This window comes from Nerophis ophidion, linkage group LG07, assembly GCF_033978795.1.
Source record: "Nerophis ophidion isolate RoL-2023_Sa linkage group LG07, RoL_Noph_v1.0, whole genome shotgun sequence".
NCBI classification, from domain to species: Eukaryota; Metazoa; Chordata; class Actinopteri; order Syngnathiformes; family Syngnathidae; genus Nerophis; species Nerophis ophidion.
Window position 1 is genome coordinate 39,461,631 of NC_084617.1, and position 72,089 is coordinate 39,533,719.

The 72,089-nt window shown below is 41.2% G+C and overlaps 1 protein-coding gene across 1 annotated transcript; it reads right to left on the minus strand.

Annotated features, from left to right (window-relative positions):
• Positions 1 to 24,947: 24,947 nt before the first annotated feature.
• areg (amphiregulin) lies at positions 24,948 to 34,942 on the minus strand. Its single transcript, XM_061905009.1, has 6 exons — positions 34,806 to 34,942; positions 31,562 to 31,711; positions 29,023 to 29,248; positions 28,721 to 28,897; positions 26,290 to 26,418; positions 24,948 to 25,251 (listed from the first exon to the last, which is right to left on the minus strand). Exons 1-5 carry the CDS (start codon positions 34,840 to 34,842, stop codon positions 26,328 to 26,330), a joined length of 681 nt encoding a protein of 226 aa, XP_061760993.1. The 5' UTR covers positions 34,843 to 34,942; the 3' UTR covers positions 24,948 to 25,251; positions 26,290 to 26,327.
• Between the last annotated feature and the right edge of the window lie 37,147 nt (positions 34,943 to 72,089).

Consider the following 72,089-nt stretch of genomic DNA (forward strand, 5'->3'; position numbering starts at 1 on the left):
TGCATAGTAGAGCTTTAACTTGCACTTACAGATGTAGCGACCAACTGTATTTAGTGACAGTGGTTTTCTGATGTGTTCCTGAGCCCATGTGGTGATATCCTTTAGACATTGATGTCAATATTTTATACAGTGCCGTCCGAGGGATCGAAGGTCACGGTCATTTATTGTTGGTTTCCGGCAATGCCGCTTACGTGGAGTGATTTCTCTAGATTCTCGGAACCTTTTGATGATATTATGGACCGTAGATGTTAAAATCCTTACATTTCTTGCAAATGCACTTTGAGAAATATTGTTCTTAAACTGTTTGACTATTTGCTGAAGCAGTTGTGGACAAAGGGGTGTACCTCGCCCCATCCTTTTTTGTGAAAGACTGAGCATATTTTGGGAAGCTTTTTTTTATACCCAATCATGGCACCCACCTGTTCCCAATTGGCCTTCACACTCGTGGGATGTTCCAAAAAAGTGTTTGTTGAGCATTCCTCAACTTTATCAGTATTTATTGCCACCTTTCCCAACTTCTGTGTCACGTGTTGAAGGCAAACAATTCTGAAGTTAATTATTATTTGCAACGACAACAAAAAATGTTTATCAGTTTGAACATCAAATATATTGTTTTTGTAGCATATTCCACTGAATATGGGTTGAAAATGATTTGCAAATCATTGTATTCCGTTTATATTTACATCTAACACAATTTCCCAAATCATGTGGAAACAGGGTTTGTACATATATATATATATATATATATATATATATATATATACTCCTCTCTGAGCTGCCACCTTATCGTGGTAGAGGAGTTTGCGTGTCCCAATGTTCCTAGGAGCTATGTTGTCCGGGGGCTTTATGCCCCCTGATAGGGTCTCCCAGGGCAAACAGGTTCTAGGTGAGGGATCAGACAAAGAGCAGCTCGAAGACCTTTATGAAGAAGACACAACATGCATCCAGATTTCCCTCGCCCGGACGCGGGTCACCGGGGCCCCCCTCTGGGGCCAGGCCCGGAAGTGGGGCACGGCGGCGAGCGCCTGGTGGCCGGGCCTGTTCACATGGGGCCCGGCCGGGCACAGCCCGAAGAGGCAACGTGGGTCACCCCTCCAATGGGCTCACTACCCATAGCAGGGGCCATAGAGGTCGGGTGCAATGTGAGCTGGGCGGCAGTCAAAGGCAGGGCACTTGGCGGTCCGATCCTCGGCTACAGAAGCTGGCTCTTGGGACGTGGAACGTCACCTCACTGGGGGGGAAAGAGCCTGAGCTAGTGCGCGAAGTGGAGAAGTTCCGTCTGGATATAGTCGGACTCACTTCGACGCACAGCAAGGGCTCTGGAACCACTTCTCTCGAGAGGGACTGGACCCTCTTCCACTCTGGCGTTGCCGACAGTGAGAGGCGACGGGCTGGGGTGCCAATTCTGGTTGCCCCCCGGCTCAAAGCCTGCACGTTGGAGTTCAACCCGGTGGACGAAAGGGTAGCCTCCCTCCGCCTTCGGGTGGGGGGACGGGTCCTGACTGTTGTTTGTGCCTACGCACCAAACAGCAGTTCAGAGTACCCACCCTTTCTGGGTACACTCGAGGGAGTACTGGAAAGTGCTCCCCCGGGTGATTCCCTTGTCCTACTGGAGGACTTCAACGCTCATGTTGGCAACGACAGTGAAACCTGGAGAGGCGTGATTGGGAAGAATGGCCGCCCGGATCTGAACCCGAGTGGTGTTTTGTTATTGGACTTTTGTGCTCGTCACAGTTTGTCCATAACAAACACCATGTTCAAACATAAGGGTGTCCATATGTGCACTTGGCACCAGGACACCCTAGGCCGCAGTTCCATGATCGACTTTGTAGTTGTGTCATCGGATTTGCGGCCTTATGTTTTGGACACTCGGGTGAAGAGAGTGGCGGAGCTTTCTACCGATCACCACCTGGTGGTGAGTTGGCTGCGATGGTGGGGGAGGATGCCGGACAAACCTGGCAGGTCCAAACGCATTGTGAGGGTCTGCTGGGAACGTCTGGCAGAGTCTCCTGTCAGAGAGAGTTTCAATTCCCACCTCTGGAAGAACTTTGAACATGTCACGAGGGAGGTGCTGGACATTGAGTCCGAGTGGACCATGTTCCGCACCTCTATTGTCGAGGCGGCTGATCGGAGCTGTGGCCGCAAGGTAGTTGGTGCCTGTTGGGGCGATAATCCTAAAACCCCTTGGTGGACACCAGCGGTGAGGGATGCCGTCAAGCTGAAGAAAGAGTCCTATCGGGTCCTTTTGGCTCACACGTCGAATCTGACTTAAAAAAGGTTAAACAACTTATTGGGGTGTTACCATTTAGTGGTCAATTGTACGGAATATGTACTGTACTGTGCAATCTACTAATAAAAGTTTCAATCAATCAATCAAAAGTGTAAAGGAAAAAAGACACTTTTTATTCCAACTGTACTTCCCGTCTAAAGCCTAAAGACTGATCGCACAGTTCCATTCTTCACAATAAAAGTGCCGCACCTTCGCACCTATGTTAACAAAATAAGAGTCTCCGAAAGCCAGCGCAAACAAGCTAGCAAGCTACGGAGTTTGCCGCCAATGTATTTCTTGTAATGTGTATAAAAACGAATATAGAAGCTGGACAAATAAGATGCCAAAAACCAACGACTTTCATGTGGTATTAGACAGAAAGGAATAACTTTTTTTCACGTTTTCAAATGGAGGAGAAAAAAAGTTCTTCTCCTCCATTTGAAAACGTGGACGTTTTGATTCCAATCAATGCAAGTCATCAGAATCAGGTAATACACCAACTTATATTCTTGTCTTCATAAAAGATAGGAATCTATGTTTTAAATATATGTGTTAATCATGCATATATATTCATTAAAACACCTTTAACATGTAAACAAAAACGGCAAAATAAATAAATATAAATTATATACTGTATATATATATGTGTATATATATATATATATATATATATATATATATATATATATATATACACATATATATATATATATATATCCATCCATCCATTTCCTACCGCTTATTCCCTTTTGAGGTCGCGGGGGGCGCTGGCACCTATCTCAGCTACAATCGGGCGGAAGGCGGGGTACACCTTAGACATATTAATATATATGATATGTGTGTGTATATATGAGGTACATCACCTCGACTTGGTCATTTATTAAATAATTGATTAACGTTGAAAAACTTATTGGGGTGTTACCATTTATTGGTCAATTGTACGGAATATGTACTGTACTGTGCAATCTACTAATACAAGTTTCAATCAATCAAATCAATGAATGCCTACTTAGCCTATGGTGCTGTTAAGGTATTGTGGCTCAATTTGCCTTTTTTTATTTTAATTTATTATTATTTAATATATATTATTGTTTTAGTTGCTTAAGAGATAGTCCTGGCTCTGAATTTGCTCATTGTTATTTTTATGTTTTTGTGCATTATTTGTTGCCATAATGAGGTTACTCATCAGTTACTCAGTACTTGAGTAGTTTTTTTCACAACATACTTTTTACTTTTACTGAAGTAAATATTTGGGTGACTACTCCTTACTTTTACTTGAGTAATAAATCTCTAAAGTAACAGTACTCTTACTTGAGTACAGTTTTTGGCTACTCTACCCACCTCTGCTCATTATGTTGACAAAATAATACAATAATAAATGACACAATATGTCAGCAGACTAATTAGGAGCCTTTGTTTGTTAACTTACTAATAAAAGACAAGTTGTCTAGTATGTTCACAATTTTATTTAAGGACAAAATTGTTCTTAGATTGCAATAATAAAAATATGTTTAAGGTACCCTAAGATTGTTTTGTTAAAATCAGGCCAAAAATGCATTTTTTTTGTGGTCCCCTTTTTTTTTTTTTTTAGAAAAGTTTTAAAATACATTTACACTGTGTAGTTTGAGTGGGTTCATGTGACTGCCAGGAGCTGTTTGATCAGTGTAACGGAGTCAAAGGTCACTATTGGTTATGTTGTGTCGGTGAAACAGAGTAATGTGACTAAGCTTCCATTTCAAAATAGCTCGTAGATAACAAAAAAGGAGTGAAATGTGCAGTTAATTATTAGTATATGTTTGTATATAAAAACAGACAAGTTAATTCATGTCAAATAATAAACATGTTGATTGCATATACCTGTAACTGTCACCGCCTGCTGCCACCTTGTGGTTTGTATGTTCAGTTTTCCTTTGTTGGTGCAGTAAACCTGGCTCTTACTTTTCTTCACCCTTCTAGAGTTCCTGTGTTCCCCTTGTGGGCGGAGTTGTGAGAAGTGCATAGCTGTGTCCGATCTTCCCGACACTATTGGATGGCACTCGGCTATTCCACTCCTCAACCCTCCATGTCAGAAGACTTCTATGCTTCCTGAGTTTTGGATGCTTACCTTCTTGGATATTCCCAGTGCCATCCAGCTGGGTGTTGTGTGGTAGTGTGCACGTCTTGCATCTCCAACCGAAGTCTAGTTATTTTGTATAGTTGTTTTTGTTCTTTTTTCCACGGGGCTCATTTTGTTTTCTCTTTTTCGCTCCGTCGCTTTTTGTTATCTCCTGTTGGATCATTGTTGTGAGTCCTTTTTCCTTAAGTAAAGAACTGTTTTACTCACGGTCCATCTACTTCCTCTGTACTGCCTTTAATTGCATTGTGACAAAATCGCAGAGTCAACCATGGAACCCGCAGACGAGATTCCTATTCAGCCGGCCCTCAGGACTCATGGCCAGCGAATAAGTGATCATGAAGAAGCTTTGTTGAACATGACAACGCTTGTGCAGGAGATGCATACACGCTTGTTTGTCTCTCAGAGGCAACTCAACCTGCAGCTGAAACCTCTTATTTAGTCGCCTCGACATCGGGTTTTCCTGCCTGGGAGTCCAGCATACTACATCCGCCCAGGTATGAGGGAGACTTTGGACAATGCAGATTTTTTTTTAATATCAATGCTCTTTAGTCTTTGCACAGCAGCCTTACACATATACGACTGACTCCGCCGGTGTGGCATATTTACTCAGTTTCCTGGCTGGAAGAGCAGCACACTGGGCTATGGAGGTATGAGAGCAAACCCGGGATTCGTTCCAGCCTACCCCTATTTTCTGCTGAGCTGCACAGCGTCTTCGATCACCCTGTGAGGCAGCCGCCTCCTCGCTACACGCCATGGGTTCTCCTCTGTAGCGGATCACTCAATCTTCTTCCGGATCCTGGCGGCGGAGAGTGGCTGAGAGGGGAAAGAGCATTGCAGGGAATATTTTAGGCTAGTCTTAGCCCCCCTATCCAAGGTGAGCTGGCTGCCCACGATGAGACCGAGAGCCTCGATTAGCTCATCTCGCTCTCTATCCGATTGGAGAACCGCCAACGAGAACGACACACCCAGGTGGATCCTCCGTTAGCCAGATGGCAGTCGCCTACCTGGTCCACACAATCAACGTCCAAGCCTCATGTGTGGTCGCTTCCGCCTTCTGAAAGCAGTTACCCGGAGGAGGGGCTAGAGGGGGCCTTACCTATGCAGCTGGGTGGCAACCGCCTGTCATCAGCAGAGAGGAGTCGTCGGCTGAGGTTGCGGTTATGCCTGTACTGTGGAACTGCAGACCACGCCGTCGTTCGCTGTCCTGCACTCCCTACAGGGGGCCATTCCCCTTCCACCGGAGATCTTCCTTAGGGGAGATTACCACCTTCGCCGTCTGCTTTTGTGGCAACGTCTGCATATTTCAAATGGAAGGTCCTCTGTCATGGGTTAGGGGGTTCTTGCCCTATAAAGGCACTAATTGACTCAGGGCCTGATGAGATCATTATTGACAGTGGGCTTGTGGAGTCTTTAAAGATTCGTACTGTGTGTATTGAACATAGTAGGAATGTTCGCTCACTTGACGGGCGTCACCTGTCTAATATTACTCATCAGACACACGCCACATCCCTCCTTATTTCTGGTAATCACCGTGAGGAGGTTAATTTTCTGATAATGCCTTCTCGTTCAGCGCCCGTAGTTCTTGGACTTCTATGTCACAGTTCCAGCACAGATTGGACCACACTTTAGGTTACTAATTGGAGTATTTTCTGTCTTTGTCACTGTTTGCGCTCCGCTTCGTCTCCAACTAAACCTGTCATTCCTCTAATTCTTCAGCCCCCTGATCTTTTATTGATTCCTGAAGAATATCATTCCCTTAGTGATGTTTTTTTGTAAAGACTGGGCTATGTCGCTACCCCCCACCGTCCAAATGACTGTGCCATTGAGCTCCTTCCAGGAGCTCCACTACCTTCTTTGCGGCTGTATAATAGTTCACGTCCTGAACAGCAGGCTATGGAGGAATACATCTCCTGTCCTCTCACCGCCGGACACATTCGTCCCTTTTTTGCTCCTGTGGCGGGAGGGTGGGTTGAGACCCTGTATCCACTGCTGGAATCTTCATTTGCTCCTCTGCATGGGGTGGTAGTACTTATGAAATTGGACCTACATAACGCGTATCATCTCGTGCGTATTCGTGAAGGCGATGAATGGAAGATTGCTTTTAACACCCTTCATGGCCACTTCAAATATTGCGTGATGCCGTTCGGCCTAACAAATGCTCCTGGTGTTTTTCAATGTTTAATGACGTACTCCGTGAAATGATAGGCCATTTTGTGGTAGTCAACTTGGATGACATGCTTATTTTTTCACGCTCCATTGAATTACACCATCAGCATGTCCCTATAGCCTCGCAGAAACTTTCGTAGAACCGATTATTCATCACGCCCCAAAAGTGCACCTTTCATTCCCCCACTTTTTCATTTTTGGGGTTGAATGTGGAGAAGGGGCAGGTTAAGCCAGACCCTTCTTAGGTCCAAGCGGTTGTAGACAGGCCAACGCCATCTTCCAGGAAGCTGCTGCAGAGGTTTCTGGGGTTTGATAATTTTTACCGAAATTTTATTGGAAACTTCAGCAAAGTAGCTCAACCGTCAAATAAATTACCACTGTCACTGTTCCCGTGGGCGGAGTTGTGAGACGTACACAGCTGTGTCCAATCTTCTCGACACTACTTAAACAGCACCTTGACAGCTAGATGGCACTCGGCAATTCCACTCCTCGACTCTCCATATCAGAAGACTTCTATGTTTCCCGAGTTTTGGATGCTTACCTTCTTGGCTATTCCCGGTGCCATCCAGCTTGGTGATGTGTAGTAGTTTGCACGTCTTGCAACTCCAGCCCAAGTCTAGTTATTTTTGTATCTTAGCTTTTGTTCTTTTTTCCACTGCGCTCATTTTGTTTTCGCCTTTTGTTATATCCTGTTGCATCATTTTTGTGAGTACTTTTTCCGTAAGTAAAGAACTTTTTTACTCATCGTCCATCTTTCATTTAAGGCAGTCACTCTCAAATAGAGCGGCGGAGGATAGTAGGGTATGTGACCCCGGGGGAAAATGCTCTACCAGTATCATGCACTATCATTCTTCAAACCATTTTGTTTTGTTTGTTGGTTAAATTGTTTGATATATTGTGCTCCTTAATTAATGTTGATAATCAATTTGATTTCTTTATCATTTATTAGGTTTATTCAATTTTACCTTTCAATATCAAATGGCTCAAATCGGTCATAAAATGTTTAAATAAGAATTTGCCTACGACAGGAAGCTAACAGGCCACATGCTAGATTCGGTGAACATTGCTCCAAAGTACGGATTTTGTGTTGATTTTTTTCGCATACAAAAGTAAACACTGACATGTGCAAAGGCACTAATATATAATAAAACAAAGCAGCAGCTAAAGGACTTTCTCGCTTATCCCCTCTTAAAAAACCTGCCAGATGAACAGCTGATTTTACTAATTCCGGCGCTGACGTATGGCGCGTCACGTCCCTCATGTGACCATAGGATGTACAAATATACTACAGTATTAGGAATAAAGTGGTCAAACACAGTTGGCTTTTACAAAAATTGGGGAAAGCAGCAAGAAACACTATGAGAAGCACAAAAATCATATCCCACTCTAAACTAAATAAACACAAACATTTTGTATGATTTTGCAATTCAACTGTGAGTAACAGGTGACGAAAGGCTGCCACAACAGATTAAACAAAGTTTGTCAACACTGTTAAAGTATTGTAACGTCTGTCGAAACGCTTTAAGGAAGACAAGATTTCCATCGATCCCTTTTATTTAGAGAAATTGTTTATCGGCCATAACTACACTATAAAATACACTTATGGCAATTAGCCACGGATGCGTTTAAGGCCGCATACAAAATTGGACAACTCTCCCAACACCAGACATAAAGTGTGAATTCCAGGTTGTTACACTATGACTCCTCAATCCGATGTGTGCTTATTCTCTTGTCATTTATTAAGAATGTTATTCTTTGGATATTCATCACGAAATTATGTTTCTAGATTACAGAATTGCTAATAGAATAATTTATTTTACAGACAGAAAGTTACTGGAATCTATACTTCATCTCATGCTTACATCTCATTGTGCAACATGTGAATGTTTTAGGGGGAACTAAATGTGATCTCTAAAATGGGCCAAATCACTTATATTAGAATATAATCAAATAATTTGATTATTGCTCTTCAGAATGAAAAGAGAGTAAGAACGGGGTTTCATTGCATTGTTTACTCTATTTACGCTGTTTTAGACTCAAAATAAATACATAAAAATGTTTGCTTATAAACCATAGAATAAATAGAACTGACAATGAAGGTTGCATCATTTAAAATGTATATCAATGCTGAAGAAGTTTTGTGAACTTTGAGAGGCAAATGTTTTCAAGAACACTCACTTAGTCGTGGCCCGCACAGGAAGAAAAGGGTCGTGCTGGAAACTAACCCACAAGAAGTTGGTGAGGTCTCAAGACCACCGCACAGGAAACTTGCAAAATGTTGAGAAACACTAAAGCTTGTATTCGAGCATGCATCCATTTAGCTCAAAACTAAACAAAAAAAACACAAACCATAAAATGTGTTGGTGCTTCTAACAAAACATTATAATATAAAGGAAACGCATTTATAAATGGTGTTATGACCCCCTAGACCAGTGGTTCTCAAATGGGGGTACGCGTACCCCTGGGGGTTCTTGAAAGTATGCCAAGGGGTACGTGAGACTTTTAAAAAAATATTCTAAAAATAGCAACAATTAAAAAATCTTTCATAAGTATATTTATTGAACAATACTTCCAACAAAATATGAATGTAAGTTCATAAACTGTGGAAAGAAATGCAACAATGCAATATTCAGTGTTGACAGCTAGATTTTTTTTTGTGGACATGTTCCATAAATATTGATGTTAAAGATTTATTTTTTTGTGAAGAGATGTTTAGAATTAAGTTCATGAATCCAGATGGATCTCTATTACAATCCCCAAAGAGGCCACTTTAAGTTGATGACTACTTCTGTGCATAAAAAAAACTTTATTTATAATTTAATCACTTGTTTATTTTTCAACAAGTTTTTAGTTATTTTTATATCTTTTTTTCCAAATAGGTCAACAAATACCCCTACAAATGAGAAATATTTTTCACTGTTATACAATTTAATGAATCAGAAACTGATGACATAGTGCTGTATTTTACTTCTTTATCTCTTGTTTTCAACCAAAAATGCTTTGCTCTGATTAGGAGGTACTTGAATTGAAAAAATGTTCACAGGGGGTACATCACTGAAAAAAGGTTGAGAGTCACTGCCCTAGACCGCCAGATGGTGGTGTCTGCTATAGTTGACTGGGCAGTGCATTGTTATCAAGGCAATTGGCAGTAGTTAACAGTATTTTATTTAAAAAAAGGTTGTATTGTTATTTTTATTTTTATTTTAATTATTTTGTTATTTCATCTTAAATATATATATATATAAGTCTATATATATATTTTTTAAAGGACAACATTTTTTTGAATATACTATTTTTGCCCTTTAGAGTCTGAGGCAGTGGTTCTTAACCTGGGTTCGATCGAACCCGAGGGGTTCGGTGAGTCGGCCTCAGGGGTTCGACGGAACATCTGCCGCGGAGGTCAAGACACACCCAACTCATCGTAAAAATAAAAACTTCTCCCTATCGGCATATTATGGATAACCCCAAACAATGTTCCCTCTAATTTCCATCTGATTTACAGGGGTGGGATTTGTTGTGAGTTCATGCATTGTGTTGGTTTTGTCCTTTGAACAAGGTGATACTCATGCACTGTTCATTTTTGTGCACCAGTAAAAAAACATACAACTTTATTTTGAATTTAAAAAAAACATATTTTTATTTTTCACTAAAGAAGGGTTCGGTGAATACGCATATGAAACTGGTGGGGTTCGGTCCCTCCAACAAGGTTAAGAACCACTGGTCTAAGGTAATGTTGTCTGGGTATTGATACACGCAAGCAACTTCTCCCTCAGCGAGTTGCAGCTTTTCTTCCTGTCACATACATACAAAACACATTGCAAAGAAGTTGTTACAGTGGCATTTTTACCAATTAGCCCAGGGGTCGGGAACCTTTTTGGCTGAGAGAGCCATGAAAGCCAAATATTTTAAAAACATATTTCCGTAAGAGCCATATTATATTTTGGTAATACTTTGATATGGGGAACATATTCACCATTAATTAGTTGCTTATTAACATGCAAATTCGTAACATATTGGCTCTTAATTTGTCATTTTTAAGTACTTATTAATGCCTTTTTCTGCATGGCCTTATTTTACAAGCAGTACGCCATTAACTAAAAGTCTTCCCTTATAACCTCAGAATTATTGCTTATTAGTAACCCTAACCCTTATATGGTCCCCTAGTGTCCAAATAACTCTTAATTAAGTCTTTGTTACTTAGAATATGTTCCCCATACTAAAGTGTTACCAATATTTTTTAACACTGAATACAACTAAATGTGCGCATTTTTAAGTCAGACTAACATTTTTAGGGTATAATAAGTCTCTTATTCTTTTTAATAACATTGCTATTCTGAAGCTAACAAATAATAAATGAAATACTTCTTACCATTAATGCGACTTCTTGGATTGATGGAATAAAATGCATGAGAATGTTTTTAATTTTGAACGTTATTTTTAACCCTTTGATTACCAGCGGAATCATTTATTACTTATCATGTTAAGCAATGTCAGCTAAGATTTATCTGAGAGCCAAATGCAGTCATCAGAAGAGCCACATCTGGCTCTAAAGCCGCAGGTTCCCTACCCCTGAATTAGCCTGTTCACCTGTGGGATGTTACAAATAAGTGTTTGATGGCATTCCTTAACTTTCTCAGTCTTTTTTACCACTTGTGCCAGTTTTTTTTAAACATGTTCCAGACATCAAATTCCAAGTGAGCTAATATTTGCAAAAAATGACAAAGTTTTTTCAGTTCGAACGTAAAGTATCTTGTCTTTGCAGTCTATTCAATTGAATATAGGTTGAAAAGATTTGCAAATCATTGTAATTTGTTTTTATTTACGATTTGCACAACGAGCCATTTTCACTGGTTTTGGGTTTTGTACAATGTAAAAAAAAAAGTGTTTTAAAGGTTGTTAGCAAGTTAGCAAACAACCTGTGACGATGGGTTAGGATTAGGGTTAGGGTTAGGGTTAAGGTTAAAAAAATAAAGCTAAAAAATAAAGTCTGATTTCACCGATATTAAATATATAATTTTAAAGTATAAGATACATTTTGTGCTTCTGTTGTTGTTTGTATAGCTTGGGTCATAGCAAACAGTTCTCTGAAATATCACCAAAAACTAGATAAATAAGGGTGGAGTTAAGGGTGAAAAAAGGACAATATATTAAAAGTAACCCACCAATAAAAGTTGGCTTAAAAAAACAAAAAAACAACCAAATGACTGACACCCTGTCTAGAAATAAAAGTGACTCAACAGATAAATGCGCACCTGCTTCCATAAAAGGTGAATGAATGAATGGTAACAGTGGAGACACACCCAGGAAATTCCATGTCTTTTGTTTGAACTGTAGTGAAATAACTGGGATTGACCCGCCACCGACCGCTTTGTTTACCTGGTTACCATGGTCACACCTCCCCAACACCAGGGCTCACCTGCAAGTAGAGGAAACTTACACACACCACTCCTTTCTTTATTAACCTCCTTCAGTAGGGATGGGTACCTTTCGCGTTTGAACCGATAAGGTACCAATTCCCAGAATCCAGGGATCAATTGCTACTCAACAAAACCATAGTTTGCTACTTTTTTTTGTTAATAATTGTTATTTATTTGTTAATAAGAAATAACTGTGTCTGGGTTGCGCGTGACATCTTCCCCGGTTGGCGACTCATTTTGAAACTTGCCGATCACTCCAGCAGCACTGAGAGCGGACTCAGCCAAACTACTTCTAGGTAATGTTGCAATTTTCAATGTCAAAGAAATTGACTCAAAAAAACGTTCCACTAAAGTAAAGCTCCACTTTTTCAAAAATATGCTAGCTTGATGCTAATAGTACGGAAGCCTGTAAAGGACCGTATGTTACCTTAGGAGGATGCTCTAATTATTCACTTTTTACCAAATAAATCCAGTTTAAGAGAGAGTGAAATTAGACAGCTTATATAGTTGAATAATTGAATAAATACCACATAAACATACAATAACCAGACAGTAACAAACACTCATCCCTACTTCCATGCTACCTCCCCAATAGAACCTCCCGCACTAAACCACACACACAGTCTAGCTGGGCCAGAAGATTGTCCGCTGCGGTCCTGCTGAATCGGTGGTGCTCATAGGGATGGGGTGGGGTGAGTTGGAACTGCTGGATACAAAGGGGGCGTTGGAGAGGGGGGACATCTCCCGTTGTAGAGAAGAGAAGGGGGGGCTCGGCCGTGCTTCCTTTAGTTCGCCTCAGAAGTCCGGTCTGGAGCGAGAGGAGAACCAGCCTGTTCCTGGGTCACCTCTCTGTCGACTAGTCCGTGAGCGCGTGCAATTAACTCTCCAACCTCGCGCTGTCCACGTCCCTCGCAGTGATGTAGCCACGATAATTTTCCCACACTCGCTCTCCAAATTATACAGTTACAGGGGAGAATGTTTCTTCAATAAACTTAACTCAAAACGTGACGAAACCTGTGGTTCGTTCAGTCACTGTGCAGCAAACAAAACACACATGCAAGCTGCGGTTAGCTTACTAACGGTTAGCATACACGTCACATCTACTGGCAAAGTGAAGCGCCCAAACGTCCTTAAACTTTTAACTACTGTCACTTATGACACACTGACGTTGGAAGCTTACAGTGGTTTCTTCTCCGAGCTGCAACCCCGGTGAACTATCTCCCGTGTAGTTTTACCGATGCTACATTGCTTGTTAATACCGGAGCTCTTTAAAAACTTTCACTCTTTTGCCTGCCGGCAGAAACGGAACTGCCTGTAACCATAACTTAAAGAAACACATTTTAACTTCCCAAACGACACATATAAAATAGAAATAAAAAATAATCATCATTAATCCCCTTACAGAAATGATCTCCTATCTGCAGAATTAAAAGGACAATTACACAAATATGCAAACCTTCGGAACAGTGCCCCCTGATTTATGTGAAGGAAATAAGTTATACAAATTAAGGTTTGCTATACAAGCAAATAAGGGGGTTCAGGGGGAGTCGGGTCAGAGTATGGGGGGAGCTGGATAAGGCGAGCCACTGGTCAATGGTAGGTTCTCTGGCCGGTGTCTAGTATCGCTGAGTGAACTCTTCCATCCTTCCTCTTAGTGACTGTCTTCACTCTGCCCAGGAGCCAATGCACTCTGGGTTGCGCTGGATCCACTATCATGACTGGAGTGCCAACCTCAAAGTTACTGCGCTCTCTGTGCCATTTGCGACGGCCTTGCATGCTGGGGAGATACTCTGAGGTGGACCTCATCCAAAATTGCTCAGCTATGATCACAGACGTCATCTGTTGAAGCATAGGCAGCAAGTGGAAGAGCCGTGTCCGGCTGCCACATGAGGAAAGAGTTGGATGTGATGGGATCGAGGTCAGCCAGGTCGCTACTTGTATATCCCAATGGTTTGGATTTCAGGATCGCTTCCACTTGGACTAACCCAGTGGTGAAGACTTCAGTTTTGGGGACCTGTGTTCCAAGGGCGAAGTCGAGAGCCGCCTTCAGTGACCTGTCCTCCCTTTCCCAGACTCCACCGAAGTGAGGGGCGCCAGGGGGGTTGGAAAGCGACTTGAACGGGTGATAGTTGCTTCTTAAGCTCCTCGGTCATGTCTATGTAATTCTTCTTCAGCTCAGCTTCCCCACAGTGGAAGTTGCTCCCGTTGTCAGAGAGGAGGACACGTGGGCGCCCTCTCCTTCCAGTGAAGCGACGGAAGGACATAAGAATGCTGGCTGCTGACAGATTGGCCAACACCTCCAGATGAATGGCATTCGAGGTGAGGCATTTGAAGACGATCCCCCATCGTCTTCAAATGCTCCATTGCTTCGGGCCCTTCGGCTCGGACAGAGATGGGCCCGAAACAATCCATGCCTGCGCGATGGAATGGTGCCTTGTTGATCTGGAGACGACCCGCAGCTAGGTCAGACATCATTGGTATGACCGGCCTGGCTCTTAACTTGCGGCACTCTATGCACCTGCCCTGATGGCGACGCACCGCCTACCGGCCGCGGAGTATCCAATACCTCCTCCTAAGCTCAGCAAAGAGCCTCGCTCACCCAGGGTGAAGCAATCTGGCATCACAGAAGACGTGCAGTGAGACTTGGCTATCTGTCCAACTCACCCCAGGGGGAAAGTAGCTTCTGGGAAGCTCAATCTCTCTTAAGGTGGGGAGCTCCTCTTCCCACTTGAACCACCTAGCTCCGAGTGACTCTGGAAGGGGGTTGTCCCATCCCCTCTTCTCAGTCCACAACTCCCTCACCAACACCTTGGCTCGGGTGGTGAATGGATTGATGTACCCGAGAGGGTCGTACTGGCTAGCCAGAGTCTGGTAGATTGCCCGCATAGTGACGTAGCGGCGGGGTTTAATCCCGTTTTAGCACAGCTTGTCCGATTTGAAGATCCAGAGGAGGCCAGCGTCATCTTATGCGCGTCGTCGCTTGACTGAGTACCCAGGTCTCACTGCTGTCTGACTTTGCCTCAGCTGGGAGGTCCTTCAAAACTTTGGGGTCCGGACGTTGAAGCCAGCGGTAGCCAGGTGGGTGCACAGGTTGTGAACCAGACGATGTGCCTCCTCCAGGGTCTCAGTGTTGTGGAGGCAGTTATCTACATAAAAACTGTGAAGAACGACGTCAGCTACCCCTCAGCTACGGCTGCTTCTGCCACCCGGGCCTACAGGGCATATGTCGCGCAGCACGGGCAGCAAGTGGTCCCAAAGGGATGGCACTTCCCACTGGTAAGTAGAGGGGGGCAAGTCTGTGTTTTCTCGCCACACAAACCTCATAAGTGGATTGTCCTCGTCCAGCAGCAGGACCTGATGAAACATTCTTTTTATATCACAACTGATCGCGATCTGCTGCTGGTGAAAGCGCACCATGACTCTGAGTAGGGAGGGGGTCAGAGTCGGACCAGGAAAAAGGTGCTTGTTCAGGTTCTGTTTGCGCACTTTTAAGCTACAATTGAACACAACCCGATTCTTGCCATTGTCTTTCACTTTGTGATGTGGGAGGTTGTATTACCGACACTACGTTTCTTGTTAATACCAGAGCTCTTTAAAAACTTTTACTATTTTAACTTCCGGCGGAAACGGAACTGCCCGTAACCATAGCAACCATAACCCTAGCAACGGTTAAACAACTTAAAGAAACACATTTTACCTTCCCAAACGACACATATGAAATAGAAATAAATAATAATAATAATTAATCCCTTAATAGAAATTATCTCCTATCTGCAGAACTAAAGGGACAATTACACAAATATGCAAACCTTCAGAACAATATATAAATTGGCTTTACTACTTACATACTACTGATTAGCATTAGAGACTATATGTGACCGATTTCAACACCCTCTTAATTTATAAACAGTCGGTAAGTAATAAGTACAATACTTACAGTATTAACACTTTTAGATCCCAACAAAAAACAAAAACACCACAAACTATACACTACTACCATCTAATGTCTTGGACTTGCAAACTTAATCGCAACTTGTTGTTATACTTGAAAATGAGACTCAGAAATGAGATGATAAAACAACCTATAACAACATAAAAATAATCATAATCAGCTTATTTTTTATTATTGCGATAAAAAATTTGATTTTTCATTAAAATCAAAAATAATTTTAATTAAATATTAACATACACAAAAGTACAGGGAATTGGTACCATAATGGTTCGATTGTTAACAATACCCATCCCTAGTTGCTGAAGTCAGGAAGTAGTCTTTGCCATTAGGTCATTTGTTCCAGTTTTGTCCTTTGTTGAGTCCTTCAAAGTGTTTATGCTCTAAGTTTTATACTTATTACACACCAGCTGTTTGATTGTAACTTGCGTCCAAATTTGGAGGTGTTGAAATCACCATGTAAAATTTCTAATGTTAATCAGTAGCATGTCAATGGCAAATCCAATGTAATTTAGCATTAAGCTAGCACATTTTTACTTTACATTTGAGTTTTTTCTGCTTGCTTTGTTGGAATTGAAAGTTGTAACACCTGTACCTATAAAAGTACCATATTTGGTACCTATCCCTATTCTCGGATAATTTTTTGGGAAAAAAATTGATTTACAAGCCTCCCCACCACTAGTTGGCTTAGCGATTGTCACAGCGAACTGAAAGTAGTGCGAAGGACGGTGCTAAGAAGAAAAACTGTAGTGAAATAACTGGGATTGACCCGCCACCGACCGCTTTGTTTACCTGGTTACCATGGTCACACCTCCCCAACACCAGGGCTCACCTGCAAGTAGAGGAAACTTACACACACCACTCCTTTCTTTATTAACCTCCTTCAGTAGGGATGGGTACCTTTCGCGTTTGAACCGATAAGGTACCAATTCCCAGAATCCAGGGATCAATTGCTACTCAACAAAACCATAGTTTGCTACTTTTTTTTGTTAATAATTGTTATTTATTTGTTAATAAGAAATAACTGTGTCTGGGTTGCGCGTGACATCTTCCCCGGTTGGCGACTCATTTTGAAACTTGCCGATCACTCCAGCAGCACTGAGAGCGGACTCAGCCAAACTACTTCTAGGTAATGTTGCAATTTTCAATGTCAAAGAAATTGACTCAAAAAAACGTTCCACTAAAGTAAAGCTCCACTTTTTCAAAAATATGCTAGCTTGATGCTAATAGTACGGAAGCCTGTAAAGGACCGTATGTTACCTTAGGAGGATGCTCTAATTATTCACTTTTTACCAAATAAATCCAGTTTAAGAGAGAGTGAAATTAGACAGCTTATATAGTTGAATAATTGAATAAATACCACATAAACATACAATAACCAGACAGTAACAAACACTCATCCCTACTTCCATGCTACCTCCCCAATAGAACCTCCCGCACTAAACCACACACACAGTCTAGCTGGGCCAGAAGATTGTCCGCTGCGGTCCTGCTGAATCGGTGGTGCTCATAGGGATGGGGTGGGGTGAGTTGGAACTGCTGGATACAAAGGGGGCGTTGGAGAGGGGGGACATCTCCCGTTGTAGAGAAGAGAAGGGGGGGCTCGGCCGTGCTTCCTTTAGTTCGCCTCAGAAGTCCGGTCTGGAGCGAGAGGAGAACCAGCCTGTTCCTGGGTCACCTCTCTGTCGACTAGTCCGTGAGCGCGTGCAATTAACTCTCCAACCTCGCGCTGTCCACGTCCCTCGCAGTGATGTAGCCACGATAATTTTCCCACACTCGCTCTCCAAATTATACAGTTACAGGGGAGAATGTTTCTTCAATAAACTTAACTCAAAACGTGACGAAACCTGTGGTTCGTTCAGTCACTGTGCAGCAAACAAAACACACAGGCAAGCTGCGGTTAGCTTACTAACGGTTAGCATACACGTCACATCTACTGGCAAAGTGAAGCGCCCAAACGTCCTTAAACTTTTAACTACTGTCACTTATGACACACTGACGTTGGAAGCTTACAGTGGTTTCTTCTCCGAGCTGCAACCCCGGTGAACTATCTCCCGTGTAGTTTTACCGATGCTACATTGCTTGTTAATACCGGAGCTCTTTAAAAACTTTCACTCTTTTGCCTGCCGGCAGAAACGGAACTGCCTGTAACCATAACTTAAAGAAACACATTTTAACTTCCCAAACGACACATATAAAATAGAAATAAAAAATAATCATCATTAATCCCCTTACAGAAATGATCTCCTATCTGCAGAATTAAAAGGACAATTACACAAATATGCAAACCTTCGGAACAGTGCCCCCTGATTTATGTGAAGGAAATAAGTTATACAAATTAAGGTTTGCTATACAAGCAAATAAGGGGGTTCAGGGGGAGTCGGGTCAGAGTATGGGGGGAGCTGGATAAGGCGAGCCACTGGTCAATGGTAGGTTCTCTGGCCGGTGTCTAGTATCGCTGAGTGAACTCTTCCATCCTTCCTCTTAGTGACTGTCTTCACTCTGCCCAGGAGCCAATGCACTCTGGGTTGCGCTGGATCCACTATCATGACTGGAGTGCCAACCTCAAAGTTACTGCGCTCTCTGTGCCATTTGCGACGGCCTTGCATGCTGGGGAGATACTCTGAGGTGGACCTCATCCAAAATTGCTCAGCTATGATCACAGACGTCATCTGTTGAAGCATAGGCAGCAAGTGGAAGAGCCGTGTCCGGCTGCCACATGAGGAAAGAGTTGGATGTGATGGGATCGAGGTCAGCCAGGTCGCTACTTGTATATCCCAATGGTTTGGATTTCAGGATCGCTTCCACTTGGACTAACCCAGTGGTGAAGACTTCAGTTTTGGGGACCTGTGTTCCAAGGGCGAAGTCGAGAGCCGCCTTCAGTGACCTGTCCTCCCTTTCCCAGACTCCACCGAAGTGAGGGGCGCCAGGGGGGTTGGAAAGCGACTTGAACGGGTGATAGTTGCTTCTTAAGCTCCTCGGTCATGTCTATGTAATTCTTCTTCAGCTCAGCTTCCCCACAGTGGAAGTTGCTCCCGTTGTCAGAGAGGAGGACACGTGGGCGCCCTCTCCTTCCAGTGAAGCGACGGAAGGACATAAGAATGCTGGCTGCTGACAGATTGGCCAACACCTCCAGATGAATGGCATTCGAGGTGAGGCATTTGAAGACGATCCCCCATCGTCTTCAAATGCTCCATTGCTTCGGGCCCTTCGGCTCGGACAGAGATGGGCCCGAAACAATCCATGCCTGCGCGATGGAATGGTGCCTTGTTGATCTGGAGACGACCCGCAGCTAGGTCAGACATCATTGGTATGACCGGCCTGGCTCTTAACTTGCGGCACTCTATGCACCTGCCCTGATGGCGACGCACCGCCTACCGGCCGCGGAGTATCCAATACCTCCTCCTAAGCTCAGCAAAGAGCCTCGCTCACCCAGGGTGAAGCAATCTGGCATCACAGAAGACGTGCAGTGAGACTTGGCTATCTGTCCAACTCACCCCAGGGGGAAAGTAGCTTCTGGGAAGCTCAATCTCTCTTAAGGTGGGGAGCTCCTCTTCCCACTTGAACCACCTAGCTCCGAGTGACTCTGGAAGGGGGTTGTCCCATCCCCTCTTCTCAGTCCACAACTCCCTCACCAACACCTTGGCTCGGGTGGTGAATGGATTGATGTACCCGAGAGGGTCGTACTGGCTAGCCAGAGTCTGGTAGATTGCCCGCATAGTGACGTAGCGGCGGGGTTTAATCCCGTTTTAGCACAGCTTGTCCGATTTGAAGATCCAGAGGAGGCCAGCGTCATCTTATGCGCGTCGTCGCTTGACTGAGTACCCAGGTCTCACTGCTGTCTGACTTTGCCTCAGCTGGGAGGTCCTTCAAAACTTTGGGGTCCGGACGTTGAAGCCAGCGGTAGCCAGGTGGGTGCACAGGTTGTGAACCAGACGATGTGCCTCCTCCAGGGTCTCAGTGTTGTGGAGGCAGTTATCTACATAAAAACTGTGAAGAACGACGTCAGCTACCCCTCAGCTACGGCTGCTTCTGCCACCCGGGCCTACAGGGCATATGTCGCGCAGCACGGGCAGCAAGTGGTCCCAAAGGGATGGCACTTCCCACTGGTAAGTAGAGGGGGGCAAGTCTGTGTTTTCTCGCCACACAAACCTCATAAGTGGATTGTCCTCGTCCAGCAGCAGGACCTGATGAAACATTCTTTTTATATCACAACTGATCGCGATCTGCTGCTGGTGAAAGCGCACCATGACTCTGAGTAGGGAGGGGGTCAGAGTCGGACCAGGAAAAAGGTGCTTGTTCAGGTTCTGTTTGCGCACTTTTAAGCTACAATTGAACACAACCCGATTCTTGCCATTGTCTTTCACTTTGTGATGTGGGAGGTTGTATTACCGACACTACGTTTCTTGTTAATACCAGAGCTCTTTAAAAACTTTTACTATTTTAACTTCCGGCGGAAACGGAACTGCCCGTAACCATAGCAACCATAACCCTAGCAACGGTTAAACAACTTAAAGAAACACATTTTACCTTCCCAAACGACACATATGAAATAGAAATAAATAATAATAATAATTAATCCCTTAATAGAAATTATCTCCTATCTGCAGAACTAAAGGGACAATTACACAAATATGCAAACCTTCAGAACAATATATAAATTGGCTTTACTACTTACATACTACTGATTAGCATTAGAGACTATATGTGACCGATTTCAACACCCTCTTAATTTATAAACAGTCGGTAAGTAATAAGTACAATACTTACAGTATTAACACTTTTAGATCCCAACAAAAAACAAAAACACCACAAACTATACACTACTACCATCTAATGTCTTGGACTTGCAAACTTAATCGCAACTTGTTGTTATACTTGAAAATGAGACTCAGAAATGAGATGATAAAACAACCTATAACAACATAAAAATAATCATAATCAGCTTATTTTTTATTATTGCGATAAAAAATTTGATTTTTCATTAAAATCAAAAATAATTTTAATTAAATATTAACATACACAAAAGTACAGGGAATTGGTACCATAATGGTTCGATTGTTAACAATACCCATCCCTAGTTGCTGAAGTCAGGAAGTAGTCTTTGCCATTAGGTCATTTGTTCCAGTTTTGTCCTTTGTTGAGTCCTTCAAAGTGTTTATGCTCTAAGTTTTATACTTATTACACACCAGCTGTTTGATTGTAACTTGCGTCCAAATTTGGAGGTGTTGAAATCACCATGTAAAATTTCTAATGTTAATCAGTAGCATGTCAATGGCAAATCCAATGTAATTTAGCATTAAGCTAGCACATTTTTACTTTACATTTGAGTTTTTTCTGCTTGCTTTGTTGGAATTGAAAGTTGTAACACCTGTACCTATAAAAGTACCATATTTGGTACCTATCCCTATTCTCGGATAATTTTTTGGGAAAAAAATTGATTTACAAGCCTCCCCACCACTAGTTGGCTTAGCGATTGTCACAGCGAACTGAAAGTAGTGCGAAGGACGGTGCTAAGAAGAAAAAGTGGCTGATATTGTTTGAATAAAACAAAAAAATCATCACAAACATAATCAATCAATCAATCAATAAATGTTTATTTATATAGCCCTAAATCACAAGTGTCTCAAAGGGCTGCACAAACCACCACGACATCCTCGGTACAGAGCCCACATAAGGGCAAGGAAAAACTCACACCCAGTGGGACGTCGGTGACAGTGACAATGATGACTATGAGAAACCTTGGAGAGGACCGCAAATGATGTCGAGCGGGTCTAACATGATATTGTGAAAGTCCAATCCATAGTGGATCCAACATAACGGTGAGAGTCCAGTCCAAAGTAGATCCAATATGATAGTGAGAGTCCCGTCCATAGTGGAGCCAGCAAGAAACCATCCCAAGCGGAGACGGACCAGCAGCGCAGAGTCCCCTACCGATACACAGGCGAGCAGTCCATCCTGGCTCCCAACTCTGGACGAGCGGTCCATCCTGGGTCCCGACTCTGGACAGCCAGTACTTCATCCATGGCCACCGGACCTGTGTACCCCCCGCACCCCCTCCACAAGAGGGAGGGGGGCAGAGGAGAAAAAGAAAAGAAACGGCAGATCAACTGGTCTAAAAAGGGGGTCTTTTTAAAGGCTAGATTACACAAATGAGTTTTAAGAAGAGACTTAAATGCTTCTGCTGAGGTAGCATCTCTAACTGTTACCGGGAGGGCATTCCAGAGTACTGGAGCCCGAACGGAAAATGCTCTATAGCCCGCATACTTTTTTTGGGCTCTGGGAATCACTAATAAGCTGGAGTCCTTTGAACGAAGATTTCGTGCCGGGACATATGGTACAATACAATCGGCAAGATAGGCTGGAGCTAGACCGTGTAGTATTTTATACGTAAGTAGTAAAACCTTAAAGTTACATCTTAAGTGCACAGGAAGCCAGTGCAGGTGAGCCAGTACAGGCGTAATGTGATCAAACTTTCTTGTTCTTGTCAAAAGTCTAGCAGCCGCATTTTGTACCAACTGTAATCTTTTAATGCTAGACATGGGGAGACCCGAAAATAATACGTTACAGTAATCGAGGCGAGACGTACCAAACGCATGGATAATGATCTCAGCGTCGCTAGTGGACAAAATGGAGCAAATTTTAGCGATATTATGGCAATGAAAGAAGGCCGTTTTAGTAACGCTTTTAATGTGTGACTCAAAGGAGAGAGTTGGGTCGAAGATAATACCCAGATTCTTTACCGAGTCGCCTTTATTATTAAATAGAGGTCGATGTCTAGCAGGACCGATAATCAGCATTTCCGTTTTCGTGGCGTTGAGTTGCAAAAAGTTAGCGGATAGCCATTGTTTAATTTCATGAAGACACGCCTTCAGCTGACTACAATCCGGTGTGTTGGTCAGCTTTAAGGACATGTAGAGTTAGGTATCATCAGTATAACAGTGAAAGCTAACACTGTATTTGCGTATGATGTCACCTAGCGGCAGCATGTAGATGCTGAAGAGTGCAGGGCCAAGGACCGAACCCTGGGGAACCCCACACGTTACCTTAACAGAGTCCAAGGTCACATTGTTATAGGAGACGCACTGTATCCTGTCAGTAAGACAGGGCTAAGTCCGGCATACCGATTCGTGTTTTCATACGCTCTAATAAAATATTATAATCGACGGTATCGAAAGCAGCGCTAGGATTGAGGAGCAGCAACAGAGATGACGCATCAGAATCCATCGTTAGCAATAGATCATTAGTCATTTTTGCGAGGGCTGTCTGCGTAGAGTGATTTGCCCTGAAACCGGATTGAAAGGTTTCACATAGATTGTTAGACGCTAAGTGTATATTTAGCTGATCTGCAAAAATTTTTTGGAGGATTTTCGAAATAAAGGGAAGGTGAGACACCGGTCGGTAGTTTACCATGATGCCAGGATCGAGGTTAGGTCTTTTAAAGAGAGGGCGAATAGCCACTTTTTTTAATGCTAGGGGAACAGTGCCAGAGGAAAATGATAAGTTTATAATATTTAGCACTGATGGACCTAATAATACAAAGAGCTCCTTGATAAGTTTCCCAGGAAGTGGGTCAAGTAAACATGTTGTTTGTTTTATTCCATTTACACGTTGTAACAATTCTTCAAATGTTATTTCATCAAAAGAATATAAACTATTTTGGAGGGCAGTATCTGCCGTATATACAGTCGTATCTGTGTTAATAGAACCCAGTTGTAGCTGGGACGCATTGTCTTTAATCTCCCTTCTAATAAGTTAAATTTTCTTATTAAAGAAATTCATAGTCATCTGCCGAGTGGGTGGAGCTACTGGAAGGAGTCCCTTGTTGGGTTAGCGATGCTACCGTACTAAACAAAAATTTAGGATAGTTTTTATTAAGGCGGATGAGATTTGAGTAATATTTAGCTTTAGCTAAGGTAAGCATACGTTTATAAGTTATTAAACTATCACTCTATGCTTGATGGAAAACCTCAAGTGTAGTTGCACGCCACTTGCGTTCCAGCTTTCTACATGATAAGTTATGAGCTCTAGTTTCTTCTGTAAACCATGGGGTATGCCTTTTTGGAGCCCTTTTTAACTTCAGCGGTGCTATACTATCAATGGTTTTGCGCAGGGCGTCGTTAAAGTTGTTAATGAGGTTATCAATAGAGCCCACATAATTTAGGAATGGTGCCATGACCGAGGGCAGTTGGCCATCATGATGACGTGTGTAGTTAGCTAACTTGGTGAAGCAGTTGGAGCACAGTCTGCACCATACTGCGGCAGGATGAATTGATATTAAAATATTCAAATGGCGAACATATATCCATGAAAGTATGGAAAAGCTGCTGATGGTGTGTTTGACGGAGAAGCAACTGAAAAGCGATATCGTAGCAGTCCACTTCCCAAAGTAAATGCTGTTCATTATTATTACATTACTTCGTGAACTATAGTACATTACATTGCATCATTTATTTATTGTCTCTTTATAATATACATACATTTAATATTTATTATATAACATTACCCAAAAGTATGTTTTAATTTTTAAAGGCATGGTACATGTTAAAAAATTGTGCTGTTTTTCTACATCAGAAGTTGCGGTCCTGCTGTGTTTGCATTTGTTTTTAAAAAGACTGATTTGACTTTTTGATTCCAAAATCCCAAACATCGATAATGTTTTATCGAGTTTACGAGTGCTTTGTGTCAGACTATCACAGTGCATGTTGTAAGTCATATTACACCTCAGCGAAATGCAGCCAAACAGTGCCAGCAGCACTCACTCAACCCCAGCCCATGATGCTGCCCCTCCCTATGTGTGCTTAGGCAAGAATGGTAAAACTATCCTTAATGGCTTGTCTGCAGTTGTACATGGATCAAACCCTGACCAAGAAGATATGGAAATTTATGTTGAATTTGTTATTTTGCACAAAAAAAAAAGTAAATAGACGTCCATGTTTTTTTACTGTCTGATGTCAGTACAGCATGTGACAAAAAGGTGGAAGAAAGGGAAACACAGTCAGAGGTAACACTTTATTGTAAAATGGCACTTTTTTTGTCCTTGCAAAGTGAAATGACGACAGTTTGTCTGACCTAAACAATAATATAATATTGTCAAAAAGCAGTGCAATAAATAAAAGCAAAGCTGTCAGTGAAATGAATGCTCAGCATCCCCACATACAGACAATATTAATAATAATAATAATGAACATAATAATAGTGATAAAACAAACACAGAGATAAATAATCACACAAAATAAATTAAAGGCTAACATATTGTGGACATTTTATGCTGCATCTAACGAAGCAATTATTCGATCTTCAACTTCTGGTCGCCCGGAGGAGACGAGGTCGCCTGAGGAGAGAACAAAAAAATGTTAGGAATGAAAGTAAATGTTGTAAACGTATTCAAACCCTGTAAGTCAATTTCTCTCAAAGCTCAATGCAGTCTGTGAAACACCTGCCATGTTTTGTTTTAGTTTCTATTTAAAGCCCTGCTGTGTGTTTACTTGTTAACATCCAAATGTCCTCCAAAAAACACACCATTCATTTCATTTTAGTCAAGTCCTTTACAAAAAGGTAAACGTGCTAAGCTATAGGCTACTAGGAGCTAGGAGCTACACAACATCTAAGCACACAAGCTGGACATACTAAATAATTATTTGGCCAAAATTGCAGAGTAAAACAGCACATTTGTCAATGCAAACAAGTATCAAATAATAATAGTTGCATATTTCTTACACATACAGAGCCTCCAAGGCAGAAGCGTAGAAACATCCAATAACAAACGTGTCCGCATCATACTACTTACGAGCTTACCTTCATGAATTATTGTGACCATATATGTATGTTTATAGTTATGTCCGTGAATATGTGAATGTATATATAAATATATTTTTATATATACAAACATGTATATATATTTATATGTGTGTGTGTGTGTGTGTGTGTGTGTGTGTGTGTGTCTTTGTGTGGGGGCGGGGGGTTATTTAGATATACCGTTGATGTATGTATTTTTATTTATTCATGTTTTATGATTTCTCTGTCTGAAATATTTCAAAAACAAAAAAGTCAAAAATGATAGTGATCACCAAAAAAACAATTACCACTCCACTTCGACTTGAATACATAATAAGTCCATAATAATAAATAGGTTAGTGTTTTTCGTACCTTGCATTGTTCTCAGACTAATTTCAAACCTTTTCTTGCATTCCACATTACAAAATGAAGATTTTTGCTGAAATCGTATTGGATCAATTTTGGCATGGGCCAATATTTAATATTCCAATATTGGTATTGTATCGGAAATGACAAACTTATATCAATCAGGGCAGCTTTAAAGCTCAGACGTGCTTATAATGAAGTATTAATATCAATATTAAATGGAACATACCTGCATGCATTGTTAATATCCCATGTGCATCTACCATATCAGACCACAACATCACTGGCAGGCTTCTGCAGCTTCTGCTGCTCAGAGCAGCTGCCAAGGTAAGACGCCAAGATGCTTTTGGACCTGTAACTACGACAGAAACACAAATACAATCAGTATCATGAAATAAGTTTAAAAAAAAATACAAATAATGCTATAGGTAAACAAGTTTTAGTGTGTGTGAAGTTATTTCTCAACGCAAAACATTTTTACACACATTTGTGTTCTTAAAGTTGTTGTGACAAACAAAAGTTAGTCCTCATCTTTACAATACAATACAATTTAGTACTGTCGTGGTCTCAATTTGGCTTCACGGTGGCAGAGGGGTTAGTCCGAGTTTTTGCCTCAGCGACCGCTGAAGCCGCACACCGCTTGGCCTGTCGGTACCTGTCCGCTGCCTCCGGAGAAGAACCCGAGGGGACTTCGTCTTCAGCTTGACGGCATCCCTCACCGCCGGTGTCCACTAACGGGTCCTAGGATTACCGCCACGACAGGCACCAACTACCTTGTGGCCACAGCTCCAATCAGCCGCCTCGACAATAGAGGTGCGGGACATGGTCCACTTGGACTTAATGTTCAGCACCTTCCTCGTGACATGTTCAAAGTTCTTCCGGAGGTGGGAATTGAAACTCTCACTGTCAGGAGACTCTGCCAGACGTTCCCAGCAGACCCTCGCAATGCGTTTGGGCCTGCCAGGTCTGTCCGGCATCCTCCCCCACCATCGCAGACAGCTCATCACCGTGGGTGATCGGTAGAAAACTCTGCCCCTCTCTTCACCCGAGTGTCCAAAACATCTGGCCGCAAATCCGATGACACAACTACAAAGTCGATGATGGAACTGCGGCCTAGGGTGTCCTGGTGCCAATTGCACATATGGACACCCTTATGTTTGAACATGGTGTTTGTTATGGACAAACTGTGACGGGCACAAAAGTCCCATAACAAAACACCACTCGGGTTCAGATCCGGGCGGCCATTTTTTCCAATCACACCTTTCCAGGTTTCACTGTCGTTGCCAACATGAGCATTGAAGTCCCCCAGTAGGACAAGGGAATAACCTGGGGGAGCACTTTCCAGTACTCCCTCAAGTGTATCCAAAAAGGGTGGGTACTCTGAGCTTCTGCTTGGCACGTAAGCACAAACAACCGTCAGGACCCATCCCTCGACCCGAAGGCAGAGGGAAGCTACCCTCTCGTCCACTGGGTTGAACTCCAACGTGCAGGGTTTGAGCCACTGCATGCATTGCCAGAGTGGAAGAGAGTCCAGCCCCTCTCGAGAGAACTGGCTCCAGAGCCCTTGCTGTGCGTCGAAGTGAGTCCAACTATATCCAGGAGGAACTTCTCCACCTCGCGCACTAGCTCAGGGTCCTTCCCCCCTAGCGAGGTGACATTCCACGTCCCAAGAGCTAACTTATGTAGCCGAGGATCGGACCGCCAGTCCCCTGCCTTCAGCTTCCGCCCAGCTCACAACGCACCCGACTTCAATGGCCCATCCCATGAGTGGTGAGCCCAATGGAGGGGGGAACCATGTTGCCTCTTCGGGCTGTGCCGGGCTGCATGGGGACAGGCCCGGCCACCAGGCGCTCGCCATCGTGCCCCTACTCCAGGCCTGGCTCCAAAGAGGGGTCCCGGTGACCCGCATCCGGGCGAGGGAAATCTGTGTCTCGGTTGGTTTATTTCCATAGAAGTCTTCGAGCTGCTCTTTGTCTGATCCCTCAAAAAGGACCTGTTTGTCTTAGGAGACCCTACCAGGGGGCATGGAAGCCCCTGGACAACATAGCTCCAAGGATCATTGGAACATGCAAACTCCTCTACCACGATAAGGTGCAGCTCAGAGAGGAGAAAATTAAATATAAATATATAAAAAATATATAAAATAAAAATAAAAATAAAAATAATTACATTTAGAAAAAGAATTATTTGCTGTTACGAGCGTACCTCTGATGGCAGCCATAACTGCGATGTAGCCCCTACATAACACCTCTGTCTTAGACCAAGGTCTGCCCTTAGACTTCCATCCTTGTCATATTGGTATTTTAGCCTACATTTGTGGAGAGGCATGTGACGTTTGTATTGACGGTTTCTGTGGCTCTGGACCCATTAAAAACTTAAACTGCATGGACTCTTGCCCCTGTTTGCGCATATGCAGGTTTCTGTTACATATTCCAGGGACGACTGAGCCGTCACGCTCTTCTAGTAAGTGAAACTCTATCATGTTTTATGGCGGTCACGTGTGTGTTTGACTTGTGAAAGTCGGTGCCAGGCACAGGCGGGAGTGTCAGGGTGTGTTGTGTGCTTTCTGCCGTGTCAGCCCTCTTTGATGCCGACTCACAGGAAGTTGCTCTCTCTGGATTTGTCCAGTCAAGTTTGGTGGTTCTTCATGGGCTACTCACTGTGCGTAGGCCATGAGTAGCACGGCACAACAGCTGATGATGGACAGGACCAGGGCGGTGATCACCAACGCCATCTGGGCCCACTCCATGCCGTCGCCACTGCCGTGCTCTGGCCTGGTTTTGATGGTCTCCAGAGTTTGGATCCCGCAGCGCTCCCCGTCGTAACCTTTGATGCAGCTGAGGAAGGATGAATGAACGTGGAAGATGATACAACACAGTCGAGAAAGTGTGTGTGCGTGCGTGCGTGCGTGCGTGCGTGCGTGCGTGCGTGCGTGCGTGCGTGCGTGCGTGTGTGGACTGACATGCACACAGGCTCTTGCAGGCCTTCCATGCGCTGGCAGTAGCCATGGATGCAGAAGCCCAGGTGAGTGGAGGTGCAGGGGTCCTCGGTGGTCTCCAGCGTGGATGTGAGCCCTCGGTTCGAGAAGGTGTGCTCGGCCTTGGAGGCAGTGGTGCTCCTGCTCTTCTGCTTGTTCTTCTTTTTGCCTTTGCCTTTTCTTTTCTTTCTGTCATCTCGGAGAAACTCACCTGAAAGTGGAGGAAAAAGAAAGACATGAATTAACACACTTAAAAACGATCCGGGTGAGGTGACGACTTGTCCCCTGTATGCCGCCTTCCGCCCGATTGTAGCTGAGATAGGCACCAGCGCCCCCCACGACCCCAAAGGGAATAAGCGGTAGAAATGGATGGATGGATGGATGGAAAAACTATCTGGGGACATTTCATTTGAATTATCTTCAAAGCCAAACATAATTTTGTTTTTTGTTTTTTGCAAAATGTTTAACATTTTGACCCTTTTGATGGATTTTATTTATTTATTTTACAAACACCGTTTATAAAATAAAATCAGTCAGTCAAATGTTGGGAAATTGTGTTAGATGTAAATATAAACGGAATACAATGATTTTCAAATCCTTTTCAACCCATATTCAATTGAATGCACTACAAAGACAAGATATTTGATGTTCAAACTCATGGACTTTATTTTTTTTTGCAAATAATAATTAACTTAGAACTTCATGGCTGCAACACGTGCCAAAGTAGTTGGGAAAGGGCATGTTCACCACTGTGTTTCATCCCCTTTTCTTTTAACAACACTCAATAAACCTTTGGGAACTGAGGAGAGACATTTTTAAACATTTTCAGTTGGAATTCTTTCCCATTCTTGTTTTATTTACAGCTTAAGTTGTTCAACAGTCCGGATTCTCCGTTGTGGTATTTTATGCTTCATAATGCGCCACACATTCTCAATGGGAGACAGTTCTGGACTACAGGAAAGTCAGTCTAGTACCCGCACTCTTTTAATATGAAGCCACACTGTTGTAACAAGTGGCTTGGCATTGTCTTGCTGAAATAAGCAAAGTCGTCCATGTTAACGTTGCTTGGATGGCAACATATGTTGCTCCAAAACCTGTATGTACCTTTCAGCATTAATGGTGCCTTCACAGATGTGTAAGTTACCCATGCCTTGGCCATTAGTACACCCCCATACCATCAAAGATGCTGGCTTTTCAACCTTGCACCTAGAACAGTCCTGATGGTTCTTTTCCTCTTTGGTCCAGAGGACACGACGTTCACTGTTACCAAAAAACAATTTGAAATGTGGACTCGTCAGACCACAGAACACTTTTCCACTTTGCATCAGTCCATCTTAGCTGAGCTCAGGCCCAGCGAAGCCGGCGGCTTTTCTGGGTATCGTTGATAAATGACTGGCTTTGCATAGTAGAGTTTTAACTTGCACTTACAGATGTAGCGACAAACTGCAGTTACTGACAGTGGTTTTCTGAACTGCTCCTGAGCCAATGTGGTGGTATCCTTTACACACTGATGTCACTTTCTGATGCAGTACCGCCTGAGGGAACGAAGGTCCGTTGTATCATCGCTTACGTGCAGTGATTTCTCCAGATTCTCTGAACCTTTTGATGGTATTACGGACCATAGATGGTGAAATTCCTAAATTCCTTGCAATAGCCCGTTGAGAAATGTTGTTTTTAAACTGTTTGACAATTTGCTCATGCATTTGTTCACAAAGTGGTAACCTTTTCCCAATCCTTGTTTGTGGATGACTGAGAATTTCACGGAAGCTGCTTTTATACCCACCTATTCCAAATAAGTGTTTGATGAGAATTCCTCAACTTTATCAGTATTTATTGCCACCTTTCCCAACTTCTTTGTCACGTGTTGCTGGCATCAAAATCTTAAGTTAATGATTATTTGCAAAAAAAAAAGTGTTTGAACATCAAATATGTTGTCTTTGTAGCATATTAAACGGAATATGGGTCGAAAATTATTTGCAAATCATTGTATTCCGTTTATATTTACATCTAACACATGTTCCCAACTCATATGGAAACGGAGTTTGTATTTTTCAACCTATCAGGGACATTTGATTTCAATTATTTTCAAAGCCAAACAGGACATAAAAGTCCTTGAAAACAAATATATTTTTAACCAATTGCAGATGTGTTGGCCGTGCGATGAGGTGGCGACTTGTCCAGGGTGTACGCCGCCTTCCGCCCGATTGTATTTGAGATAGGCTCCAGCGCCCCCCGCGACCCCGAAAGGAATAAGCGCTAGGAAATGGATGGATGGATGCAGATCTGTCAAGAATGTACAATACCTCAACTTGAGAGTGTTTTGAGATAAAAGCTGTCTCTCCACGTGTTGTGATGCTTTAAGTTGTAAGCAAACATTAGTCTGCCTTGCAACAAGTAAAGACTGTTGTATATACAACTTATGACATTTTCATAGTACAGACTGACCTCCTCAGTCTTAGGGAGTACAGTCGACTCATACCCCGCCCACTTTTTGCCATATAAAATGAACAAAAAAGAAACTCACTTGCAAGTTCATGTAGGTCAACATCGTCGTCATCGGCGTTACCTATCGAGACCTGGAAGTCTTCCCCGGAAGCCAAAAGCCCGGACACGCTGCCTGGCTCTCCGGAGGATGAGGCCTCGGATGCCTGAGCGCCAATAACACTGTAAAGTACTGGAGGGGGAACACAAGCACACACACACACACACGCACGCACGCACGCACACATACACACACAAGGTGAAAAGAGATCATAAGTATTTGAGATGTGACGTTTGCGAATGAGTTGATTCTTTTGAACGGCTCTTTTTTTTTTGCTTCATTGTTTTGTTATGAATTTGTTAAAAAAAACAAAACTCTTAATATTAAAAGTACCAAATTCTGTACTTTTATAGACATTGACCAAATTCCGATGGTACTATTGGGTATCCATTCACAAAAAATCAAATAGTGCCCTATTTTCAATATCTTTGTTGCACAGGATATCATAATAAACACCGCTCACGTAAACAATCACTCAAGCAGCACTCAGCCAAACTCCCTCTAGGTAATTTTGAGATATTCCACCCCAATAGTGCAAGTATGCCTGGTAGAAAATGCTCCAACATAAAGTAAGGCTTCCAAAATATGCTAGCTTGATGCTAATGTACAATGGATTTGCCCCAGACAGGCTAATATCAGCATTAAAGATTTTACACCTCCAAATTTGGTCATTAAAACTACAACCAAGGTGAATGTTACCATTAAACAGCTGGTGCGTAGTACGCACAATACTTACAGAATTAACACTTTGTAGGGAACAACATGACACGTTCAGCTTCATAGAAAAATGGACTCCCGAGTTAAACAACATACTGTAGATGGCCTACAGCCAGTACTGCCATCTAATGTCTTGGAAGTGCGATTGCATTGCAAATGTGACTAAAATGTAATAATAAAACAAAATGGACAACATAATCAGCTCATTTCTAAATGTTATATTAAAAAATTAAATGCTATTATTGAACAAATAATATTTATGAACACACGATAGTACTGAAAATTAATACTGTATTGGTTCAATTGTGAACAATACCCATCTCTACTTCTACATGAAAAATATTATTGCAATATGCATGTTCTATCATTTGAAACATTTTAGCACACCTTCAGCATGGTAAAAAGTGTTTTTTTTTGCTGTAGTTGCACATCAGTACTGTGTCTAAAATGCCCATGAAAAGTAGTACACGCTTCACAACATGGTAGGAGCACGATGACGTGAATGAATGGTAAATGAGTGTCTCCATAGTGAACCCCCCCTTGTACATGTAAAAACCTCATTTAAAAGGAGGCCTTCAGATTTGATGCTCCAGCCATCAAATGAAGTACAAATGGATCTGAGGTTACCTGAATTCATCACTTTGGGGGAATTTGAGGCCTTTTTTAAGGATGGAGAAGCTGCTTCTTGGGCACTGTACTTGTTTTGAAATTGTTTTGATTGAAACATTTTACATTTTACCTATTGCGTGTTTTTATGTTTAGGTAGCAAGTAGTTTGCACTTTTACTCTGTTTTTTGTTGTTCCATTTCTTTATGAAACCTGTTTTTACTGCCTTCTTGGCCAGGTCAATATTGGAAAATATATTTTATTCTCAACCAGATGAGGCAATTCCTGAAGAAATTGTGTGTGGATACGCCAATGCTGAAGTTGAACTGAAATCCTGGATTTATTTTTAGAATTGTTGAAGTAGAGCACACAATTTTCAAACAATCAATGTTTATTTGTCAATCAATCAATCAATCAATCAATCAATCAATCAATCAATCAATCAATGTTTATTTATATAGCCCTAAATTTATTTATATAGCCCAAAATCACAAGTGTTTCAAAGGCTGCACAAGCCACAACGACATCCGCAGTACAGAGCCCACATAAGGGCAAGGAAAAACTCACCGTTTGGAACCGTTTGAATCAGATGAAAAATGTCAGGGTTGAGGAACTTTGAAGAATGTCCCATTGATTTCAATGGGAATTTCATAAAAAATTGGGAATTTCGGGAGAAGGGGGAATTTTGGGGGAAAATTATAAAAAAAACAAACTTGAATGGTCTGAATGAGTTGAAAGGGTTGGTGTTAGAATTGTTCACATCGTTCGAAAAATGTTGAAGCAGTAATATGTTCAATTGAAAAATGGTATTACGGAATTCCTGGAATTTCGAGAAAAACGGGAATTTATCCAGTTCAATAAACAACTTCATTTTTTGTCCTGATTCAGAGGAATGTTTTGACGGTGGAACGGTTGAAATGCGTTGAAAAATGGAGAAGGAGTAGTTGCCAGAAAAAAGGGTGAAAATAAAGCTTTGGAAAACCAGGAATTCTGGAAAAACCTGGATTTTTTTTTAACTCTGAAAAAAGGTAGTTTGAATTTCCAGGATGGTGAAATGTGCTGAAGGTGGAATGGTTTGAATCGGTTGAAAAATGTGGAAATGGTGGAAATTTGAAAAATTGCCAATTTTTTTTTTATGGTAAAAATGTCCAGGAAAACCTGAAATTCTGGTAAATCTGGGAATTTGGGAAAAGCCAGCTATTCCCAAATAGGCTGAACAGTTTGAATTTGGAACGGTTTGAATCGGGTGAAAAATGTGGAAAGTAAAGCGCACCAAAATCTGGAGAAGAAGAAGATGTAGTTGAAGAAGTTCAATAAATAGATGAATTTTGGTGTGGAAAACCATATGTGCGAATGATTTGGAGCATTCACACAAAGAGTTTTTTACCAGGTTGAATAAAGGGAAATGAAAATTTTAAAATAAGGCGATCTGCACCAGTCTTTTTAGATCACACACAACACGCCCACTATTTTATAGCTTGCACACGGAGGCCAGATGTATTCTAGATGGATTTTTTTTTAGGCTATTTTTCTTTTTTTCTGTTCATTTGGTTGTTCTTGTGCGGAAAATTTCCAGTGAAGTCGATTTTCATGGAGGTTATTTGTAACTTTTTGTTTTGTGTCTTAAAAAATAAATAAATAAATAAATTTAAAAAAATCAAACGATCCAGTCTTTTGGACGACTCTTTAAAAGGAATGGCTCTTCAAGAGAGCCATGAATTTAATAAATATTAAAATGTCATGAATGGTGATTAAGTTGCATGTTCACATTTTTACAGAGGCTTGCCAAAAAAAGTGCTCCACATGAAAAGATTCCCTGTTCGAGGCCGTCGCTCTCCTCTGTATGATAAAACAAAATATTGCTAACGTTTTGATATTTGTAGCAGGAAGTGGGAAGACTTACCGATGCAGAGGAGGCAGGTGAGGATGAAGGTGTTCATATCCCAGGAGGAGCGTGTGGAAGTGTGTGTGTGTGTGTGTGTGTGTGTGTTGTGTGTGTGTTAGACTGACAAGTGTGTGTGCGTGGAAGAGACTGTGCTGCGCTCTCTTTGACCTATGCCGGGTGCACCCTTTATATGCCTGCCTGTGCAAAGGTGTGTGTGTGTGTGTGTGTGTGTGTGTGTGTGTGTGTGTGTGTGTGTGTGTGTGTGTGTGTGTGTGTGTGTGTGTGTGTGTGTGTGTGTGTGTGTGTGTGTGTGTGTGTGTGTGTGTGTGTAATGATTATCTCAGCCTAAGGCATCCGCAGTCATGCCGATGTGTCTGTGTGGGAATTGTTTAGCGGTGAAAATGACATTATTCTAACTTGCATCCCACCGCCATAAAAACACTCCTTGTACTTCCCTGTTTAATTGTAATGACTTCCCCTTTCCCTATATGGTCATGTGTTGATTCCGGCCGCCATACTTGCCAACCTAGTGTTTCGTGTTTCATGTATATATATATATATATATATATATATATATATATATATATATATATATATATAGGTTGATATATATATATATATATATATATATATAGGAAATACTTGACTTTCAGTGAATTCTAGCTATATATATATATATATATATATATATATATATATATATATAGCTATATATATATATATATATATAAATAAAAGAAATACATGAATTTCAGTGTTCATTTATTTACACAGGGCTTCACGGTGGGAGAGGGGTTAGTGCGTCTGCCTCACAATAAGAAGGTCCTGCAGTCCTGGGTTCAATCCCAGGCTCGGGATCTTTCTGTGTGGAGTTTGCATGTTCTCCCCGTGAATGCGTGGGTTCCCTCTGGGTACTACGGTTTCCTCCCACTTCCAAAGACATGCACCTGGGGATAGGTTGATTGGCAACACTAAATTGGCCCTCGTGTCTGAATGTGAGTGTGAATGTTGTCTGTCTATCTGTGTTGGCCCTGTGATGAGGTGGCGACTTGTCTAGGGTGTACCCCGCCTTCCGCCCGATTGTAGCTGAGCTAGGCGCCAACGCCCCCCGCGACCCCAAAAGGGAATAAGCGGTAGAAAATGGATGGATTTATTTACAAATTTACACACACATAACACTCATTCAGTCATTGTTGAGTTAAGGGTTGAATTGTCCATCCTTGTTCTATTCTCTGTCACTATTTTTCTAACCATGCTGAAAACCCTCTCTAATGGTGCATTGCTGTGTGGCACACACAAATGTGCTTTCATCAAATGCGCTAGAGTCTGGAATCTTCCATCTCTCCCTAGCATGGCCCAAAACCGGTCAATCTTTGCTTCCTGAGGAAGATCTTCACTGCCAAGCACTTGACTGATTGATTGATTGAAACTTGTATTAGTATATTGCACAGTTCAATACATATTCCGTACAACTGACCACTAAATGGTAACACCAGAATAAGTTTTTCAACTTGTTTAAGTCGGGGTCCACGTAAATCAATTCATGGTAGTCCACTACTTCTTCCCGGAGGCTATTCAGGTCCAATCACAGCTGCGGCTTGGAAGTTACAAGCATATTTCTTCATCTTACTCGTCGTCGGCGTCGCCACGGCTGTATCTTCCTCGTTCTTCTGCTTTGTCTCCTTGTTGTGTGCTCTGTTGTGCACTGCACTCTCTAAAAGCCGTAGATGTTATTGTCACATATGCATGTACAGTAGATGGGAGTATTGTCCTGTTTAAGAGTGTCACAACATTGCTGTTTACGGCAGACGAACTGCTTTACAGTAGACAAAAACGTGACTGCTGTTGTTGTGTGTTGTTAACGCGCTGGGAGGACGTTAACAAAACTGACTAATAAACCCACATAAGAAACCAAAAACTCGCCCTAGATCATTCTACAGTTATAACGTCATTGGGCAGACACGCTGTTTATATAATGTGGGAAAGCGGACGTGAAAACAAGCTGTCCTCAATCAGGTCCACATGGAGCTGGAGGGTGCGGCCCTGCCTGAATTTATTTTACAAAGTAGCAGAGGTGGGACCAATTCATTGTTTTGCAAGTCACAAGTAAGTCTCAAGTCTTTGACCTCAAGTCTCGAGTCAAGTCCTGAGTCAATACAGGCAAGTCCGAGTCAAGTCCAAAGTCAATACTGGAAAGTCTCAATTCAAGTCCCAAGTACTGCATTTTGGGTTTCGAGTCATTTCAAGTCTTTTTAACCACAGACTAATATATGTACACGATTGTGTATGCTTTTAAAACGCTGTATGTATTTATTATAAAAAAAAACAGTAATGACATTGCACTTCATAATAGCACTATTAACCAGTTATTCTAACCATTTAACTCATTCCTTTGCAGTATAAACACATTTGAAAAAACAAGTGCAACTGTAATTATTTGCACAAAAGTGTTAACATTGTATTTCCATGGAATATTGCATTGTAACTAGTTCCACAGCAGTTTATATCATGTTTTTACCTTATCTCATTGATCTCATCTCATACTGTATGTGTTTATGTGTGCATACACATGAAAAACAACAAATACATGAACATAACAATGAACAGTGCTGTACTTGTTAGATGTCAGGGCTCTATGGGATATGTACACATATTCTTAATATAGTATACATTTTAACTGACCTTTATTTGACTATGTTTGTCTTTTTGTAGGTGGATAAAATATGCGGTGCTGCTGACCGCCGTCTAACGTTACGTTACTGTGTGTGATACATTCACTAACGTAACGTTATGTGTAGGTACCTCATGCAACCCTGCTTAGAAAAAATATCACTTGACAAAAAGTATGAATAAGGTAGCAAACTGCAGTGGACGCAACAGATTGCCGTGTTTGCAATGACGTTATAATCATAGACATCTTATAAGTAGACGCAGAATTGGCTGCTGTGACGCAAGCAATTTGGCCGCCATCTTGAAGTCGTGATGAGGAGCCGGCAAGCAGCCTAAACTGACAGTTGACAGGTAGAAAACAAAGATGCTGGGCTGGTATTCAGCGTTTTCCTGCTCAATTGAGCGGACTGTTGAAAATAGGAATTGGAGGATTACTTTTCCCAAGTAAGATTTAACATTAACATACTATTGGTTGTATTTTGTGAAAAGAATATTACCACAGAGTTAAGCAGGAGCAAAGAACTACAATATTTGTATGTGAAAATCACAAAGAAATCTTCTGGGGGATTATGACCCCCCTACAGGTATTTGGTTTACAAACTTTCAGGCCCACCTAAAACCAAATTCACCAGCCGCCATTGATTATGATGCATTCTCATTTTATTGTAACCACAGATAAGTGTTTAAGTAACAATATTCAAATACTAACTTTGTTGAGTAAAACAGAATTTTGTTTTATTCTGAATCCAGTGAAACAAATTGGTGGTTTTAGCTGAAATAAAGACTTTCAGGTGTTTATATATTGTTCACTCACTGTAAACATGATCATTTAAAGGAAGAATGTAATAGAAAATATCAATACAAAGTGTCAAGACAGAATAAACTCTCTGCTGTTGCAGCAACAGAGATAAAGTCTATATCAGTGGTTCTCAACCTTTTTTCAGTGATGTACCCCCTGTGAACATGTTTTTAATTCAAGAACCCCCTAATCAGAGCAAAGCATTGTTGGTTGAAAAAAGAGATAAAGAAGTAAAATACAGCACTATGTCATCAGTTTCTGATTTATTAAACTGTATAACAGTGCAAAATATTGCACAATTGTAGTGGTCTTTCTTGAACTATTTGAAAAAAAAAGATGTAAATATAACTAAAAACTTGTTGAAAAATAAACAAGTGATTCAATTATAAATAAAGATTTCTACACATAGAAGTAATCATCAACTTAAAGTGACCTGTCTGGGGATTGTAATAGAGATCCATCTGGATTCATCAACTTCATTCTAAACATTTCTTCCCAAAAAATAAATCTTTAGCGTCAATATTAATGGAACATGTCCACAAAAAATCTAGCTGTCAACACTGAATATTGCATTGTTGCATTTCTTTTCACAGTTTATGCATTTACATTCATATATTGTTGAAGTATTTTTCAATAAATATATTTATAAAGGATTTTGAATTGTTGCTATTTTTAGAATATTTAAAAAAATATCATGTACCCCTAGGGATACCTTCAAGTACCCCCATTTGAGAACCTCTGGTCTATAGGTCCGTAAAATATGTAGATATCTAATGTATTCATACATTGTTTATGTAGGATATACGCATGTATATACAACCTAATCATATTGTTTCTTCAACTTCAAAATAGCTGACTTGTTTTTTCCCCTTCTCTGGGATTATATTCCCAGTTTTGATCTCAGAAGTCTGGTCATTTATAGCATATAAGAATATTCTATTTCTGTTAAGCAAATTATGAACACGCCAAGACATGTGTCCTTTATCATAGTTACACGAATGACAAAAAAGCGCGTGAATATAAGTGGTATTCAGTGAGGTAATATGAATTAAATGCGCTGACAGTTCATTGTTCCTACCAGATGAATTGCACTGAGTGGAGCGGATCACCACTCCAAGATGGCGGCCCCGCATCTCGTTTGCGGCAATAGGCACTAGCGCTCGATGCTGCGTACCCTTATAAGATGTCTGTGGTTCTAATGTTAGCAGTGAGTTTACAGCCTCACTGATTTAACTACACAGCAAATAAAAGTCACGTTACTCAGCCAATAAACGTTAGTTTACATTCAAAACGTACCCTTCTTTATGCAACTTCAAATGTCGAACAAAGTTGTAAATTGATGCGTCTCCGTCTGTAATCTTCCAACCGCATGTTTTGCATACGACAATTCCTGTTTTGTTGACCAAGTCGTAGTTTTAATACCCGAACGAAACACTTTATGGCATAATTTTCTTCACTTATTCTTCTGTTGTTTGAAAGCGCTTCTCCACTGGTTTTCCTGCAATTTGATTGGGTGAATGCTGTGTGACCAAAACAACGTGGATGTAATTTGATTGGGTGTTGTACTGACAGGTAGCGCACAGGCTGTCATCGCACACACGCTGACACACTTCCATACACAATGGAAGATACGGAGCGCTCCTGAATAACTTTTTAATCGTTGGGTTTTGGGGAAAGTAGCAAGTCATGTCAAGTCAAAAGGCTCAAGTCCAAGTCAAGTCACAAGTCATTGATGTTAAAGTCTAAGTCGAGTTGCAAGTCTTTTTACATTTTGTCAAGTCGAGTCTAAAGTCATCAAATTCATGACTCGAGTATGACTCGAGTCCAAGTCATGTGACTCGAGTCCACACCTCTGCAAAGTAGCGATATAATTGCTATCAATTTGAGAGGTGATAGAGCTCTTGATATTACGTCATATCGTGATAATGCATGGTGATGACACATTCTAGCTGAAAAGATGAGGAGAGCCGGGCAATAAAACGATATCAAAATATACCGCGATAGACACGTAATCGGTGCTAAAGAAAAATAAGTTTGCTAATTTATTTTCTTTGTCCGAAGAAACAGGAAGTTTAAAAGCAAGGTTGGTTTTATCAACAACACGCTCACTCTCTGGTAACCGAGCAACACCGGAAGTGATTACTGATCAGTGGGAGTCAATCAGGTAAGAGAATCCACTATCAAGTTTGGTTGCGCCATCTTGTTGTCCTGCAGTTGATTCTTTGGTTGGAGTGTAAATACAAAGTGAAAATAAAGAAATTGTGGTTAAAACAGGAAGTCACATGGACAGTATGGCTGTTTTTTAGATTTTTTCAAAGGGACCGTAATTAGGCCATTCTGGTCACCACCAAGTAATACCACACCACCTTAGCCGTGCTCACCCCTTAGAGCACAGCTGTAACTTCCTGGCACAATAGTTCTTCTCAGGTTTGTATATGTTGTTTACATTTTCACTTTGTACTATTTTGTTACACTTTATTAAGCATTTCTGACATATTCCTTTATTTTTGGACCTTCATTTTAAGAGATTATTGTTATATATTAAATGTGATTTGAGAATTTTATTTACATTGGTTTCAAGTGTTTTCCATGCTTGTGTTGACATTTCCTGTATTTTTCTGCTTTGGGATTATAATTAGACGAAGGTTACATTTGAAATACAAATATGAGCTGACGACTTGTCCAGGGTGTACACCGCCTTCCGCCCGATTCTAGCTGAGATAGGCATTGATTGATTGATTGAAGGTGTCCTAAATGCAATGTAGCAGTAGAGGTCCGGTCTCAGTACTTCTAAATCCCTAATCCTCGCCTCCACGGCGACGAATGAAGTAAGTACCTTAAATGTAGCATCACTGGAGGACGAAGACTAGCTAAACATGCTGCACTTACGGATACAAAAAAAGCATAGCTAACCGTAAAGCTAGAGCTCTTGAAAGTAAAAAGGGGTGGGCGGATCAATACACATTTTGACAATAATGATATCAGATATGCTTTTACTTTACAGTCAATGAAAGATTGTACAGGAACTCCGCAACAAGTGGTTTCTCAAATGTACAATAAGGATGTGACTACGGGTCTATCGATCCAATATTGATATCAAATATTGGTCCGATATTGGCAAAAAAAAACAACAACCAAATAACATGTATCAGATTAGAACTGCCTGCATCAATAACGCCTGTTATTTCTAATATCTCTTCTTGCTAGTTTAGCAGACGGATGACAGGCTGTCTCCATTTGAGCCTTTTAAGAGTATTTGACTTCGAAACGCGGTAAAAGTGAATACACAAGACATAAATAAAGTGTAGGAAATACTAAAAAATGTATCTATGACATCATCAAGGTAAGAAATGGCTTACCTTGATGCTAATTTAAGTTAGATTCGCCATATATATGCTTGTAATTAGCATTAGCGATTTTACATGGTGATTTCGACACCACCAAATTTGTATTTACAATCCAACATCTGGTGTGTCATCAGTACGATATTTATAGTAGCAACACTTTAAATGATTTGACTAATCTAAGGACAAAGACTACGTCCTGACTACGGCAACACACCTGGGACGAAAGGAAATGAATGCATATTTGCAAATGAGACAAAGAAAACATGATATAATAACTGGTAAATAGGATACAGTCCATCCCAGACTTTGCTCGAGCACTTCTATGCCGATCACGACAAGCAATGATATCAGTGCCTGCCTAGAGTCGAGGCTAAAGTATCAGAAGTGGAAAATGCTCTGTCAGGACACCCCTCAACGTAAACATGAGGAAAAACTACACATTTTTGTTGATCTTCTGAAAATGTTTCAAATGTTTTTCAGTTGGTTATATTCATGGTATGATGTTTTGTTATCATACGTTTCTAGCCTCGAAAGGGAGCCTGGGCCCCCAACATTAAAATCATTAACATAGTTTTTTGCATCCAACAATATATTTATTATCGACATAATACACAACAACACAATGGAAAAAAGTACAACAACATTATTATCTAATAAAATAGGATACATTCTATGATATTTTGATTAGTGCTTCTCAAACTGGTGGTATGATGGCTCCATCTAGTGGTATGTCGAATATTTGATTCATTATTTGGAGACAACACAGTGTTACTGTTCAAACTGTGTGTAATGTTACAGTGGCCCAAAAAATTTAACATACTTGTTAAATAAAACGTCTGCCTTGTTTTTAGGAATACTAAGGCCTACTATGCAACTGTATTTTAAAGGTGGTCATTATGGTGGTGCCTGCAGGGCCAAGTGTTTCCTGACTTGGTGAAAAGATTAATAAACATACCTGTTAAATAAAACTTCTGTTTTTAATGAATACTTTGGTCTATTACGCTACTACATTGTTGGTCATCATGGTTGTGCCTGCAGGGCCGGCCAATTGTTTTTGACATGGTGAACATTTTTTAAAAACATACTTGTTAAATAAAACTTTTGATTTTAACGATTATTCAGGCCTACTACGCTACTGTATTTTAAAGTTGGTCATTACGGTGGTGCCTGTAGGGCCAAGTGTTTTCTGACTTGGTGAAAAAAGTTTAATGATGTAATATTGACAAGAATAATATTTAGGTCATAGTTACCGCCATAAGTGTTATTGTTTTTTTATTGTCAGAAGTGGTAAACCTGTGAGAGAATAGGTTGGTTTGCGTGAGAGATAAGGTGTGTGTGTGTGTGTGTGTGTGTGTGTGTGTGTGTGTGTGTGTGTGTGTGTGTGTGTGTGTGTGTGTGTGTGTGTGTGTGTGTTGTGTGTCCATGTAGGGTTGCCCTGTTGAATAAAGCGTTTTGTTTAATAAACAAACTTTTGCATACTGTATATCAAACCAATTGTCCAGGCCCTTGTTGGTCGCATTAAAGACTTGAAAATGAGGTGCACTTTTTCAATTGACTCATTGTCATTAATTATGAGTTACTACGAATGAAATGTGATTAATTGCAATTAGATTCTTGAATCGTTTGACAGCCCGGGTAAAGATGTATATTCATATGATTCAGGGAAGTTAAAACTTCAGTAAAAATGGACAAATCAAACATGCAAACTATTAATGACTTTGAAATGAATTTACCGTATTTTTCGGACCAAAAGGTGCACCAGATTGTACGGCGCACTGCCGGTGAATGGTCTATTTTTTTTCTCATATAAGGCGCACCAGATTATAGGGCACATTAAAGGAGTCTTTTTTGTTTCTTCTAAATGTAAAATACTGCATTGTGGTCTACATCAGTGGTCCCCAACCTTTTTGTATCCGAGGACCGGTCAACGCTTAATAATTTGTCCCGCGGCCCGGGAGGGGATGTTTTTTTGTTGTTTTGTTTTTCTTTGTCATGAAAGAGACGTTTTTGTCATGAAAAAGGGAGGTTTTTGTGGTTGGTGCACTAATTGTAAGTGTATATTGTGTTTTTTATGTTGATTTAATTTAAAAAAAAAAGGTTATTTTTATTTTTATTTTTTTGGTCTACATAACATGTAATGGTGGTTCTTTGGTCAAAATGTTGCATTGATTATGTTTTACAGATCATCTTCAAGTCGCTTTCTGACAGTGGATTCGGGATGCGTTTTGTCAGCGGTCTTAAGTTAAAGTTAAAGTTAAAGTACCAATGATTGTCAAACACACACACTAGGTGTTGTGAAAGTGGTCCTCTGCATTTGACCCATCCCCTTGATCACCCCCTGGGAAGTGAGGGGAGCAGTGGGCAGCAGCGGTGCTGTGCCCGGGAATCATTTATGGTGATTTAGCCCCCAATTCCAACCCTTGATGCTGAGTGCCAAGCAGGGAGGCAATGGGTCCCATTTTTATAGTCTTTGGTATGACTCGGCCGGGGTTTGACCTACCGATCTCAGGGCGGACACTCTAACCCAGGGGCACTCACACTTTTTCTGCAGGCGAGCTACTTTTCAATTGACCAAGTCGAGAAGATCTACCTCATTCCTATTTATAATTTATATTTATTTATTTATGAAAGAGACATTTTTGTTAACAAGTTAATGGTGTTTAATGATAATACAAGCATGTTTAACACACATAGATTCCTTTCTTTCATGAAGACAAGAATATAAGTTGGTGTATTTGATTCTGATGACTTGCATTGATTGGAATTAGACAGTGGTGTTGATAACGTTCACATTTTCAAATGGAGGAAAAAAAAAGTCCTCCTTTCTGTCCAATACCACATGAAAGTGGTTGGATTTGGCATCTCATTTGTCCAACTTGCATACTCGTTTTTAAACACTTTGTTATGAGAGTAGCATATGTGTGTGGCCCTTTAATGTCTGGCAGCAGGTGAGTGACGTCAGTGAGAGTGCGGGTGGGCAAGCAAGTGAGAAAGCGGTCGCTGAGGGCGGGGGAGAAATACATTGGCATCAAACTCCGTAGCTTGCTAGCTTGTGCACGCTAGCTTTCTGAGACTCTTATTTTGTTAGCACAGGCAGGATGAAACAGGTCTTTTATGGTGAAGACAGGAACTGTGCAGTCGGTCTTTAGAGTTTTGACAGTAGGTACGGAGTCTCTAGAAATAAAATGTGTTTCTCTGCGTCCGCCCTGTTAGTGATTTTTTTCTCAAATATGAGCTCGCAGCAGCCAGCGTCATCTCACAAGATCCTCGGGTGCCGAGAATGTCAAACAACTGATGAAAGTGAAGTCTTGGTATGATTGATGATTGCTCATTTTTATGTATATTTTTTAATGCCTGGCTTGAGATCGACTGACACACCCTCCGAGATCGACCAGTCGATCGCGATCGACGTAATGGGCACCCCTGCTCTAACCACTAGGCCATTGAGTAGGTCTACGTTTACGTGACTCACCTTCGACAGGGTCTTTTTTTCGTCATCTTTGTTGTCGCGGTGTAGCGTGCAATTGGGGTGTGGAAAAAGTGTCAAAAGATGGAGTTAACTGTTTTAATGACATTCAGACTTTACTTCAATCAATAACGGAGCAGCATCTCCTCATCTGCCGGAAATTTGTCCCATGAAAAAACGTACGACGGGAACTCTCTAATAACTAAAGTTCCTTGGGTGAATAATGTAAACTCACTACACCGGTATGTTTTAGCGCTTTCATGGCTGGCAAGTTTAGAATAGAATAGAATAGAATAGAATAGAATAGAATAGAATAGAATAGAATAGAATAGAATAAAAAGTACTTTATTGATCCCTCGGGCAAATATAGCAGATATACTAACAGATATAAGTAAGAACTTTACATGACTTTAAATTAGAAACGGCAACAGCGGAGGATGAATGTCCCATAACAAGAAGATAGAGAAAAACAAGTTTATCGCCACAGACTACAAAGGCGGACGCGTGCAATTTTTTTAGGACTTATGCAGATCCCAAATACAAATTAGTAGGTACCAGAAAGTAAGAAAAGTTGATTTTGCATAATATTGGGAAACAAAACGCCAGATAATATGTCTTAGCTTATACACGCACTATAATAATACTCGTATGTTGAGGCACAGTACAATCCGACAAGCGGTGCAGCTTCATAGCTTACCAAAGTTGTACCAAAACATTTTTGAGCGCCATTTGTAATGTTCTATATTTTCAATAGAACATATAAAATGATTGTGTTGTTTACTTGAGTCGTATTGCAGTCTACACATACCTCTTCTGTGCGACTACCGTCTACTGGTCACACTTATCATTTCACCATGTACCAAATAAAATAGCTTTGAAGTCAGTAAGCAAATCCAGAATTATTCCGTACATTAGGCGCACCCGGTTTCAAGGCACACTGAGAAAGAAAGAAAAAGGATTTTAAGTGCCCCTATAGTCCGTAAAATACGGTACTTGATTTGAGATTTTACTTCCCATGTTCATATTTGTGTTTGGCCAGTTTGAGCCTGTTTGAATTCAGGCTAAAACATATTTTTACTTCCTCACATTTAAATCCAGCTAGGCAGGATATCCTGGTTGTCTGTTGCTTATTTTGAAAATGTTATTCTATTTTGGCACTTTTAAAAAAAAAAAATTCCTATTGCTTTATTGCTGTGTTAGAAATATACATGTGACACTGCTTTGCTTAATTTTTTCTAGGGTAGTTTTTTATATATTGTAAATTAATAAAGTGAATGTAACTAATGACATCATTGGCAGGTATTGTGTATTTGTTTGTTTGTTAGAGATGTGCTGCATTTATGATTTCCTACATATTATGTCCTGCAGGGATGTCAGCTTTTAATGAAACGTAGTATTTCTGTATGTGTGAATTAGGGTGGGGATGCCGTCGGGGAAGGTGTGTGTGTCTGAATGTGTGTGTTGTTTTGTCTGCACATCCTTGGTGTCTCCCTGGAATCCGAAATGCTTGGAATGCTGGGACTTCTCCACATTTTGTTGATGCCGTTGTTTGGGTTATGCGCGACCCTGTTTGACGTGACAGACGTATGAAAAAAGCCTGCAGACACACACCAACACACACACACACACACACACACACACACACACACACACACACACACACTCAAATGTGGTTACAAAATTGTATTTAGCTGCAAAATAACCCAACGCGTGTACACAAAAAGGAGTGCCAGTGTAACAGCATTTAATTAGGATGAATAAATGATCCAAAGCAGAGATATAAAAGTCGTTTTCACTGAGGGCCACATCGCAGTTTTGTTTGGCCCCAAAGAGCCGTTTGTAACAGTGAATACTACTATTAAACAATTTTTTTAAACTAAAATGTAAAAAAAGATTATGGTAAGTTGCAATAATTTCACCTCAACATTTAGTGTATATTACTTTAAATGGAAAAACAGTACTGCTTTTCTTAGGGTAAAAAAAAAAGGTGGATTAGTTGCCAGAATTTTAGTGTAAAATTAAAAAAAAAGTTTTACTTTAAATAACACTGCACTTTTACAGTACATTTTTGGCACCTGAGATGCCAGTTTTTTATGTTGTTTTTTATCGCAAATCAACTGTAGATTTTTTTATGTTTTACTGTAAATGCCAAAACGGCACCACAGTTTTACAGTAAAAAAAGAAAGTACAGTTCTTTTCCACTTAAAGAAAAATTATGTGGAAAACCACAGTAAATTTCATAATTTTGCCATAAAATCTATTGCTACTGTTACATTGCACAATTTGATGGATAACTTGCTTTGAAATCATTATTAATGTGTATTTCTATTGAAAAAATGGTTTGAATGTTTGATCATATATTTTTACATAAATAGACAATATTCAAGTTAACATAATTTGCAATGGCATGGAGTACATATATATTTTTTCTCCCAAAATAGAAAGAAATAATATATTTAGTAAAAAAAAGTTACAGTACTTTGATACACATTTCCAGGCTTTTGAAGGCCAGAGAAAATGAAGTGGCGGGCTACTTCTGTCCTTGAGTTTGACACATGTGATTCAAAGCATACCACAACATATCACGGAATTAGCATGTACAGCTCCTAGTAATAGATGTTCTTATTGAAGTGCAGCCATTATGTCCCCATTTCATGTGCTAAACCAGGGGTGCCCACACTTTTTACTTTTGAATTGACCAAGTCGAGGGGATCTTCCTCATTTATATATATATATATATATATATATATATATATATATATATATACATACATCAGCACATGTGTGGAAACATTGTTCCCACAAAACAATACAAGATATACCCAAACCAAAAACCCTGGATTAACTGTGATGTTCGGTCCCAGCTACATGCCTGTTCCACTGCATTTGTTTCAGGCAGTGGTTCTTAACCTGGGTTCGATCGAACCCTAGGGGTTTGGTGAGTTGGCCTCAGGGGTTCTGCGGAGGTCAAAACACACCCGACTCATCGTGTCAATACAAACTTTTCCCTATCGGCGTATTACGGATATGGCAACAGCTGACTGATTTGCAGGTGTGTAAATTTGTTGTGAGTTTATGCACTGTGTTGGTTTTGTTGTTTGAACAAGGTGATGTTCATGCACAGTTCATTTTGTGCACCAGTAAAAAAAAACATGGTAACGCTTTAGTATGGGGAACATATTCACCATTAATCAGTTGCTTATTAACATGCAAATTAGTAACATAGTGGCTCTTAATTAGTCATTATTAAGTACTTATTAATGCCTTATTGGGCATGGCCTTATTATAACCCTAACCCTCTAACACTGTCCCTAACCCTCACCATATAACTCTAAATTAAGTCTTTATTACTTAGAATATGTTTCCCTAGTGTTCAAATAACTCTAAATTAGGTCGTTGTTACTAAGAATATGTTACCCATACTAAAGTGTTCCCAAAAACATATAACTTTGTCTTGAATTAGAAAAACATTTTATTTTTCACTAAAGAAGGGTTCGGTGAATGCACATATGAAACTGGTGGGGTTCGGTACCTCCAACAAGGTTAAGAACCACTGGTCTCAGGCAACGCTGAGGACTACAAGAAGGCCAGATATGACCTGCGTAAATCCATCAGCGAGGCCAAGGGACAATACAGACAAAAGCTGGAGGGATTCTACTCCACCACAGATTCCCGGCGCATGTGGCAAGGCCTGCAACACATCACAGACTACAAGCAGGGGAGCAAGGGGGGTCACTGCCAGATGAGCTGGATGAGTTCTACGCCCGCTTCGAGGTCCTCAACACCAACCAACAGAGAGGGGTTCTGACCACGGAGCGCACGCAGGACCCATCACTCACTATGACAACAGCAAAGGTACGTACAGTTCTGAGTAGAACAAACCCGCGGAAGGCAGCCGGCCCAGACAGCATCCCTGGCCAGGCCCTCAGGGTGTGTTCATCAAAGCTGGCTGACATACTTGCTGACATATACAACTTGTCACTAGCACAAGCTGTTGTTCCCACCTGCTTCAAGACCAGCACCATCGTGCCCCTGCCAAAAAACAATACTATGACCTGTCTGAATGACTATCACCCTGTTGTACTCACCTCAATAGTGATGAAGTGCTTCGAGAGGATAGTCATCAAGAAGACCATTCCAGACACACTGGACCCTCTACAGTTTGCCTACCGGGAGAACCAGTCCACTGAGGATGCAGTCAACACCGTCATCCACACCACCCTCACCCACTTAGAGGGCAATGACACCTATGCCAGGCTATTGTTCATCGACTACAGCTCTGCTTTTAACACGGTCATCCCACAAAAACTCACTGCTAAACTCCTCACTGTTGGTCCGTCACCAACTCTCTGTGATTGGGTCCTGAACTTTCTAACAAACCGGACCCAGTCAGTCAGAATCGGCAACCAGACATCAGGCACAAAGGTTCTAAGCATAGGGACTCCCCAAGGCTGCGTGCTGAGCGCCCTACTGTACACCCTCTTCACACACGACTGTGTGGCCTCCCAAAACAACACCAGTATCATCAAGTTTGCAGACGATACTACGGTCGTCGGACTGATCACCGGGGGAGCTGAGGCAGCGTACAGAAGGGAGGTAGCGGAACTGGTGGCCTGGTGTCAGGATAATAATCTCTCCTTGAACCAAGACCAAGAGGATGATTATTGACCCACGGAGAAGGAGTGCACAGTACACACCTTTGTACATTGGGGGGACAAAAGTGAACAGGGTGAAAACCTTTAAATTCCTCGGGACCCACACCAGCGAGGACCTCACCTGGGATCACAACACCCAACAAACAATAAAGAAAGCACAGCAGCGACTGTACTTCCTAAGAAGGCTGAGAAAATTTGGTATGCCAACCAAAATTGTCCTTACCAAAATTGTCTGGTATGGAAACTGCACTGGTAAGGACAGGAAGGCACTCCAGCGAGTGATTAAAACTGCTCAGTACATATCAGGAGCAGCCTTCCCCTCACTACGGGACATGTACTCTACCAGGGCCACCAGGAGAGCACACAACATCATAAAGGACAGTACACACCCCCAGCACAGTCTCTTCAGCCTCCTACCATCAGGCAGACGATACAGGAGCCTGAAATCCAGGACTACGAGACTGACAAACAGTTTATACCCAAAGACCATCAGGCTTGTGAATGCTAACTTGTGAATGCTAGCCTCCCCACCCCCTCATTTCTACTTTGTCTTTTTGAACAAAAGACAGGTACCTTGACCACCCCCGAATTGTGAACCATCACTGTAGACACTTTTCACCGTTGATCACTAAAGACACTTTAACTGCTGCTGTAACCCAAGGTCACCTCCATATTTATACTGTTGACTGTCAATCAGAATGTGCAATAATGTTATCTTACTTACTGTGCCTTGTATATACTTTTTGATTTAGATTTTTTATTTTTAGCTAAGTACCGTGAGACTTGTTGAAGGGTGGACTAGCAAAGTAAGATTTTCCTTGTACGGCAAACTGTCTGTTTAACTGTGCATATGACAATAAACAATCTTGAATCTTGAATATTGAATATTAAATACTTCTCTGAACTGGTCTTAAAGACAAAATGAATGCGATCATACAAATTACGTTTTCATGGAGGATAGCTTTTGCTGCTTCAGATACAAATACAGAAAGGTAAATTACACCCACAATACTTGATTTATTTTGTTAAAAGCAAATGGGACCAAAAAGTATTTAATAACAACTTTATCAAATACTTTTTGGACCCATTTATCATATCATAATATTATGATAACGTTTTTATGAAAGCGAATAACTCCCTTTTTTCCTGTAACTATAATGTGCAACCTAAATCAACAATGACTAAAGCTGCACATATGAATTTAAGTAAAAAAAATAAAAAAAGAAGAAGAAAAAAAAGTATGTATGCCTCAACTGGTATTTAGTTCACCGCACATCATATATATATATATATATATATGTACGTATATATATATATATATATATATATATATATATATATATATATATATATATATATATATATATATATAAAAACAATGACTTGGTCCCACCTCTGATATATATATATATATATATATATATATATATATATATATGTACGTATATATATATATATATATATATATATATATATATATATATATATATATATATATATATATATATATATATCAGAGGTGGGACCAAGTCATTGTTTTGCAAGTCACAAGTAAGTCGCAAGTCTTTGCCCTCAAGTCTCGAGTCAAGTCCCGAGTCAAGAGAGCCAAGTCCGAGTCAAGTCCAAAGTCAATACTGGAAAGTCTCAAGTCAAGTTACCAAGTCCTGCATTTTGGGTTTCGAGTCATTTCAAGTCTTTTTAACCACAGACTAATATATGTACACAGATTGTGTATGCTTTTAAAACGCTGTATGTATTTATTATTAAAAAAACCAGTGCTGACATTGCACTTCATAATAGCACTATTAACCAGTTATTCTAAACATTTAACTCATTCCTTTACAGTATAAACACATTTGAAAAAACAAGTGCAAGTGTACTTATTTGCACGAAAGTGTTAACATTGTATTTCCATGGAATATTGCATTGTAACTATTTCATCAGCAGTTTAGATCATGTTGTTACCTTATCTCATTGATCTCATCTCATACTGTATGTGTTTATGTGTGCGTACACATGAAAAACAACAAATACATGAACATAACAATGAACAGTGCTGTACTTGTTAGATGTCAGGGCTCTAAGGAATATGTACACATATTCTTAATATAATATACATTTTAACTGACCTTTATTTGACTATGTTTGTCTTTATATTGCACAATTGTAGTGGTCTTTCTTGAACTGTTTAAAAAAAAAAAAGATCTAAATATAACAAAACTTGTTGAAAAATAAACAAGTGATTCAATTCTAAATAAAGATTTCTACACATAGAAGTAATCATCAACTTAAAGTGCCCTCTTTGGGGATTGTAATAGGGATCCATCTGGAATCATCAACTTCATTCTTAACATTTCTTCACAAAAAATAAATCTTTAACATCAATATTTATCAATCAATCAATCAATCAATCAATGTTTACTTATATAGCCCTAAATCACTAGTGTCTCAAAGGGCTGCACAAACCACCACGACATCCTCGGTAGGCCCACATAAGGGCAAGGAAAACTCACACCCAGTGGGACATCGGTGACAATAATGACCCAGTGGGACGTCGGTGACAATGATGACTATGAGAACCTTAGAGAGGAGGAAAGCAATGGATGTCGAGCGGGTCTAACATGATACTGTGAAAGTTCAATCCACAATGGATCCAACACAGTCGCGAGAGTCCAGTCCAAAGCGGATCCAACACAGCAGCGAGAGTCCCGTTCACAGCGGAGCCAGCAGGAAACCATCCCAAGCGGAGGCGGATCAGCAGCGCAGAGATGTCCCCAGCCGATACACAGGCAAGCAGTACATGGCCACCGGATCGGACCGGACCCCCTCCACAAGGGAGAGTGGGACATAGAAGAAAAAGAAAAGAAACAGCAGATCAACTGGTCTAAAAAGGGAGTCTATTTAAAGGCTAGAGTATACAAATGAGTTTTAAGGTGAGACTTAAATGCTTCTACTTAGGTGGCATCTCAAACTATTACCGGGAGGGCATTCCAGAGTACTGGAGCCCGAATGGAAAACGCTCTATAGCCCGCAGACTTTTTTGGGGCTTTGGGAATCACTAATAAGCCGTAGTCCTTTGAACGCAGATTTCTTGCCGGGACATATGGTACAATACAATCGGCAAGATAGGATGGAGCTAGACCGTGTAGTATTTTATACGTAAGTAGTAAAACCTTAAAGTCACATCTTAAGTGCACAGGAAGCCAGTGCAGGTGAGCCAGTACAGGCGTAATGTGATCAAACTTTCTTGTACCAACTGTAATCTTTTAATGCTAGACATGGGGAGACCCGAAAATAATACGTTACAGTAGTCGAGGCGAGACGTAACAAACGCATGGATAATGATCTCATCGTCTTTAGTGGACAGAATGGAGCGAATTTTAGCGATATTACGGAGATGAAAGAAGGCCGTTTTAGTAACGCTTTCAATGTGTGCCTCAAAGGAGAGAGTTGGGTCGAAGATAATACCCAGATTCTTTACCGTGTCGCCTTGTTTAATTGTTTGGTTGTCAAATGTTAAAGTTGTATTATTAAATAGAGGTCGGTGTCTAGCAGGACCGATAATCAGCATTTCCGTTTTTTTGGCGTTGAGTTGCAAAAAGTTAGCGGACACCCATTGTTTAATTTCATTAAGACTCGCCTCCAGCTGACTACAATCTGGCGTGTTGGTCAGCTTTAGGGGCATGTAGAGTTGGGTGTCATCAGCATAACAGTGAAAGCTAACACCGTATTTGCGTATGATGTCACCTAGCGGCAGCATGTAGTTGCTGAAGAGTGCAGGGCCAAGGACCGAACCCTGGGGAATTTCCACACGTTACCTTAACGTAGTCCGAGGTCACATTGTTATGGGAGAAACACTGCATCCTATCAGTAAGATAAGAGTTAAACCAAGACAGGGCCAAGTCTGACATACCAATTCGTGTTTTGATACGTTCTAATAAAATATTATGATCGACAGTGTCGAAAGCAGCGCTAAGATCGAGGAGCAGCAACATAGATGACGCATCAGAATCCAGCGTTAGCAATAGATCATTAGTCATTTTTGCGAGGGCTGTCTCCGTGGAGTGATTTGCCCTGAAACCGGATTGAAAGGTTTCACATAGATTGTTAGACGCTAAGTGTTCATTTAACTGCTCCGCAACAATTTTTTCAAGGATTTTTGAAATAAAGGGAAGGTGAGACACCGGTCGGTAGTTTACCATGAGGTCAGGATCGAGGTTAGGTATTTTAAGAAGAGGATGAATAACCGCTTTTTTGAATGCTAGGGGAACAGTGCCAGAGGAGAGTGATAAGTTTATAATATTTAGCACTGATGGACCTAATAATACAAAGAGCTCCTTGATCAGTTTCCCAGGAAGAGGGTCAAGTAAACATGTTGTCTGTTTTATTCCATTTACACGTTCTAACAATTCCTCTAATGTTATTTCCTCAAAACGAGAGAAACTATTTTGGAGGGCAGTATCCGCCGTATATACCATCGTATCAGTGTTAATAGAACCCCGTTGTAGCTGAGACGCATGGTCTTTAATCTTCTTTCTAATGACTTCAATTTTCTTACTAAAGAATTGCATAAAGTCATCAGCTGAGTGGGTTGAGCTACTGGAAGGGGTCCCTTGTTGGGTTAGCGATGCTACCGTACTAAACAAAAATGTAGGATCGTTTTTATTACGGTGGATGAGATTTGAGTAGTATTTAGCTCTAGCTAAGGTAAGCATGCGTTTATAAGTTATTAAACCATCACTCCATGCTTGATGGTGCACCTCAAGTTTAGTCGTGCGCCATTTGCGTTCCAGCTTTCTACATAATAATTTCTGAGCTCTAGTTTCTTCTGTAAACCACGGGGTGCGCTTTTTTGGAGCCTTTTTTAACTTTAGCGGTGCTATGTTATCAATGGTTTCGCGCAGGGCGTCGTTAAAGTTGTTAGTGAGGTTATCAATAGAGCCCACATACTTTGGGAATGGTGCCATTACCGAGGGCAGTAGGTCAGCAAGAGTTGTCGTTGTGGCCGTATTTATGTTGCGGCTGCTATAGCAGTTATTATTATTATTAGTTTGACGAACATGCGTCTGAACCTCGAATTTTATAAGGTAATGATCGGACAATACTTTAGTATACGGGAGTATCGTAACTTTGGAAACGGTGATACCCCTGACAAGCACTAGGTCTATCGTATTACCGTTGCGATGCGTGGGTTCATTTATTATTTGTGTGAGACCACAGCTATCAATTACAGTCTGGAGCGCTACGCACAGTGGGTCCGATGGGGTATTCATATGGATATTAAAGTCCCCCATTATGACTATATTATCGGCGTGTGTCACTAGATCAGCAACGAACTCTGAGAATTCATTGATAAAGTCCGAATAGGGCCCTGGGGGGCGGTAGATAACAACCAGGTGTAGAGGCAGCGGTGTGACGGACCTCATAGTAAGCACCTCAAACGATTTATATTTATTATTTATGTTAAGACTAAGGTTAAAGTTTTCGTTGTATATTAGTGCGACCCCCCCACCCCTTTTAAGCGGACGGGCGATATGCGCATGTGTAAATTTAGGAGGACATGCCTCATTTAGCGCAAAAAAGTCGTTTGGTTTAAGCCAGGTTTCGCTGAGACCGATGACGTTAAGATTGTTGTCTCTGATAATATCATTAACTAATAACGTTTTGGGAGACAATGATCTCATGTTTAAAAAAACTATATTATAGGTAGTGGGCTGTTTTAGGGAGTTTTTGATAAAAATTATCCGTAGTAGCAATATTAATAATGTTGTGTTTATTATGCCCAGTGCATTTAGTATAGTTACGACCATATCTAGGAATTGATATGACAGGAATTTTCCGATTGTTCTATTGTTGCTTTGATAAACTGCACGCATCATGGTTAGCCACCTCAGTAACGGGAATTTTCCGATTGTTTGTTTGTTGCTTTGATAAACTGCACGCATCATAGTTAGCCACCTCGGTAGAACACATGTCCAACTCTGAAACACTCAAAGCAGAAAAAACATGTTCTAATTTAACTGACTCCTTACCCAGACCAGTAGTCTCGCATTTTCCATTTCGCATTTATGGAACATGTCCACAAAAAAATCTAGCTGTCAACACTGAATATTGCATTGTTTCATTTCTTTTCACAGTTTATGAACTTATATTCATATTTTGTTGAAGTATTTTTCAATAAATATATTTATAAAGGATTTTGAATTGTTGCTATTTTTAGAATATTTAAAAAAATATCATGTACCCCTTGGCATACCTTCAATTACCCCCATTTGAGAACCTCTGGTCTATAGGTTCGTAAGATATATAGATATCTAATGTATTCATACATTGTTTATGTAGGACATACACATGTATATACAACCTAATCATATTGTTTACTCAACTTCAAAATAGCTGACTGTTTTTTTCCCCTTCTCTGGGATTATATTCCCAGTTTTGATCTCAGACGTCTGGTCACTTATAGCATATAAGAATATTCTATTACTGTTAAGCAAATTATGAACACGCCAAGACATGTGTCCTTTATCATAGTTACATTTATGACAAAAAAGCGCGTGAATATAAGTGGTATTCAGTGAGTTAATATGAATTAAATGCGCTGACAGTTCATTGCTCCTGCCAAATGAATTGCACTGAGTGGAGCGGATCACCACTCCAAGATGGCGGCCCCGCGTCTCGTCTGCGGCAGTAGGCAGTAGCGCTCGATGCTGCGTACCCTTAGAAGATGTCTATGGTTCTAGTGTTAGCAGTGAGTTTACAGCCTCACTGATTTAACTACACAGCAAATAAAAGTCACGTTACTCAGCCAATAAACGTTAGCTTACATTCAAAACTTACCCTTTGTGCAACTTCAAATGTCGAACGAAGTTGTAAAATGATGCGTCTCCGTCTGTAATCTTCCAACCGCATATTTTGCATACGGCAATTCCTGTTTTGTTGACCAAGTCGTAGTTTTAATACCCGAACGAAACACTTTATGGCATAATTTTCATCACTTATTCTTCTGTTGTTTGAAAGCTCTTCTTCGTTGGTTTTCCTGCAATTTGATTGGGTGAATGCTGTGTGACGAAAACAACGTGGATGTAATTTGATTGGCTGTAATCTGATTGGCTGTTGTACTGACAGGTAGCGCACAGGCTGTCATCGCACACATGTTGACAAACACGCGTACACAAGGGAAGATACGAAGCGCTCCTGAATAACTTTTTAATCGTTGGGTTTTGGGGAAAGTAGCAAGTCATGTCAAGTCAAAAGGCTCAAGTCCAAGTCAAGTCACAAGTCACTGATGTTAAAGTCTAAGTCGAGTTGCAAGTCTTTTTACATTTTTTCAAGTCGAGTTTAAAGTTATCAGATTCATGACTCGAATCTGACTCGAGTCCACACCGCTGATATATATATATATATGTATATATATATTATATATGTATATATATATAAATGAGGAAGATCCCCTCGACTTGGTCAATTCAAAAGTAAAAAGTGTGGGCACCCCTGGTTTATGGGCAAGATCTTTCATAGCTCCCTGAAGGACGCAGAGGCTTTGCGGCAGACAAAGAGCGACCTGACCTCATGGCTCACAGCCATTGACAAATCTGGTCTCCCAGGAAAGTTCAAAGCCTGGATGTACCAACACGGAGTCTTGCCTAGAATACTCTGGCCTCTGTTAATCTACGAGGTACCAATGACGACGGTTGTGGTACTAGAGAAGACCATCAGTCAGTTCCTAAGGAGATGGCTGGGGCTCCCTCGGTCCTTAAGCAGCATTGCTCTTTATGGCCATTCCACCAAGTTGCAGCTCCCTCTCAGGGGATTGTTGGAAGAATTCAAGGTCACCCGCTCCAGAGAGGTAATGATGTACAGGGACTCCGCAGATGTCAAGGTCGCTTCGGCAGGAATCATTGTTAAGACCGGGAGGAAGTGGCAGGCACAAGAAGCTGTAAGCAGAGCAGAGGCGCGGCTGAGGCACAAAACCTTGCTGGGTACTGTGGCAAGGGGGAGGGCAGGCCTCGGCAGCTTTCCAAAACCACGCTTTGACCAGGCCCGTGGCAAGGAGAAGCGCCAACTGGTCCAAGAGGAGATCCGTGCAGAGGTGGAGGAAGAACGTTGCTGCCGGATGGTCGGCATGTCCAAACAAGGGGCGTGGACAAGGTGGGAGCATGCAGAACCTCGAAAACTCACCTGGGCAGAGCTCTGGAGAGCTGAACCTCTACGCACAAAATTTCTCATCCAGTCTGTGTATGATGTCCTCCCATGCCCCGCCAACCTGCACACCTGGGGCCTAGCAGACACTCCGGAGTGCAAACTGTGCCAGAGGAGGGGCACCTTGGAGCACATCCTGAGTTGTTGCCCAAAGGCACTAGGGGAGGGGCGGTATCGCTGGCGCCACGACCAAGTTTTAAAAGCCCTGGCGGATTCTATCTGCGCAGCGATACTTAACAGCAAGTCCCAGGCCGCCCCGAAGGAGTCAATCACCTTCATCAGAGCAGGACAGAAGGCAAACCGCAAGCCCAACTTCTCAGGAGGGCTCCTCGCCACCGCTCGTGACTGGCAGCTCCATGTTGACTTGGGAAGGCAACTGAAGTTCCCGGCCAACATCGCTACCACGTCACTCCGCCCAGACATGGTGTTAACATCGGAGTCAACCAAGCAAGTGGTGCTACTGGAGCTGACTGTCCCATGGGAGGAGCGGATTGACGAAGCAAATGAGCGAAAGAGGTCCAAATACGCTGAGCTCACTGCAGAGTGTCGGAGTAACGGCTGGAGAGCCCGCTGCGAACCAGTCGAAATTGGGTGCAGGGGTTTTGCTGGTCACTCACTACAGCGTGTGTTCAGAATCCTTGGCATTAGAGGACTGCAATCTAGAAAAGCCACCAAGAACATCCTTGAGGCCGCAGAAAAAGCCTCCCGGTGGTTGTGGATCCGGGGGGGGGATCCGTGGTGCGCTACTTGGACACAGGCCGGGGTCTGATCACCCCCGGCTGGGTCGCCCGGGCGAGGGTGTCTGATGATTAAAGACCCGAAACACCCTATGACCCCGGGTTTATCACTGATGACGTGTCCAAGCATCACCGTGAGGTGTATTCAAGTTCTATATATATACATATATATACATATATATACATATACATATATATATATATATATATATATATATATATATATATATATATATATCATATTTCCTTGATTCGCCGCCAGGCATGTTAAATGCACCTGCCTTGAATTACTGCCGGGTAAAGCTCGCTCCCCAGGACAATAAGCACATGTTTACTTTAAACGCCGGGTCTAATTCATGACGTCACGAGTGACGCATCCTCTGACGTCATTTTCAGACCGGCAGAGTTTTTTTTGCTTTTAATATGTGTAAACCAGGGTTCTTGTTCCACAGCCATACAGATCACACTAATAGTTGGGATATAACACAACTTCAACACTCCTACCAATACGCGCCACACTCCGCGAACCCACATTAAACGATGACAAACACACTTCTGGAGAACATCGGCCCTGCAACACACCACAAACGCAACACAACACCTACCCAGAATGCAATGTATCCACGACTCCTGGCTACACCGTCCATACACCCGCTGGCACCAAACTAAACCCCCCCCTCCCCCCCCCCCCCCCCCCACCCCCGTGTGTTGAGGTGGGCGGGGTTGGGGGCGCGTGTATAATATAGCCAATAGTCACGGATGCACGGCATTAAGGGTAATCCTTATGCTGCGTTTATAATGTGCCACAGAGCCCATACTCTCCAGAAATGTGTTTGGTGTGAGTTCACAGAGAGTGGCGCATATTAGTAAGAGTTTTAAAGTTGTTTATATCACAACCTTCAGTGTAAAAGGTATGGCTGTCGAGCAAGTATGCATTGCAATCTCGTAAGAGAAGTAGCGAAATGCATGCGACCGGCCGACACGCAGACAGCGTGGAGTAAAAGTGGGCGTGATGACATGCTGTAGAGCGGTAGTCCCCAACCACCGGACGCTGAATAAGTTGTTATTTTTATATTTTTTCTAACACACTCAATTTTATACTACATGCAATTGGTAAGCACAAGGGTGAGAAGAGGTTTTAAAATTATTAGCGCCTGTTTATTTTAACCGCATCCTTTGAATAAGTGCAGGAGTGAGAAGAGGTTTAAAATTAATTAGCGACCTGGCGGCTATTCAAGGAAATACGGTATATATATATATATATATATATATATATATGGATTAGTGATGGGTTGCTGAGGCTTCATGTATCGTTTCGACACATTGCAAAACTGTATTGATACTGTGTCAATATCCATCCATCCATCCATTTTTGGGGTCGCGAGAGGCACTGGCGCCTATCTCAGCTACAATCGGGCGGAAGGCGGGGTACACTCTGGACAAGTCGCCACCTCATCGCAGGGCCAACACAGAGAGACGGACAACATTCACACACTAGGGCCAATTTTTAGTGTTGCCAATTAACCTATCCCCAGGTGCATGTCTTTGGAAGTGGGAGGAAGCCGGAGTACCCGGAAGGAACCCACGCATTCATGGGGAGAACATGCAAACTCCACACAGAAAGATCCCGAGCCTGGATTTGAACCCAGGACTGCAGGAACTTCGTACTGTGAGGCAGACGCACTAACCCCTCTGCCACCGTGAAGCCCCCTGTGTTAATACTTTGTCACTAAATACTGACATCTGCTGGACATTAAAAATCCCTACAGGCAACCTATGGACCAACTCAACTGACACTGATGATTTTATGACCTAGTATATACAAAAATATTAACAAACCAATTGTTTTTTTTATTTTTATTTTTTATTTATCATGAAAAAGGGAGGTTTTTGTCATGAAAATGGGAGTTTTTTTGGGTTGGTGCACTCAATGTAAGTGTATATTTTGTTTTTTATGTTGATTTATTAAAAAAAAAAAAAATTCATAAAAAATTCTTCTGCGGCCCGGTACCAATCGAGCCGTGGCCTGGTACCGGTCCGCGGCCCGGGGGTTGGAGACCACTGCCCTAAGGAACTCAGAATGAACAACTACAGTCCTTCACTCTACCAACTGAGCTATCGAAGAGATTATTTTTCACCTCTTTTTAGTGTTTGATTTTTTTATTAATGTTTAGACAGAGATGAACAGAACAGAAAAACAGCAATAAACTTTTTTTTTCAAAGAAAGAAAAATTAAATCAAATCCATCCATCCATCCATTTCCTACCGCTTATTCCCTTTCGGGGTCGCGGAGGGCGCTGGCGCCTATCTCAGCTACAATCGGGCGGAAGGCGGGGTACACCCTGGACAAGTCGCCATCTCATCGCAGGGCCAACACAGATAGACAGACAACATTCACACTCACATTCACACACTAGGGCCAATTTAGTGTTGCCAATCAACCTAAATCAAATCAAATAAAGCTAAAATAGAAATAACAATACTTATACATAGAAGAGAAAGAACAAACATCCACCCCAAAAAGGAACACACACAAAAAAAAAAAATCTAAACCTTGCTTAGACTGTCACTTATACAGTAATGACATAAAACATAAATATACTGTACGTAGACCTTCAGTATGTAAACCAACCAGAATACTGATAGAAAAATAAAAATCACTGTTGTACCTTTGTTGATGGTTGGTCAAAAAAGGTCAGAAAACACCTCCACACCCGATAAAACTTCCTTTCAGAACCCCTCATCACAAGTCTAATTTTCTCTAGTTTGAGAAGATATAAAACGTATTTTACCCAGTGTGAAACTGTGGGTGGGGCAGCTTCCTTCCATTTCAAGAGGATCAAACGGCGCGCTAATAAGGTTGAAAAAGCAATGAGCCTTCGACCACCGACAGGTAATCCTGACCCATCCCCAGTGACCCCAAAAAGCAGCAAAAGAGGATTCAATGTAATGTTAACCCAGAGTACACAAGAGAGTGCTTCACATATACCTTCACAATATTTCTTTATTTTGGGACAGGTCCACAGCATATGTATTAAAGTGGCTTCATCAGCTTTACATTTGTCACATGTTGGATCAATATCAGGGTACATTTTGGAAAGCTTAGATTTAGGAATATGAGCTCTGTGTACCACTTTAAACTGAATTAGAGCGTGCCTCACACATATGGAGGATGAATTAATTTGTTTTAGAACTTTAGTCCATTCTGCTTCAGCGATACGAACTTTGAGATCGTGTTCCCAAGCCTCTTTGATAGCCGACATGAAGGGAGAGCCCAAACCAGATATCAAGCGTAACATTACAGAAATGGCTTTTTTTTTGTTGGGTTAAAAGATATTACCTCGTCTATGACATTATCAGGAGGTTTGGCAGGGAACCCCGGATGGAGGCAGACACAAAGTGCCTTACTTGTAAGCAGAGGTGGGTAGTAACGCGCTACATTTACTCCGTTACATTTACTTGAGTAACTTTTGGGATAAATTGTACTTTTATGAGTAGTTTTTATGCAACATACCTTTTACTTTTACTTGAGTATATTTATAGAGAAGAAACGCTACTTTTACTCCGTTCCATTTATCTACATTCAGCTCGCTACTCGCTACTTTTTTTTATCGATCTATTAATGTTTGTTTTGGTTAATGACAGCTTCAAAGTAGAATCTACGCATGCCTGCGTTTCACCAATCACATGCAGTCACTGGTGACGTTAGACCAATCAAACAGAGCCAGGCGGTCACATGACCCAACTTAAAAAAGTAGAAAAAACGTATTAGGGTGTTACCATTTAGTGGTCAATTGTACGGAATATGTACTGTTACTGCGCAATCTAATAATAAAAGTTTCAATCAATCAATAAAAAGTGTAAAGGAAAAAAGGCACTTTTTATTTCAACCGTACTTCCCGTCAAAAGCCTAAAGACTGATCGCACAGTTCCTGTCTTCACAATAAAAGTGCCGCTCCATCGCGCCTGCGCTAACAAAATAAGAGTCTCCGAAAGCCAGCGCAAACAAGCTAGCAAACTACGGAGTTTGCCGCCAATGTATTTCTTGTAAAGTGTATAAAAACGAATATGGAAGCTGGACAAATAAGATGCCAAAAAACCAACGACTTTCATTGATTGATTGATTGAAAACTTTTATTAGTAGATTGCACAGTTTCAGTACATATTCCGTACAATTGACCACTAATGGTTAAAACCCCAATAAGTTTTTTCAACTTGTTTAAGTTGAGGTCCACATTAATCAATTCATGGTATGTACGGTTGAAATAGTGTTTCTCTCGCCTTCCTAACGTCTTTTTTCCCTTCACAATGAGCTCGCAGCAGCCAGTGTTGTCTCAGAAGACCCTCCGGGTGCCTTGATTGTCAATCAAGTGACGTCATAGTGAAGATTTATGTTAACCGTAATGGGCACCCATGTTCGAAACAATTATTTTTTCATTAAAAGTCCATATACAGTAGGTGTCTAACAGGGTTTTTTGGCCCCCTTTTTTTTTAGTCACAAAAAGTATGAGTTATCAATTAGCTATGTTAAAGGTAAGGTTGTAATCTTTTGGCATCAACAATTTGATCCTATAACGATGCCTATGGTGACAATTCGATTCAGAATCGATTCTTCACTCAAACTGATCTCCTCTCGCAATGTAATATCCATCCATTTTCTACCGCTTGTCCCTTTTGGGGTCACAGGGCGTGCTGGTGCCTATCTCAGCTGCATTCGGGCGGAAGACGGCGTACACTCTGGAAAAGTCGCCACCCAATCACAGGGCCAACACATATAGACAGACAACATTCACACACTAGGGCCAATTTAGTGTTGCCAATCAACCTATCCCCAGGTGCATGTCTTTGGAAGTGGGAGGAAGCCGGAGTACCCGGAGGGAACCCACGCAGTCACGGGGAGAACATGCAAACTCCACACAGAAAGATCCACGAGCGCAGGATTGAACTCAGGACTACTCAGGGACCTTCGTATTGTGAGGCACTAGCACTGACCCCTGTTACACCGTGCTGCCCACTATGTAATATATGCTATTATAATTATAAATTAAACTAAAAAAAAAAACACTTGGTGATACTCAGAGTCTAATGCAGAGATACCCCAACTATGGCCGGCATAGTATAAAAAATAGTAGAATAAAAATACATGTAAAAAAAAAATGTGTATATATATATATATATATATATATATATATATATATATATATATATATATGTATATATATATATATATATATAATTTGTATTTATTTTATTTTATGTTTTTTAAATCTGTCTTATACACACACACACACACACACACACACACACACACAAACATTCACAGCCCAGCCCTTGGCCAAATTGTTTTAACCCAATGCGGCCGCCGAGTCAAAAGGTTTTAGTGGATCGCATAATGCAAAACACAGGCAGGAGTAAGAAAAAAAAGTGTCTTTATTGCTCAAGACAAGGGAAAAGGGCAACACTAAAGTAGATAAAAACTATGGTGCATAAAAAAGAGCAAAAGATTACACCGCGAAAAATACTGCAACAGGTAAAATATGATAAAAAGGAAAAGTGTGGATACCTGAGCCGGGAGGAAGACTATGAGGCAGAAGGTCTTACTGAAACAGGAATCATGGAGAAGAATCCAAAGCATGAACAAAATAGTCTTGCCGCCCAAACAAAAGGTGACAAACAAGTGGAAGGAAATTGGTGTCATGGTAGCGTGTGACAAAGTGACAATTTCTCGTTGCATGGAGATGGCCTAAAGACGTATTTTTTAAAATTGATTATAATAAAAAAAACATTTAAAAAATAAATGATGGAATACAGTTTTGAAAATTAGGAATTTCTTACAACCCCCGTTTCCATATGAGTTCGGAAATTGTGTTAGATGTAAATAAAAACGGAATACAAGATTTGCAAATTATTTTCAACCCATTTTCAACTGAATGGACTACAAAGACAAGATATTTGATGTTCAAACTCATAAACTTAATTTTTTTTTTTGCAAATAGCCCGATGGCAGAGGGGTTAGCCATCTTCCTCGCAATATGAAGGTCCTGAATAGTCCTGGGTTCAATCCCGAGCTCGGGATCTTTCTGTGTGGAGTTTGCATGTTCTCCCCGTGACTGCGTGGGTTCCCTCCGGGTACTCCGGTTCCTCCCACTTCCAAAGACATGCACCTGGGGATAGGTTGATTGGCAACACTAAATTGGCCCTAGTGTGTGAATGTGAGTGTGAATGTTGTCCGTCTATCTGTGTTGGCCCTGTAATGAGGTGGCGAAGTGTCCAGGGTATACACCGCCTTCCCCCCGATTGTAGCTGAGATAGGCACTGGCGGTAGCAAACGGATGGATGGATCGATAATTAAGTTAGAATTTCATGGCTGCAACACGTGCCAAAGTAGTTGGGAAAGGGCATGTTCACCACTGTGTTACATCACCTTTTCTTTTAACAACACTCAATAAATGTTTGGTAACTGAGGAAACTAAGTGTTGAAGCTTTGAAAGGGGAATTCTTTCTCATTCTTGTTTTATGTAGAGTTTCAGTCGTTTAACAGTCCGGGGTCTCCGCTGTCATATTTTACGCTTCATAATGCGCCACACATTTTCGATGGGAGATAGGTCTGTACTGCAGGCGGGCCAGGAAAGTACCCGCACTCTTTTTTTACGAAGCCACGCTGTTGTAACACGTGCTGAATGTGGCTTGGCATTGTCTTACTGAAATAAGCAGGGGCGACCATGAAAAAGACGGCGCTTAGATGGCAGCATATATTGTTCCAAAACCTGTATGTACCTTTCAGCATTAATGGTGCCTTCACAGATGTGTAAGTTACCCATGCCTTGGGCACTAATGCACCCCCAAACTATCACAGATGCTGGCTTTTGAACTTTGCGTCGATAACAGTCTGGATGGTTCGCTTCCCCTTTGGTCCGGATGACACGATGTCGAATATTTCCAAAAACAATTTAAAATGTGGACTCGTCAGACCACAGAACACTTTTCCACTTTGCATCAGTCCATCTTAGATGATCTCGGGCCCAGAGAAGCCGGCGGCGTTTCTGGATGTTGTTGAGAAATGGCTTTCGCTTTGCATAGTAGAGCTTTAACTTACACTTACAGATGTAGCGACCAACTGTATTTAGTGACAGTATTTTCTGAAGTGTTCCAGAGCCCAGGTGGTGATATCCTTTAGAGAATGATGTCGGTTTTTGATACAGTGCCGTCTGAGGAATCGAAGGTCACGGTCATTCAATGTTGGTTTTCGGCCATGCCGCTTACATGGAGTGATTTCTCCAGATTCTCTGAACCTTTTGATGATATTATGGACCGTAGATGTTGAAATCCCTAAATTTCTTGCAACTGCACTTTGAGAAACGTTGTTCTTAAACTGTTTGACTATTTGCTCACGCAGTTGTGGACAAAGGGGTGTACCTCGCCCCATCCTTTATTGTGAAAGACTGAGCATTTTCTGGGAAGCTGTTTTTATACCCAATCATGGCACCCACTTGTTCCCAATTAGCCTGCACACCTGTGGGATGTTCCAAATAAGTGTTTGATGAGCATTCCTCAACTTTGTCGGTATTTATTGCCACCTTTCCCAACTTCTTTGTCACATGTTGCTGGCATCAAATTCTAAAGTTAACGATTATTTGCAAAAAAAAAACGTTTATCAGTTTGAACATCAAATATGTTGTGTTTGTAGCATATTCAACGGAATATGGGTTGAAAATGATTTGCAAATCATTGTATTCCGTTTATATTTACATATAACACAATTTCTCTTATGATATGGAAACAGGGTTTGTAAAGAGAATCGCAACTGGGACGTGAATCAATTTTTTTGTGCACCCCAATTTGTAGGACTGTCTCATGTGATTAATCACAAAAATATATGGCATTAATTGTGTATATCGTATATCGTGGATTTTGTCACTGTTTTGATGCCGCACACAAGATTGAAAGGTCAATTAGTTCTTGCTCAAGTTTTACATATTGGAAAACGAAACCTGATTTTGAGTCAGCCGCAAGCTAAAACACTTCTACAGTATAGTACAGACCTGGGCAAAATAGGGTCCGCAGGCCACCTGCGGCCCATTAAGATTTTCAATTCAGCCCGCCGGATATTCTACATCATTTTTCTAGACTTTTAACATCAAAACTGTGATGTGCATTGCTGTTTTTGAATGACTGTAAGTCTTGAAGTATAGAAAGAATTTCAATGGTTGAAATCTGCACTTTTGGGTGTTATAGGAGTTATTACGGTAATTTACGTCACAGCAGCTCAGACCAGGAACAAAGAAGAGTGGGCGGGGTTTTTTTTCAGAGCTGCTACCCCGAAACGTGTGTGTCAGGAACAGATGTGGAAGCAGATTATTATGTGATAATTTATCATGTTGTAGGTCTTTATTACACTTTGCATTCATATTTTGCTGTTTTTTTTATCTATTTTTGTGGTGTTTTTCTCTTGACTGTAAAAAATACACAGCTGGTCTGAGAAATAAAAGAGGAGCAACATGCATATGTTGTTAATATTCAGTGTTTTATTGTTCATAGTTAATATTGTTAATCCCATGTAAAAGAGGAGTGACTTTCTCATGTTGTTAATATTCAGGGTTTTATTGTTCATAAATAATATTGGAAATCCCACGTAAAAGAAGAGTTTAGTGCAAAAATGTTCGGTGCTTCCAAACTCAAGACTCACATTTGGTAAATCAAGACTGAAGCAATCGAGCCTGTCCCAGAACCAGTCAATTAGGTGACTTTTGAGGCAACAAACATTTCTGAACTGAATTTTTTTACACCTAATATTTACACGCTGAATTTTTATACACTTGTTTTTTTTGCACTGAATTTTACACCTTGTATTTTAAAACACATTATTTCAACAAACTGAATTGTTAAACACAAATTTTGCTCACAAATTTTTATGCAACGAAATTGTCTGCATAAATTAATATAAATAAATAAACTCTGAACAAAATCCGAACTCAAAAAAATCAGCCACATAAATTATAAATAAATAAAATACATCCAGTGTCAATTAAATTCACCGTATGATTTTTCAATCCAGTCTAACGTATCAACTCCTGGAATCATGTGGACGGAATGAAGTGTGGAGAATCAACAGCAAATATGCAAAGATATGAAGACGCACACATGTAAATATGTGAAGCTGTAGAATTTTCCATGAGTAACTTTCTGATACACAACACTGGAGTTAAAATAAAGCCAACATCAGCACACCGCTCAGAATAGAACAAAGGAACGGCACTATTTGTAGCGCTGTTCCATTGTGCATGTTGTGCATGCGCGTGACCATGGCCGCCATTAACATATAGTGAGCATGTGTGTTGTTCCCTAATGAGGTTGTGTGCAGTAAATATGGTTAAACGTTAACCCGACACGCTCCAAACATGGCGCTCTTCTTGGCACAACAGCCTCAATGTTCCACTTTGCGACCGAGCGCGTCGCTTCCTGCAGCTGCATGGGTCACAAAAGCACAACTGTGGCTGTAGGCAACCTCCCAACCTAATTAGTTTAACAGACTCCACAAGATGGCGGTATCACGATGAGTCAGCATCTTCATCTACCTCTGAACACACTGATATAGCTAAATCTCTCAGCTGTGATTACATTAATAACTAATAATAAGGTCAACAAAAGGTCAGCAGCTTTGATACTGGGTTTGACCTTTGACCTCTGCTCCCAAAATCACATCGTCTCATAAGTTTCACCTTCAGATCAATCGTTGACCTTTGAACTCAGCTACACTTGGTCATCCTTTCATAAATATACAGGTTTGAGCTTTTTGGAGTAAATTATTGTACTTTTAAAATAAAAAATAAGATAAACAAAGTACAACAACTATATCATGATGTCATTCTCTCCATTCCTTTGCTGTTCTACTGTTTGTTTGTTTTTCTGTACACCATGTTGATCAACCTCTCAGTGCGTAAAGGTACAACACTTTTCGCAATATGTCAGCTGTACCAACTGTGTAATTCCAATGATATCAGGAAGTATTTATTATTATCATTATCACTATTACTATTGGTACTATAATCATCATCATTACTTTTGTCTATTGTTATCATTGTTATATGATTATAAATTAAGACATAAATAATTGAAAAGCATGACATCCGTATATGATTATTTCTCAAAAAATGTATTTCAAGAGTTTATTTTTTTTATTAAATAGCACATTAAGTACATGATTATGATTATTATTATTACAGTTGTCATTATTTGACCAGAAATTAAATATATATATATCTGTATTTAAAAATGAATACATATATCCATTCATCCATCCATTTTCTACCGTTTGTCCCTTTTGGTGTCACGGGGGGTTCTGGAACCTATCTCAGCTGCATTCGGGCGGAAGGCGGCGTACGCCTTGGACAAGTTGCTACCTCATCACAGGGCCAACACAGATAGACAGACAACATTCACTCTCACATTCACACACTACGGCCAATTTAGTGTTGCCAATCAACCTATCCCCAGGTGCATGTCTTTGGAAATTGGAGGAAGCCGGAGTACCCGGAGGGAACCCACGCAGTCACGGGGAGAACGTGCAAACTCCATACGAAATGATCTGGAGCCCGGGATTGAACTCAGGACTATTCAGGACCTTCATATTGTGAAGCACATGCACTAACCCCTGTACCACCGTGCTGCCCATATATACAAATAAATGTATACAAAGATATATATATATATATATATATATATATATATATATAACATCGCGGAGCTCTTGCTAAAGATGGAACATTTGGCAGAAATACCGGAAAATTCTGCAAACCTCATGGCTGGCTCACATCGTGGTCACTCCGTGATCACGTACGACCGCCAGACACTTCTGGATGTGGACATATCGGGCCATTTGGACTGATAGACGCGTGCTTGCTAGACGTGCTAACTAGCATGGGAATACTTCGGCGGCTACATCCAGCGGCCTGTGAAGCAGGGGAGTATAGTAGCAGTGGGGGCCGTCTACGGAGCAGACACCAGCGGTGTGATCGGAAACGCGGATGCCGAGCGGGGCTAAAAACAAAGCAGAAGGCTACTCCCCACAGAACACCACTTCCCTCCATCCTGAAGCCGGATTTAAATGGAAGATGCGAGACTACTGGTCTGGGTAAGGAGTCAGTTAAATTAGAACAAGTTTTTTCTGCTTTGATTGTTTCAGAGTTGGACATGTGTTTTACTGAGGTGGCAAACTATGATGCGTGCAGTTTATCAAAGCAACAAACAAACAATCGGAACATGCATTCTACTGAGTGGGCAAACTATGATGCGTGCAGTTTATCAAAGCAACAATCAAACAATCGGAAAATTCCCGTCGTATCAATTCCTAGATATGGTCGTAATTATACTAAATGCACTGGGCATGATAAACACAACATTATTAATATTGCTACTACGGATAATTTGATAAAAAAAAATTCCCCAAAACAGCCCACTACCTATAACATAGGTTTTTTAAACATAAAATCATTGTCTCCCAAAACGTTTTTAGGTAATGATATCCTCAGAGACAACAATCTTAACGTCATCGGTCTCAGCGAAACCTGGCTTAAACCAAACGACTTTTTTGCGCTAAATGAGGCATGTCCTCCTAACTTTACACACGCGCATATTGCCCGTCCTCTTAAAAGGGGTCGGGGGGTCGCACTAATATACAATGAAAACTTTAACAGTCCTAACATAAATAATAAATATAAATCGTTTGAGGTGCTTACTATGAGGTCTGTCACACCGCTGCCTCTACACCTGGTTGTTATCTACCGCCCCCCAGGGCCCTATTCGGACTTTATCAATGAATTCTCAGAGTTCGTTGCTGATCTAGTGACACACGCCGATAATATAATCATAATGGGGGACTTTAATATCCATATGAATACCCCATCGGACCCACCGTGCGTAGCGCTCCAGACTATAATTGATAGCTGTGGTCTCACACAAATAATAAATGAACCCACGCATCGCAACGGTAATACGATAGACCTAGTGCTTGTCAGGGGTATCACCGTTTCCAAAGTTACGATACTCCCGTATACTAAAGTATTGTCCGATCATTACCTTATAAAATTCGAGGTTCAGACGCATGTTCGTCAAACTAATAATAATAATAACTGCTATAGCAGCCGCAACATAAATACGGCCACAACGACAACTCTTGCTGACCTACTGCCCTCGGTAATGGCACCATTCCCAAAATATGTGGGCTCTATTGATAACCTCACTAACCACTTTAACGACGCCCTGAGCGATACCATTGATAACATAGCACCGCTAAAGTTAAAAAAGGCTCCAAAAAAGCGTACCCCGTGGTTTACAGAAGAAACTAGAGCTCAGAAATTATTATGTAGAAAGCTGGAACGCAAATGGCTCACGACTAAACTTGAGGTGCACCATCAAGCATGGAGTGATGGTTTAATAACGCATAAACGCATGCTTACCTTAGCTAAAGCTAAATATTACTCAAATCTCATCCACCGTAATAAAAACGATCCTAGATCCTAAATTTTTGTTTAGTACGGTAGGATCGCTAACCCAACAAGGGACTCCTTCCAGTAGCTCCACCCACTCAGCTGATGACTTCATGCAATTCTTTAGTAAGAAAATTGAAGTCATTAGAAAGGAGATTAAAGACAATGCGTCCCAGCTACAACTGGGTTCTATTAACACTGATACGGTTGTATATACGGCGGATACTGCTCTCCAAAATAGTTTCTCTCGTTTTGAGGAAATAACATTAGAGGAATTGTTACAACGTGTAAATGGAATAAAACAAACAACATGTTTACTTGACCCTCTTCCTGGGAAACTGATCAAGGAGCTCTTTGTATTATTAGGTCCATCAGTGCTAAATATTTTAAACTTATCACTTTCCTCGGGCACTGTTCCCCTAGCATTCAAAAAAGCGGTTATTCATCCTCTTCTTAAAAGACCTAACCTCGATCCTGACCTCATGGTAAACTACCGACCGGTGTCTCACCTTCCCTTTATTTCAAAAATCCTCGAAAAAATTGTTGCGGAGCAGTTAAATGAACAGTTAGCGTCTAACAATCTATGTGAAACCTTTCAATCCGGTTTCAGGGCAAATCACTCCACGGAGACAGCCCTCGCAAAAATGACTAATGATCTATTGCTAACGATGGATTCTGATGCGTCATCTATGTTGCTGCTCCTCGATCTTAGCGCTGCTTTCGATACCGTCGATCATAATATTTTATTAGAGCGTATCAAAACACGAATTGGTATGTCAGACTTAGCCCTGTCTTGGTTTAACTCTTATCTTACTAATAGGATGCAGTGTGTCTCCCATAACAATGTGACCTCGGACTACGTTAAGGTAACGTGTGGAGTTCCCCAGGGTTCGGTCCTTGGCCCTGCACTCTTCAGCAACTACATGCTGCCGCTAGGTGAC

Coding starts and splice junctions, on each gene's coding strand:
- areg (XM_061905009.1), bottom strand. CDS start 34,842: ATGAACACCTTCATCCTCACCTGCCTCCTCTGCATCG. Junction 29,249..31,561: donor TGACCTACATGAACTTGCAA/GTGAGTTTCTTT, acceptor CTCCACTTTCAG/GTGAGTTTCTCCGAGATGAC. Junction 26,419..28,720: donor CTACTCATGGCCTACGCACA/GTGAGTAGCCCA, acceptor TTTCTGTCGTAG/TTACAGGTCCAAAAGCATCT.